A 71527-nucleotide genomic window follows, 5' to 3' on the forward strand; every position below is an offset into this window, starting at 1 on the left:
TGTTTTCTTAGAAATTTTAATCTCTTGTTGAGATGGTTTTACGCGAGTCAAGCTGAGTCAACTTGTTTATCTTAGCAAGCAAAACATTGAGTTTGAGCTCCGCTAGTTTTGAAGAGTTCGCGTGTGTGTGTTAATATTCTTGCCTTAATTTAAGCGTGCCAGACGAGCAAGTCAGGCTAGTCAGCTACCGAGAATGGCAACAAAGAGTTTTTACCATGCTTTGGGCTCGGTTTGTTTACATAATGAGTCAAGTCGGTTCGGCCCCTTTACAAACGAGTCGGCTTTGACAAAGTTTATTTCAAGTTTCGAGCTTTTTGAACTAGTGACGTAACACACCAGCAACTCGACTATTTATTAACTTTTTTTAATAACTACTCTAACCGTTTATTATTTCTATAATACATAACTAGTTTCTTTATTAATGGTTTAATAGAAAATTTTATATTTTGTTTAGAATGTTATTTCTAAAGTACTTTAAACGAACTGGTTATCAATCCATCCATACTATTAGGCTATTGTTCAGATTCATTGAATCAAATAATATCATAACTAGTTTATAAATTTAGATATTACATAAAATTTAAATACACGAGAAATAAATTATTTTATTTTGAAAAATAAATTATAATTATAGCGATGATTATGCTAGAGAATTATTAACTTATACTTAGAAATAGAATTATTAACTTATACTTAGAAATACAACGCTAACATCTTTTTGGATTAATGTTAAAACACTTTCATATGTTTATTGGAGTTGCTAAATTCATGTCTCATTATCCACAAAAGAAAATATATTTTTTATGGAAGTGTTTAAAGGAGTTGGTACGAGGATAATTAACTTAGATCTCAAGAAATATAATATCAATATTTTTATAGTAAATTAAATGACGCATGGTGCATAAGACGTCACAATTTTAAATATTATAATCTAGAAAATAGATATTTTATAAAAAACATTTTTCAAATTTCAAATGAGTCCAATTATAAAATAGGGTCAATAGTTTAACCACTGAAAATCTGGTTGGTCCAACTAATAGTAGTTTAATCAAGCAAACTAATCCGGAAAAGGGTCTGGTTTTAGGTCCAACCACCACATCTTAGTCCAATTTAACAAGATTGTTTGGGGCATAAGGTTTTGGACCTCCTACGTAAGTTTAAAGGATGACGATTCTCACCAACATTATGAGAGTACGAGTTTAGCGTGGGTCATGGTGATAGATTATAAAGAAATCCTTATTATTTATGAACTCATAGAGCGAATCTAGATGCATGAATATATTGTTTCATTCAAATGATCTAGTACGAAATCTCACTAAATGAAAACTCAACTGAGAGTGATTCCTTTGCAAGGGATGGAGAATAGTGAGGGATTAATATTCGAATAACTATTGTTTGGGTTATTGCTAATGCATAACATAGGTGAAGAAATGTGCACATAACCTATGAAAAGCCACCTTTAAAGTTTTAACTCCATTTTATTAACTTTTGGATATTATTTATTTAAAGTGTTAGATAATTTCATATTTTTTTGTTTGTTTAAGATCATAGTTAACATGTTGTTTACTTTAACCCGGTTTAATGTTTCAGTCACCATAATCGTCCCCAAATAAACGATTCGTTATAATGTTTGGAAACAACTCTTGTGAAATGATGATAAAACTTACTTCATTTGAATTTATATCTAATGTTTTTTTATATATAATAATTAAAACTATCGGTTTAATTGTATTTTGAAACATTTGACACAAAAACAAAAACGTGAATCTTATTTTTATTTAAACAAAAATGTGAAAAGTGACAATATTGTTTCGGAGGGTGGACATGTGAACATGTGGGCCACAAGGCCCATGCAAAAACACGGTGAGTAAAGACAAGCACGTGTTATTTGAATAAAATAAGATATGTTGATTAATCATGTTCAAATTTAGTGGATTGCAAAAGTTAACCCTTGATTCTTCAATAATATAGAAGTTGTATCCTTCACAACTTATAAAATCAACTAACAGAACCCTGATGCAAATTATGTTTTATCCCCAAGGCTAAAACATAGTTTAGGGTTGTTCAAGATCAAACTTATAAGTTCGTGATCGAGCTCGAAACTATATGAGTCTGCTCGACTCTCTTTAAAATATCTCTATCGAGCTGAGTATTTAATGCCAACTCGTCTAAGTTATAAATCGACTTGGCATACATTTTGGTCTTTGGATAGTGTGGAGGCAAGCATGCATGTGTAGATCTAACAGAGGTTTCCCTCTGGTGGATTTGGGGAGTAGTGGTTTTACGGACGAACGGGCTGCTCTAAGCATGAGAAAGCTTGTCTTTACAACAAACATGTTATGTCTCAAAGATCTATCAATGTAGTTTTTTAAATATTGAGTTTTGCAATTCAAAGGGGACTTGCGTCACAGCTTGTTGACCATTTGTCTTCTGTCATGATGTACACACGAATATTTTTTCTTACAATAATAATATTATTATAATATAAAAATCAATATATTTATGAGAGTCAAAAGGAGAGGCTCATTTATTGGTTGATAAGTCTTAGGGTTGGTGGTCAAGTAGCAGAGACAAAGTCTCTCAAATACCCAAATGTCATGGGTACGAGTTTCACGGAACAAAGATATTTACTTTTCAATTTATTTCTTAGGTTGGCACATTAAGCCGAAAGGAGCGGCTTGTGTAAAATAGCATTACATAGTTAATTTAAAAGGGCGTCACTAATGTTCACCATTTAGCTCGTGAGGACTCAAAGATTCGGTACGAGATGAATGCTCAAATCTGGGAGTGGATAAACGAATATCAGGGCGGACTAATCAAACGAGTGGCGTTGAAGGAGGAGGGAGACATAAAGGATGGTGGTGGTGGTGGTGAGTGGTGACAATGGCTAGGACTACTAGGTGGAGACAATGGGCTTTCTGTCTAGGAGGGAAGAAGAGAGGGTATGGTCTATGTGTAATGTGTTATTTGTGTGTACAAGACTTTGTCTCATTTAACTATTTATTTTTTGTTCTTAGGCTTGTTATATGGATTATTTAGTTGTATTAGATAAGTTTTTGACTTTGCTAGAATACGGCTCCAAATCAATATGAGTAAATTTGGCCTAAGATGACTCTTAGTGAGTCTTTTCGAGCTATTTTTGTGCATCATATGAGTCACAAATGTTGTGAACAACCCAAATTAAGACCATTCGTAACGCTGGGGTTAAAGCATGATACAAGCTGGTATAATTGACAAAGAAATCGTAGTTATAAAGTAACATGATTATGTACTTTTTATCAGGGCTTCACATAATGTCGCCACGATGGCGTGGTCCAAAAAGGTTGGTGACAAGGAAAGGCAATACACTATGTGAAGACGACGACAAAAGGGTGCATAAATATGATCATTAAGATGTGGTGACATTAGAAAACTACAATAGTTGGCCCTAATAAAAAAAAACTATAGTTTGTTTTCTTCTAACTTGAACATCCAAAGAATAATGACATGCCATATTTTGACACGATGCGAGGATAAATGCACACTAGATTGTGAAATAATAAGGGGATGTAACATGGGGTATACGCATGGGCAAGAGAGATACTAAAGCACGGTTGAGTATTTCATACACACGACTAGCATTGCAACAACTAGTTGCGGTAGTTAGATCAACATCATAATATGAATATATGTTGAAAAATAACACCATAGTGTTGGTTCCAAAGGTCATATATACACAAGATATACATGGAAGATGGCAACCGAATCATCATGGGTGGTAATAGAAGAGTTGTGTTGCCATTAGAGAACAACAAAAAGATTCATAGCAACAAGGAGCATGACCACACAAAGGAATAACAATTTGGGTTCACTTGAGGGTTTGCACAAGCAATGCCGGCTATACTTGTAAACAAACGAAACATGAAAAATTTTATAAGAAAACATCGCATGGTCCAAATTAAAGATTTATTATATGATATAAAACGAACATGATAAACTTCACCAAGATGTTTTTTTAATGAAAACACCGTAATTAAAATTTACTGAAACGCCCAAAATATATTTAAATGTCTATGTCAATTGTTATATATGACAACCTTCACACAACGATGTAGTAGTAAACCCCATATTCCATTTGGTAGAAGTCTAAAGTTTGAATCTTAGTTCCATTATTTTCTGCCATAACATAACCCTTTGAAGGTTGACTGTCAAACACAAGCTGCGATTTGTCTTGATTAGCGGAATATTGTAGAGTAACGGCCTCTTACACGTACCTAAAATTATTATAATGAATATTGTAATAGTTTGCAAAAGAAAAATGGAAACCCATATCTACTAGAGAAGAGAAATAATATCCGACCAAGTTCATCTGTAGAATCTTCAAGGTGACAGGCCTTATCTAAAAGTAGTATATACATCTATACATAAGGCAAACATGCAACAAATGGGCAGGATCAAATTGGATTCCTGGTTCACTCGACCGTGCTTCCATCTTGACTCACTAGCAAGGATGTTGCTAATGTGATTAGTTTACTTAGAGCAAAAATGCACTAGGGTAATAGTTGAGATGTGAATTTAATTTATGCATATTAGTTAAGAAAAATGAATGTTTAGGAGAAAGCTAAGAAACAAAGAAAACCATGTGGTTTTAATCTTCTCTTACCTTTTTTTAGTGTCAAGTCATGTGTCTCAAAAACAAACATAAATACGTGTGGACAAACAAGTCCAAAAAGAATTAAGACAGAACAACAAAAGAGACATTAGATTCTTTCTTTAACTTTCTATCTATATATATATTTAAATTAATACACTGTTATTAATATACTTATATTCATAACTTTATGGTTTACATAACCTTCTAATAAACAATGTTATGGAGGCTGAAGTAGTAAATAGTTGGGACATAAAATTTTGCTTACATGAATAAGATTCAAGAGTAGTAAACCGGATTGGTTACATATTCGGTTCTGCCCAACCAGTTCTTACATCTATGATAGTTTAACTAGTCATTTTTATTGACTGTTAAAAACAAAGTGGCACATAACGGAAATAACTTACACACTAGCGCAAGCAAGCATCACACAGAAACAGAAAAACAATAAAGGACATACGAATTTTAATATGGTTCGCTTCCAACATGGGATCTACATCCACGGGTTATTTCATTTTGCTCAAAACCACCAATTACAATTACATAGCTTGGTTTATATAGAGACTAGCTAGGGCTAGTAACTTAGGAAACAATTAACATACATATGGACCCTAATTCAACCAATTAGAACCGATATTCTTTGTGCTTTTACTCATCGACATCCATGAGTCCAAAACTGACCAAAATCCTAACACTTTGTACTCTTTCTTTTTCATGAAAGCTCAAAAAAATTTATGTTCTTTAAACTATTAAATAAATAATAGGAGCAAAGGAATTTGGTTTAAAAAAAATATTTACACCCATGATAAACATGTGGGATATGAGCTCAAAAAACATTAGGAATAGCACGTGTTACTTTTTTGCAGATAGACATAGTTCCAGATGTCTTTTAAAATATAAAGTTTTCCATTTTACTAATTTCATTAATGTTTAATTGTTTTTGGTATCTAGCTTCTTCCTAGGTTCCTCTCACACACATATAATATATTTTGCTGTTACAAAAAAAAGTAATTTCATTATTGTTACTCCTTGGTGCAAACGAGCTAAATTGTTTGCGAGCTACTTGAAATCGGATTATGCAAAGGCTCGATCCAACCTTAAAGTAAGCTTGTATAAGAAATAAACTCGGTCCTGAGCTTTACATGTCGAGCTTGTGCCGGATCGCGAGTCTCAACGAGACTACATTTTTTTAATTTTTAATATATATAAATAATTATTAATTAATATTTAAAATGGTACAAAAATTAACTAAATGATACATATTATGTTATATATAAAATTATGATTGAAAAAAAAATACAAAAGCAATTATAAATATATAAAAAGTAATTAATAAATAGTAAACGAGCCGAACTCGAGATTGAAAAACTATTCATGAGCCGAGCTTGAGCTTTATAAATAAAGATGGAAACGAGCCGAGCTCGAGATTTGTGTAAGTTAAACAAGTTTAGTCGAGTTTGGGCTCGACTCAGCTCATTTGCAACCCTAGTTACCAACACCAAAATTGTAATTAATATTGTTACTACTTTAATAGATAAAGATATATCTTGGGAGTGATTGCTAATCAATTAATCACGTTTTTTAAATAATTTGTGAAAAAATACCTCTCTGACCAATAAGTTCAAGTAAAATTAAATTTACGCTATACATGTTGTGTCAAAGTGGTTACAATAAGAAAATCAATAAAAACTTTATCCAAACTTCATACATCTTTAGATCTTCTTGAATAGTTAACCATTTAGCAATGGATCATCTATTTTTGCAAGTCAATACGAGTCGCAAAATAAAAAAAAAGGTGTTTAGTTGTTAAAAAAAGAGAAGGGTGAGAAATAACCGAACAAAAAACCGACGAAGCCGAACCAAAATAAACTGAAAACCTAATTATCCGAGAAGCAATTAACCGAAAAGTGTATTTACCAACTACTGGTTATCGGTTATTTTTTGTGCCCTTGATGTAATTAACTGAACCGAACCGTTAACATTTTCATATATTTCTAAAATTATACACCCAATTGGTGTATTTCATATTTTATACATCTATTTAATGTATTTATACATCCATTTAATGTATTTATACATATACTTAATGTGTTTATACATATATTTATGTATATACATCTCCATTTCATGTATCGGTTTTCGACATTAACCAAGATTTATTTATTTATTTAATTTTCCTAATATATCTTAGTTTTCATTTCAAATAAAAGAATTTAATTACAATAAAGAGGCAGGTAACTGAGATCAAATAAACTCAATAAACTAAACCAAGTTAACTGAAAACTAATTAGTTAATATAATTAAGTAACCAATGACTTCGATTACGGTTTCAATTTTGACTAATAACCAAACCAAACCGTTCTCTGCCTCGTAAGTAAGTATGTTTTTAGTTATTGCTTTGTATATTCTTGCATAATAAGAGTTACTTTATGCCTTAATGACTTTATGCTGTTGATTTTTGATGGTCCAAATTGTTTATAGTGGTTTTGACACGTACACCACACTGTCTTAACTGGAACCAATTAATGGAATGTGACAAATACATGTTGGAAGAAATAATCCGTTAACCGAAACCAGACATTTAGTTTTGTCAAAATACAATGAACACAAACACAAGGATTGTACTTTGTACTTACTAAATATCAAACGGCATGGGGTACGGGTACGGGTATGAGTACAAGTATAGGTATAGGTACAGATACAGGTACGGTACCGATCTCATCCCTAGAGTCAGGTATGAAGAGTCAAAATCAATGTAGACGGTTGACATCCCGTCTCAGGAATGCTCACTCGAATATTGGGGTAGATCCAAACGCTAATAAAATTCATACCGTTGAGGGGTATATGTACCGCTTGTGACGTTGAAGGTGAGGTTTTTTGTGTTTGAGTTTATATATCATGTTAAAACGAGAGTGTTAGGACACCTAACAGCTTGATTGAGTGACATTAAGATTAAACAAACTGTTAGTCTCATCGTAGAAAAGGGTCTCGTGCAATTTACACCTACATGAGAATCAGTAAAGGGTTCTTTGAAAAAGTGAAAGTGTTGGTAAAAGAGAGAGTTGACGGTGAAGAGTGGCGTGTTTTATCATTTACAATTCTTATTGTATTTATAATACTTTTTCGTGATTGCAGAGATGCCCCGAGTTCTTCTTGTTGAGAGGACCGGGGGTGTCTTTGAATATTAGACTTTCTCTCACAATAGTTGAATTGAGCTCGTTGATATCCTCCAAATAAATGACTTGATTCTCATAGAATTGTAATTGTAATTGAAAATTTGAAATCATCTATAGTTAAGTTGATGACTTATTCTTACATAATTAAAATCATTTGTATTTATACTAACTGTTGAATATCATTATGAGATTGCACACATTTTGGTTAACAATCATCTATGATTTTATAAAATACCAATCATCTTTGAAAGTTTATTTGGGAAAGAATTTGGCTTGGTAAACTATATAATTTTGGAAGCATGTTACTTTTAAAAAGTGTGTTACATTGCATCATCAACCGTTGAGACTCGTCACTCGATACATGAATATGCATCCTACCCAAAGACCCACCAGTCCACCACAAACGTGTACACGCCTACGTGTTCCTTTTTCTAAGTCAAGTTTGACTTTCTTATAAGTTATAACCATTGACTACGATGAGCACCTTGTATTTTCAGTACTAATTTGGTATCCATTTTTTTAGTTTTTAGGGATCTATACTTTGGGTACTGTGTTGAACACTTTTGGTATGTATCATTTTTTACGAATTTCGAGATTGGTTCTTTTGGTACGATGCTTGTGGAGCTACTAAGCTCATCCCTACCATCGACTTTTAAATTATATTGTTTTAAATTTAAATTCGTTTTCTAATAGCTATTGATAATATAACAATTATAACTTCAAATTTCCTCTAAAATAAGTTTCAAGAACGGATTTCACTTCTAATACTTACAATCAAATTATTTTTCATCATTGAGTTACAAAATAGCTATTTATAAATATTTTAAGTTGTTGGATCGTTATATTACAGCTTGAACTTTAAAACAATTTTTATAAGCATTTGTGTATAGTTGCAAGTATAAATTAATCACTTTTAAAAAAGACTTTCACTATTGAATATCCTGTCAACAATCAATCAATGAAACTCTTAACTATCAACGGCAACTCTATGGAACTTCACTGACGAGCAGCGAACTAGCGATAGTTTGGTATCCTTACTGACATGTTAGTGGACAGTTTCGTCGCAGTGAAATCCCTATGTTTTTTGTGTGTAAATATTTTACGTGTATACCTTAAATTTCCGAAAACTTGTATATTCGAAGTTAGTCCTTTACCAGTCTAACAATATTTGATTTCTTATATGGGTAAGATATATATAATGAAGCATAAACTTGCAAGTTCCTAGAAGGTTAAAATAATATAATTGAAAGCATAATTGACCATCTCTTCATAAAAAGGCTTTGGCCCCTCTAGCAATTTTTCTGTTCATCCAATAGAAAAACTTGTTCACTCAAGTCTATATTTGAAAACATTAAATAAAGCGATATGAACAGAAAATAACTATGTAACAACCCATTTAATATCCTTAAGTAACAACCCATTCAATATCCTTAAGTCTCCTTTTTCGTGTTTTGTTTAATTCGGCAAAAGGTATCCCGTTGTAGCTCTTATACCACACATGTTACAAACCACTTCCCTCACTGGGGTGGTTTGTATTGTCCCCGTTAGTTTATGAGCAAGAACATCAACAAACACTTGATAGTGGGCCCATCACATTTATAGTATATTAAATAAAGTAAAATATAGGTAATAAGGTGGCAGTTTGAAATAAGAACGAGAAATAACCATTGAAGGAGAAATAAAAGTTTTTGTCGGTTGGTTTAAAATATGGCATGACATGCTAAGTTGAGTGTATGAAACAAAAACTGGTGTGTTGCACTAGAGATGCCCTTAAGGGTGGGGTATCATTTTGTTTCTCCATCCAGGTGCCACCATCTTGAATGGGGTCAAAATCTCACATATCGTCTCTTTTTTTATGCTTTCTATAACTCATGAAACGTATCCAGTTGTAGCTCTCGTACCGCACCACATTAAAGGGTGGAAATACCGCTCCCGCTAGTACAAACCCGTCACATCAACTTCTACTTCAGCCTTGCCAGCTCTCGTCCCGCCATACCCTCCAACATTATAGAATCTTTTAATTACAAATTAAAAGTTTTATACCTAAATTACATATGTACAAATATCAGTAAATATTTTATATTTTCAACACTATTAAATATATTTTCGATTAAAATAGCTTAAAATGCAAAAGTAATATAAATATAGAATAGATTTTGGTGTTTCACATATTTACGCGGACCTTAAAAAACACATCCTATGTCATTTGTTGGAAAGTCTACGTGGAAGCATATTAAATTCATCACATTGTGCAAATGGGTCAACCTTATTAATTAATAATTTGTATTTATACCCCTCTATTCGTTGTAGGTCCAACAGTGTTCACACATTCTGAACGATTTGTAAAAAAATCAATTATTTCACATGTCGTGTTTAATTACAAATGTCGTTATACTTTCAGAAAAAAACAAAAACTATAATTAAGTGATTATTATTGATAGGAAAAGATTAAAATACGTTTATCATAATGACTTCATGTCGTGTTTAAATTTGTGTCAATAATTTCCATCCCTTAAAACTACCAAACTCATGAATCTGATTATAGTTGATACACACATAAAAGGGAAAAATGTGTAATTTATATGAGCATTTAGAAATTAACCTATGATAAACGTGTATGGTAATTTTTATGTGTTATTTTAATTTGTACGTGACTGTGATTTGTGTATAACAATCTACGATATTAAACATGATTTACGAACAAAATTTACCAAACACACCTAAGAGAGATAATCAATCGAGATGAATGAGAGCGCTTGTTTAGTTTGTGCAAATCTGCGTTATATGAGAGCATAGATATCAGGCTGCGAATCATGTGACCTTTCTTCTTTTAATACTTTCCTCAATGGTGATATAAACAATGATCAACCAACACGACTATAAACATTAGCATATGTTTCGAATAACCTATTTTTGATAAAATCCCAACTTAAACGACAATAAACTTTGTACAATATCTACTCTATTCTAGTACATAGAAACCACATGAGCGGAGGATATGCTATTATACTACAAATGTTATTACCTTAGTCACATAAAGCCATGATACTTAACTTACTAAATGATTAAAGAAATTAAACATGTGTATAATTTGTAGATCCTTGTAAGTTTCCTTGATATAACTTTTAGAATATAAACATTTTATATTTATTAAATAAGAATATAAGGTACCACAAAAGCATCTTCAATATCATCCCTCAACCCCTACCCACCCCACCCCACCCCACCCCACAACCCTATAAATACACCACATGTGCAAATTACAACAATACAAATACAAAAAACCCTTTTCTCACAAAATCTCTCTCAATCTCCATTCAACCATTTCAAACACTTCCCAACCGGATTCAATGGAAGATGTTGGAGATGACTTCTATTACATCGGAGACGAGTATCATAACTACATGGATACCAACATGTTTCTACAATCCGAAGAATTCGATAGGTAATTAATTAATAATTACTAATTAAGTTATATCTGTTTCGATGTAAATACTGTTTTTTCTTAACAATAACTAGAAATAAATAATATTATTAATATTAGACTAATTTTTCAGTTTTCCAAGTCACAGTTGGAATGGATTCGGTGACACGGTTTCTAGTAATTACTATGATTCAAGTTCACCAGACGGTCCACAATCGTCGGATGGTCCACAGACATCGCCTGCGTTGAAAAACATTGTTTCAGAGAGAAATAGGAGGAAGAAGCTTAATGATAGGCTGTTTGCACTTAGAGCAGTGGTTCCTAACATAACTAAGGTGTGGACTTCAACACTTAATAATATCCATAGTTAGTGCACTGTCGAGTCATGTTGTTTTGAGAAATTTACACCCTTGGTCCTTTGGTTTTTGTAAAGTTAATAAAGAGGTCATAGTTATTGAAATTTGTATGTCAAAATGGGCGGTGAATTGTGGTGGGTGATGTGTTCAGGTTGAAATTGGAACTGACAAAAATGAACTCGAATTGAAATTAATCGTTTTGAAAAAAAATATGTCGAAAATATGTTTACCAGCTGTATTTTCAGCTTAATATACAGTGACAGCTAGCGAAGGTAACAATTATATACGTTTTTAAAATTTTAAGTTTTTTATAAAAGTATCTCAAAATAAGTTCACCTATTGTATTTTCAATATAATAAACAGTGACAGCTAGCAAAGGTAACGGTCATATGCCTTTATAGAATGTAACCATTTATGTTTTTTTAATTTTTAATTATTTTTGATGACTTACATTTACTTATGTTTGTAGATGGATAAAGCATCCATAATTAAAGATGCAATAGATTATATTCAACATTTGAATGATCAAGAGAGAAGTATTCAAGCGGAAATAATGGAACTCGAGGCTCGAAAACAAGAATCCGGGGAGTTTGAATTTGATCAAGGCTCAGTGATCATGTCAACCGAAAGAACAAAAAAGAAAAGGGTCGATCAATCTTTGAATTCGGGTGAATATAGGTCATATCCCGTAGAAATTATTGATGTAAGTTATGAATATCTTAATTAATAGACTCATATTAAACATTTATAAACTTTCTTCAGTTTGAACTAAATTAACTTATATATGCTATGTTTATAATAATAATAATAATAATATATGAACTGGTTTATCAACAGTTAAAAGTGTGTTATGTGGCGGAAAAGACAGTGTTGGTAAACTTGAAATGTAGGAAAAGAAGAGACACAATGGTCAAGATTTGTGAGGTTTTTGAATCATTGAAGCTCAATGTAATCACAGCCAACGTCACTGCTTTTTCTGAGATCCTTTTCAAGACCCTCTTTATTCAGGTTACTCTACATATCTCTCTCTCTCTCTCTCTATATATATATATAATTATAATGTTGTTACATATATATATAGGCAATTTTAAGTTTTAGAGCATGTTCAACAATAAACAATTTAAATGTATATAAATTATAAACAAGCACTTATTTATATATTGTATATACACACACATATAAATTATAACATGTGTGTGTGTGTGCACACGTGAGATAGAATGTAGAGAGAGATGTGAGGGTGGGTCGAAGAAACTCGTCTAGTCCGACACGTTTAAAATTTTGAACGCAACCCATCCCAACATCTCACAAACAAGGATTACAACGGTGGGTCCATTTATACTTTATATTGTCCATCTCTGTTTTGAAATACTGAAATTTCAATATAAGTATATTGTTATGTTTGTTATGATTAAAAAGTACAAAGTGAAATAAATATATCAATGTTAAAGAAGAAATAAAAATAAAATAATTTGCTTTTAGAAAATAGAACATGAAGTGTATTTAATATGTATAAATAGAATTACAAGTATAATGTTTTTTTAAGAGTTGAGAATGATTTTTTCATTTGTTTTAATCTTTATAAATAAGACGATTATGTAATCATTACTTTTCTCACTTTTTTTCTAACTTATATTAAATACTGTATGCCAATGAATGATGTGGTTATTATGCTTGTCGTATTGTATTAAAGACCCCTTACATATATGTAGGGACACAAATACACGATTAAGTGTCGTAGATCATAGCGATTCGATCATATAGTTTAATCATTTTTTTGATAGACATGATTGATAGTTTAAATAATATGTTTCTTGATGTCATGTCATCTATGATGAAACTAGTTTTTTATTTTGTTCTTTTGGATTCTTGCCTGGGGGTTTATTGTTCAGATAATAGTAATGATAGAAAATATTGCATTAAAAGATAAGCTAAATATTTACTAACACTATTTAAGTGAGTATTGAGTACCAATGAGTTAAAGTTATAAAGAGTGATCCAATGTTATTTTTAAATTGGCTGTGAGTAGATGTGGTTGTAAACAAACATACTTGTGCCAATGACTCGTTGGTCCAGTGATAATGTGGTATGATGTACCACTAAAAAATATTAAAATACGGGTTAAAATTATTGCGATTTTAAAATAAATCTGGAATTTTGTTATTGTAAAAAAAACATGCTTGTTTCTTAAACTTTCTTTAAAATTGGTTGTTATTAAGTAGAAACAATTCTAACCTTTAAGTTACCGAACAACCCCTCACATAAAATAGTATTATATGTCATATCTTACAATAATAGAATTAAATGATTACATTATTTTGTGAACCAATCATTTCTAATTAAAATATAATTTTTTCTCTAGAAGTCACCAAATAAAGAATATTATACTTGGATGGATTAATTTTTTTATTAAAATAAGTGGTCAATAATTGATAAGATATTAGTGTCATCACATTAGAAATTCGTGGTTAAATCACAACCATATCATTTTTAATTTAAGTTGGATAGCGTATACTAGTTTTATATTATTATCCATTTAGCATATACTAGTTTTTAATTTAAGTTGGATAATGTATCCAATCAATTTTCGAGTGAGCGACGAGCAGTTTGGATAATATTCTCATATTAGATAAATTTCAAGAGGTGTATAAACATTTACACCCATTGTTGTAAAATCATGATTAGGTATAGATTGATCGCAATTTTGATTAATTCTCAATTAATCAATAGTTACTATCTTATTGTCCAACTAACGATTACTATAACACGATATACACCTAATGTTTTAAATATGCTAGATAATTAATCACATTTCTTTCTTTTTCCTATTATATTTTATTATCTATAATTTAAAATTATTTTTCTATTACATGCGGCTAAATATATAGCCTATACATAATAAATTTTGTTTCTTAAAAAAAAAGGTTATTGTGGCGTATCAATTTGTCTTTACATGATTTTTTAATTTATCTATTTCTTATTAATATTGTCAATAATGAAAAGTACAAATAATAATATAATTCTCATAAAGTGTGTAAATTAGGACTAAAGGGAACGGCACAACTATATATTAAAACTAAGTTGTTGAATAGTATTATCCTTGTCATTCCAAATAAAAATCTTTATACAAGTCACATATCACACATGCTTATTAAACTTTATAACTAAATATTTTTTTTAATATTTTTTATTTTATGTATACAGGCTAACGAGGAAGAAATAGATTTCTTGAAGATGCAAATTCATAATGCTATATCAGCCCTAAATGATCCTTCAAGTCCAATGAGCACCTAATTATGTCCCTTTTATAAAATTTGCACCTTCTTAAAAATAAAAATTTCAGTTTACCTTTTTTGCCCTTGGTTATGAGTTATATATTTTTAGGAGAGTGTTTTTCTTATTGATTTTTCCTGGGTTAATTGGTTTCCTCTTTTGTTCCAGAGCTATCAATCACATAATCCTTTTTTAAGTGGGGAGTGTCATGTATAAATGTATAATTATATTATAAGAATGTAATGAATAATTTGTGTTACTCATTGGTTCAGATTATACTTGTGAATGTGATCGTCTCATTAAAAGCTCAAATTAAGATAAACTTAAATAAGTTTGAGTTTAAATATGTACTCATTTAGTAAACGAACCACAGCTTCATATACCGAACTTGATAGGCCAGCGAGCATAAACGAGCATTTTATTGAGATCAATATAACAATTTTTACCAATATAGTACACAATAAAAATAGTTAGATATATATAACTATAATAAAAGTAACTAAATGAAATAAGAGGATTGTTATTTATTATTTGACTCAAAACTTGATTGGATAAATGAACTGAAATAAGCTTGAATTTGGACTACATTCAAAACAGCTTAATTAACCAAAAACATCTTTCCCAATAATCAAATAAAACTTTTGGTTATGAAAAACCAAAAATTAAAACATTGCCATAGGTTCGGTTTTTGCCACTTGTAGTGTAAGTGTTAATCATAAGAACATTCACACAAATCCTCTTAAAACATTAACATCAACTTAATTTAGAGTGAAGAACTTGGGTTTACTAAGGTTCCACTTAGAATGTTGACCCGTCGAATTAAAAAAAAGTTCTCGAGAAGTAAAAAATATTGTCCAAACATTAGTCCCATTTATCCAAAAAACGGGCGTTCGAGTGGGGTTTTGTTGGAACTCGTCGGCTCATATAAATTATCGAGTCAAGTTTAAACGTTTGTATGAAGGCTTGAGCTGATTTGGCCCGCGTAATATACTAGTTGGCCACAAAGATGATATATATATATATATATATATATATATATATATATATTTCATTACAGAACTGTTAAATTATTTAAGAACTTGAAGTAATATATATATATATATATAGAGAGAGAGAGAGAGAGAGAGAGAAAATAGTTCAAATAAAAAACAATTGTTTTGTAAGAAGTGTGAGAAGGCTTTAAAATAAAGCAAACTACCTAAATATGACACTATACCACGTAACTAGAAAACTAAACAACTTTTAAAAACTATCAATCTCAACCACTAGATCCTAGATCCAAATGTTCACATCTATTCTTATGTTTCTCACAAAACTATTGTTTTTTACGTTAGTCCTACCATATACATATATATATACATGTATATATATATATTGTATTCAAACACTCTATATATGAAATTGATTATGTTTTAAAACATTTTGTTATTAACATTAAGAGTAAAATCAGTCTTTAAATATTTAAATAGTTGTATATAACTATAAGTTTGTAATAGACTATGCCATATATAAGGTTCACCTATAATAACACCAACATCTTGGACTGCATCATGGACTTCACCTATACTAACACCAACATCATGGACTTCATCTAAGTACAACATATATTAAATCCTACCTGTGTGTTAAATGATTAGTTTTCAACTTTAAAACAAGTTTTATGTGTACAAACTATTTTGTATTTATATTATTATATATAGGTATTGAGTTGTTATAGAAAGTGGTGAGTTTTTGAGAATTATTTATAAAACTAGTGAACCTGATTTTTTATTTTTCCTTTTTGGGTTGGGCTTCTCTTCTGATTTGTTGGGTCTATTAACAATATATGTTCAATTGTTTAAACAAAGTGTGTGAATCAAACTTGTGTTGTAGATTTTTAAAAAAATAATTTATAACTTTAGTTGACAAATTTTGTTTTAAAATGCCTTTTCCTGATGTAATAGATATTTATGTTAATGAAAACGATGGATACATCTAATCACACAAGTGACTATGAAAAAACAAACAAACACGCACTTGCAATCAAGCACAAACACTAAACCGATTAGGTTCTAAAACTGGTTTCAAGATGAATGGCTAAGAGGATCATCGGGCGTGGTTGTGAATCATAAGGTGTGGACATTGAAGATGATAGTCGTTGGAGATGGAGGTTAGTTTAAGCAGTCGGAGATGCGTTGGATCGAGTCGTCGGATTATGTATAATTAATACTAAATAATGAAGAAAAAAATATATAGCATATATCATTATTAAATAATTAAGGGTGTATCACATTTGTATTTGTGTTAGGTTGCCTATCATCTCTGATTGCACCGGATGACATAAACGAGATACAAAGTCATATTCTAGTGACTTTGATAACACAAAAAAGATTATATAATATCACATTAAGACAAAAATAAAAATACATTATTATATATCTTTCAATAAAAACGAAAAAATTACTCAAGTACAAAGTATTTCAATATGGATATATGTAATAAACTAAATTGTTTTAAGAAGACAAAATGAAACTCCTTGTGCACAAGATGAATTTTATTCACCATTTACTCGTTATGGTATAGTGACCATCATCCTTTCTTGAACCGTAACGCAGACTACATACACAACGGCTTCAGCTGAGTATTTTTAAACCACCTTCATATTATGCCGTTGATTATGACACAGACTTGTTGAATCAGTGAAACGAATCACTTGGTTCGGATTTAAATAAAGTAATATTTTATTATTATTGTTTAAATAGTACTTTTTCATTAAAGGTTAAAAAAATTCAATCACAATAAAGATGCATGTATGCGGGTAGCAAGCTGCGTCGCAACCCTCTTTTGAATGAAAAAACCGATCTTACTGAAAATAAAGCCATGGTACTTCGCCGTTGATAAGTTACCGTATACGACCCGCTGAACTGTTTTCAGGAACACAACAGCTTTGGGGGCAAGGGGCCCAAAAGTACCAATAGCAAATTGAATGAAAACATGTTCATTCTTAGCATATACTTTCTCATGCTTAGCAACTTTCCTTGATTCATATATCAAAATCTTATTTACTTATTCATTTACTAATCCAACTTCTATAGTTCTATATTAATCAATACCATAAATCCAGCTAACACATACTGTTTATATTATTTATATTCGTTAATTTATGACATTATCTGGTTTTTTAACCAACTAAATTTATAGACTAGTAAAACGGGCATTTGAGTTTCTGATGCGGCTACCAAAACGTTACTTAACATCTTCTTTTCACTCTAAAGTCGCTATCTGTTCTAGATAAATTAGATAATTTCATACGATTATAATTTACAATAAAATAACTAGGGTAAACGAGTAACAAGCTATATCACAACCTTTTTTTTAAATAACAAAATAGATATACTAAAAACCAATTATCGGATGTTTTATATGGAACAATCATGTCTTCAGTATACTTCCATAATAATAAAGATCTCGGTGGACACTAATAGTGACATTATTGTATTTATATATAAAAAAATAATATTATTAGTGTTACATAATGATTGCAACGTACGACATGAATCTACCACACATCTTATTCATGTCATCCTAAGATATCTATGAACACCAATCAGCTTCTGCCATGTAAGCAGATAATATTACTCTTTATTGGGGTTAGCATGGGGTGACATGTACCTAAGACCAAGGGGGTGTGGGGCTCCAGTGGAGGCTTCAGCAGAGCCAAGAACCAATAATATTATGACGTGTGGCAGAGAGAGAAACTGGATAAGGAGGGTGTTGGAGCCCGTGTTGTGAGTAGCGCCCCTCTAGCGCCCATATTAAAGCCCCACATCCTCTCTCTCTTCTCTCGCTACCATGCTCACGGGTGGTGTTTGCGCCTCGGTAGCGCCCCCTCTAGTAAAGATGGGCAAAAAAACCGGTTGGTGAACCGGTTCAACGGTTTAAACCGAAAACCGGCTTTTACAAAAACCGGTTATTTAAAAACCGGTTTGACCGATTTAGTAACCGCCGGTTCGTATATCGGTTACAAGTTCTAGAGAAAAAACCGGTTACTGAACCGGTTATGGAAAAAACCGGTTAATTTTAAAACCGGTTATTATGAAAAAACCGGTTATTAACCGGTTATTTTAAAAAAAACCGGTTAATTAAAAAACCGGTTATTAAACGGTTCTAACCGGTTTCTAAACCGGTCCTAACCGGTTAGACCGGTCCGAGTTTTGCACCAAAAAAACCGGTTAATAAACCGGTCCGGTTATTTAAAAACCGGTTTTTTTCCAGGCCAAGAAAAACCGGTCCGGTTATTAACCGAACCGGTTTTTTAAAAAAAACTGATTTGTGCACCTCTACCCTCTAGCTCCCATTTGGTGTGGTATTAGCGTCTGGGGGCGCGAGCGGAGGGGCTCTAGAGCCCCCTTTGAAACCCCCACACCCCTCAGTCTAATGTATTCGAATCAGGTTATCCCAATGTCCTGTCATAATTTTGCATGTGGCCCATGATTGACGACTAAGCTTTTTTTGAACCATTTTGTTATAAAATAATAATCAAATTTATATTATTATGTTTTTTACCCAATATTTTAACGGCATACTTTTTCTAAAACATCAATCAGATATCCGAATTTTCAAATATTTTTGAATGTAAATTCGTATTATTTTAAATGACTTTCTAGTATAATTTCTTTTATTTTGGTGGTTATTGATTCGTTGATTATATCCTTTTAGTAATTTAAAAGTAACACGAAAATGTTTTTCGTATTAAATTGGTAGTTTTAAAGAGGATAAAACTTTTGTTTTTTTTTCATTAAGCTATTAGGCTACATGGGGCTCCATTCGGTTTCATCCTCTGAAGCACACCTAGCAAATTGGCTTCCCTAATCTTCAAATGAATTTGGTTTCATGAATTCTGATTTGTTGAGACTTGAGAAGAATGAAATGATTGTGTTGTGACTGGTTGGAATACATTGGTTTTATCCTCTCCATGGGCGCCTCTAATAAATCTCTACGGATTTAGATAATTGTGAAGTAGTAATCCCTCGTTGATTGGTTTCATTCTCTATAATTTTCATACACCCATAAAACCCATAATTCTTTTATTAAGCATGGCAGACGCTTTTACATCTAAACTAGGGGTTGTGTTGTAATAGTCCGAACAAATATAAACTTAGTGGACTAGAGATGTTTAACGAATCAAATCTCTAATACTCGAATTAATCTAATATTATTTTTATTCGAATTTTAGAGTTTTGAACCTAGAATCGAACCAAATTCGAATTTTCAAGTTTTTCAATTCCGGTTCGAATACTAAATATCCATGTATGAAGATTGCTTACCAACTATGATATAGCACTTAACTTTCAAATTATAAAACAACAAGGGATGGAAAGAAAGTGTAAATGAACTCGAAATCTAACAAACTAACAAACTAAATGACATCAAAATCAATAAACATAAATTCTATATGTTCGTGTTTTGTGACAGAGTAGTATAATTATACGAATCAAACACATAAATCGCCATACATAAATTATAATAATCCAAACTATGACCAGTTGACCGATAATAACTCATACTTACAATTTCACCAATGCCAACCCTAACTTATCATTTTTATTGCCAAGTGCAGTCCCCGATTACATAACTATCATAAAATCATACTTGATTTCCACTCAATTTCTCTCACGATTACGATCAAAATGAGAATCGTAATTCGTGCATGCGAAATCAAGTATAAATCACATGTAAATCCAACGTGACATCTATAATGATTATGCTACTGAGTTTTAACACTTTATAACAACGAAAGTATATCGCTTATTAAAACCAATTTTCTATTCTTTTTTTTATATATGTTTTCTACTGATATTAATAAGTTCACAATAATTTGAGTCTAAAATATACATATAAGCAAAAGCAAGTTGTGGTCCAAACAACACCATTCCATAGTCTCTTCCTCTGTTTTCTTTCACCCCTGTTTCCAAATTCCGTTGTTCTCATAATATAATTGCAAAATTACCAAACTACCCCCAACACCCACACCAACACACACACATATACATATACATATACATATACATAGAGTGGAATTATATCTTCTCCTACCCCGTGACTCCATAAATCTTGATCTATATTAATGTTACATATTATTATTATTATTCTATAAGTCATTTGTCACTTAAATGTGTTTACCTATTGCTATATGTATATCTAGCTAACTGGTTACAAGTACACTGTTTCTTACGCCTATGACACATTCCTGTACACCAGTTCGGTGAATCCTATGTTGATTCTGTTTCTTTTATTTTTTTAGATTTTTATTTGGATCTTTCCTCATTTGTTTATACACTATTAGCACTTTTTAAGGTTTAGTGTTCTCGATCTTCACAAGATCTGTCAGTCGGGGTCTCAATGGAAGCAGCTTTTGTTTTCTTTTTATCTGGGTATGTCTTGTTTGTTTAATATTTACAATATTTTTGAGCTGCGATTTTTTTAATTCGGGTATGTTTTATTTGTTTGATATTTACAAGATTTTTCTATAATTCTTGTGATTTTTTTTTGGGTTTATAAATTTGTCACATTTGATTAAATATTTAATCTCAAAATGTCATCTTGTTTAAGTGGAAGAGCTTATGTACTTGATCTTGAAAACATTGTAAAATCATCTTCATCATCATATGCTACTTCAAGCATATACTCAAATTCCAATTCATCTTCACCGTCATCGATTTTTTCCGAATCAAGCAACTCATTAATCGCGGTCTCGACTCGAAAACCTCGAACACCGAGAAAACGACCGAACCAAACGTACAACGAAGCCGCGGCTCTTCTTTCGACCGCTTGTCCCGCCATTTTCTCGGTCACTAAGAAACATACTAACCGACCCGAATTTCACAAACCACATTCTTATTTCTTCAACGAGCCGCGGGAATTATTGTTATTCGAAAAACCGAAGGAGATTGAGTTTAATGGGAGGTGGACCCGAAGCCCGAGTTTGAGCTCATTAAGTGAAGGTTATCGAGACGATTTTGATACCGAATCGTTACTTGATGAGGAAATTGGAGAGGGGATTGATAGTATTATGGGAAACTCGAATTCAAATAAGAATACGAATACAAATACAAATTTAAATGAAAATTCTTGTTACGGGTATCCAGTTGGATTGGGAATTGGGGAGTATTTAGAGTGTAATTTCGGGTTTGGATTGAGGAATGGATTGAGGGCATTGAAGAATGTGGATGAAGGGAACTGGTGTAGTATTCCCGCGGTTAATGTGATGAATGTATCGTCGCCAGCGATGAAGAAATCGGAGAAATGTCGGGTTGGAAAGAAGAAGAAAGTGGCGGATTTGATGAAGTCGGTACCGGAATGTTCGATCGGAGATGAGGGTTGTGAGAATGGGACTATGTTAATGTTGAAGTTGGATTATGAGAAGGTTTTGAAAGCTTGGTCGGATAAAGGGTCGCCAGTGCCGGAGGGAGTGTCCGGGTCGGAGTCTCCTGGAAGTGATATTCATGTAAGTCGTTTTTGTTCATAATTCTAAGAGATAATTAGAGTGCGTGTGAGTTTGTCGTTCAATAAAATTTTTTAAAAAAGGTTAAGTTTGATAATGAAATAATAATCATTCAGTTGACTCAAGTTCAGTTAAATTAACATATTAGGTACAGGGTTATAATGGGCAAAAGTTAACACAACAGTATGTTAAATTTTTATATGATGAAGATAGATGTATATCTAATGTCTTGTCAAATGTGAGAACACACGCATAACTTATTGTCGGATTCTATTTTTGGTAGGCACGATTAGCTCAAATAGACCTATTCTCGGAGAACAGAGGAGTAAGAGAAGCTAGCGTGAATCGTTATAAAGAAAAAAGACGGACACGATTCTTTTCCAGAAAGATTCGATATCAAGTTCGAAAAGTCAATGCCGATCTACGACCTAGATCCAAGGTAGACATTTTCATTTATTTCCATCTTATCGTGTTAAATGTATGGTTTAATAATCACTACATAAAGCACAAAAGGGATCTGGTTTTTATATACCCACCGGAAAAGAAAACAAAAGAAAAAAAATGCATTGTTGCCAGTCGTATACCTTCGTATAAACCACAGTTTAACCTCAAAAGGTGATGTATAAAACGACAACCCGCGCATAATATTATTTGCAAGGTTGATATAGCAATTAGAATATGTATTATTAAAATCATTATGACTTGGTCTTACTTGTCTCACTAGCATTGTTAAATACAAAAGATTTAAATTTTGTCACAATTTGTCTGTTGTTTTTGCAGGGGAGATTTGTTAGAAGGCCAAATTCTCCAACTTGTGAGGAGTCATAAGCAACTATACTTTACTCCTCCAACTTCTACTTTTTTTTTAACCCTTTATTATTTTTTGTACACCACTTGCATAGTGTTGCTGAGTTGAGAAATGAGAATAGGAAAGAAATAGTCTCTAAAACAATTTTGTTATCTCAATAAATAATACTTAATTGTTATATAAATAAGTAAAGAGTAAAACTATATCAATATTCTGCAATGCTCAATGGTTTGTCTTTATCAAAACATTATACAACTGTGAACAATGAGATCTCACTTTTATATGATACATTTGTGTGTATGTGTGTATGTGTATGTACATATATAATTTGTATATGCATGTTATATACAAACAAAAAAAAATCATATTACCTCTCTGCTAATATGTTCCTGATCTTTCTAAGCTTTTTGAGAGCTTTCGAGGCGTTTTCTGACAAGTTCTCATCAGATTCAATCACCTGAATCATACATCAAACAACACGTTAAAACTTAAAACAAACCCGACCCGTTTAGGCGTTTAACAATAATCATATGTCAAACATAATACCTCAATGTTTTCAAGCATAGATTGAGCAAGAATCTTCAAATTATTATGATCAACAGCTTCTGGCAGTGCTTTTTTCTGATCAAACTCTGTAACAGAAGACGTTGCAGCCTCGGGTTGGTACAATGGGTCCTCGGGCCCGGGTTTTGCAAACTTCCATAACCATTGAAACTTTCCTGATGGTGAACTTGTATCTCCCAGATCGCTCACGGGCTTTTTTGTAATTTCTTCATTCTCTACTTCCTTAAAAGTCAAATCTTCAGTGGAATGTGAGACTGGTAAATGAGAAAAAATGTCTTCAGTTGATCTATACATGCCTGATTCAATGCTCGGGCTTGGGCTCAGGAACCGGTCCGAGCCCAGCTCGTTTCTGTTAACCGAAGAATTGGATGCTACACTGCTACTCTCAATCTCATTATTACTATTACTATTAACATTACTATTATTATTATTATTACTGTTGTTATTTATGTTACTATTATTATTATTATTATTATTATTATTATTTTTGTTGTTACTAGAATTAGTGTTTTCTTCTGAATGGCCTGTTACATCATTCACCACATTTCTCCTAACGGTTGACCGGGCTACCCTTGCCAAACGGGCTTTGACTTTCACTGACCAACCCCTGATCCGATTCTGAACTTGTTTACTTATTCCGGCTTGGTTCTGCTCTTCTTCTTCTTCTTCTTTATTCATAACTCGCCACTGTTCTTCCCAGTAGTTCTCGCGAACCACTGGGCGCAGGCCCGCCTGCGCAGTCGAGTCAGATGACTGACTGTGACGGTGACCTCGCAGTTTTCCAGGCCCACCAACCGGGTCTAAAACTGAGTTAACAGAATCAATTGCAAGATTCATTAAACTTTTGGCTTTCTTTATCAAACTCTCAAGATTCACATCTTCCGGAAAGTTCAATAATCTTTGAAGACAAGAAGTGGCGTTTTCAGTTGCGAGAATCGAAGACCGTAGATAAAGTATCATCGAAACCGCGAATGCTGAAATAAACGCCCCACGTAACGAATTAAAGACCTTAAATTTTACTTCATACTTTTTAGAACTAGAATTAGAACCAACATTTAGTTTGTTATTATCTAGTGCAAATATTTCATCCCAAATGACCAAAAGGTCCTTGAGGGCAAATTCGCGTCTGAACAAAACTCGTAACCAACGAAGCGCGAAATACTGCGGTTCAACTCCTAGCTCAACTAGATGACTGTATAAAGAAAAATCAACGGCTGAGAGTAACCGATACAGCGCAGATGATGCTTCAATGACAGGTGGCACCCCGTTTTCGGGTGAAAGAGAATGTGAGAAAAAACTAGCCATTGCAACGGCGTCTTCATTTCCGTTCATTAAAACATCAAACATCGAATATGCATCGTGTTCGATAAATTTATCGGATAACACAATTCCCAATTCGCCCTCAGCACCGTACGCATCACTAAATGAAATTATTGTTTGCACGTTGGGATCAAGTTCGTTAAGGTGGTGAGGCTTTACATCATCCTTTTGGTTTTTGTTATTGTCTTCATCTTCTGTATCGGAATTGTAAGAAGAATCGGGTATGTTAAACGATAGCCCATCGAAATTGTCGATGAAGTAATCGGTGTATAGTTTTCTCACTTCGGAAAGACGCTCCAAATCGGCCTGGAGAACATATAGAAGTGGAGCTAGAAGTTCATGCATCCCTGACAAACCAAAAAAATAAATGCAACAATTATTAATTTTTATATTACAGTTAGCAGTCATCAGGGTTAGGCCCATTAGCTTACTCCATCGAGATTATGATTCTGTTAGAGCCTTAGAGGTGTGTACAGATCGGATTGGGTCGGTTTGGGGCTCAAACTGAACCATAAATGATTTTTGAAAGCCGTTCGGTTTTTGGTTTTCACAATGGGTTCGGTTTCGGTTTTCGGGTTCACCATTTTGGTTGAAACTTTTTGGCAAACAAAAAGGCCCAATACAAAGAATTTGGAGCTATAAATTTTGGTCTACACCCTTTATAATTTTTTGTAATAAATTACCTAACATTCAAAAAACAAAAACTATAATCAATTAAATCAATAAGAAAAGTCATTGTTTACAAGTTTGGTTTTATGATTCGCTCTGATTCTTTCGGTTTTCGGTACATGCAAAACTGAAACAAACTGGAAATCCGGTTTTAAAAAAACATAAAACCTAAACGTCGATTGTGGGTTGGGTTAGTTTATGCCTGTTATTTCAGTTTCATGCACACCCCTAGGTTTTGTAATCTATCACTCTATCTACATTTACCCGTGGATTATAACATACTAGATATCTCAATAGAACTTATAATAACTGTGGCCAAACTTCAAAGTACAAAAGTTTTCTGACCGATTTAAAAAAAACAAACAAACTTCTTAAAAAAATTACAGCCAAACTTCAAATTACAAAAGTTTTGTGCTCAATATATAAAAAAGTGAAAACTATACTATTCATAAGTTGCTATTATATAGAAAACTTTATGACCAAACTTTAATGTAGAAAAATGTGGTTAATCTACAAAACTTGGAAACTGTACACAAAAGCAATGTTGTGACAAAAGTTTTAGGATCATTCTATAAAACTTTTATGTCAGTCTATATAAAGAGGTAGGTCCTAGCAGAGCCCAGTTGGACCCGCAAGACTCACCTCAAAGAGGGACGTCTGCGCAGTTGAACCCGCAAGACTCACCTTCAAAAGGGACGTCTGCGCAAAGGCTAAACTCGCAAGACACCTTGAAGAGAGACGTCTGCGCAGAAACCAACTGGATCCGCAGGACCCACCATGCTCAGAGACGTGACGTCCTTACGCGCAGTACGCAAGCTGTTCCCGCAGGAAAAGCCTCCCAATGGTCGACGTACTCCGCCTGTTCCCGCAGCAACGGATACTAGCCATCAGGGAAGGCTACCCGCGCAGCAAGGCTACACGCACAAGGCTACACGCACAAGGCACTAAACTCTCAAAATAATTCAGTAATGTCACCTGAAGAAGGAATGAGCAAAGCCGGGAATACTCCCGCCCAAATGAGCCAGTCTGTACGATACTGGAGGATCTTTTGTACTGTACCTGACGAGGTATGGACAAAAGATCTGACCAAAGATACGACAGCTCACTGACAACAGTATGACGAGCAGCACGCTCTTGTACTGTATGTCACTATTAGCCGCTGCCTACTCACCAACCTGTCGGAGGACGTGCATAGCCTGCAGTTGGTGGAACAGGAATAGTACACAGCCGGCCTGGTCACTATCAGCCGCTGCCTACCCACCAATCACCAGCATGGCATGTGCGTAGCCCACAGTTGGCAGAACAGGAACACTATTCAGCCGGCTGTACCTGCTTGGAAACCTACCTTCGGCTATAAATACTCCAACACCTTGGAATGGTATCATCTTATCTCATATCTCATATCTTGATATATTACCTGATATATGCTCTAGTCATTCTCTTAATAGACACTTATATTCAAGAGCAATCTAGTCTGATTCTCACGCCGGAGGGTGGTCACAAGGAGGTACCCCCCCCCTTCTCAGTGACGAGCTCACGGTGTCTGTTTTGCAGGTTATCAGAAGAACCATCTTCGCCGGATCTAACCCCTCGTGGGAAACATCTATTTAACCCCCAGATTATCCGTAATCTGCCCGGGGTCAATTAGTGTTTCTTCATTGGCGCCATCCGTGCATAAAAGCTAAAACTTATTCTTTTTTCAGATTTTTCAAACTTCTGGAAAGATGGTTAAGGTTACTCCGTTGCCAAAGCCAGCAGGTGACCAAGAAATCTCGGTAATCACAACCCCAGCCACTGGGGGGAACACCGGCGAGCACACAATATTTACGAACACTACCCCGGTTACCCAAGCCAGGGCAAGTGCAGTAAATTTTACGAACACTACCCCGGTTACCCAAGCCGGGGCAAGTGCAGTAAATTTCTCCCTGGGATTCACCGATGCACAGTTGGAGAAACAACAGACGAGGCTCCCCCGCCAAACACTTGAACAAGTTAAAGCGTGGGCGGAAGCACGTCAGAAGGAACTCCAAGCTGAGTTGGACGAACGCTTACGTTCCATCCAACAGGCTGACGAATTTGGAAGCACTCGACAACAGCTCAACACGAGCAATGAGTGCGAGTTATCGGACGATGATCGGGAGGAATCCGACAGTGACGCAAACCCTCGTCATAGGGTGAAAGGGAAGCGTAACGAAACGGACTTCCAACCGAGAAGGAATTTTGGAGAAACCTTCAAACGGAACGCGGGGGGAAACCCACTGACTTCTCCAAAACCTTCAGACCCACTGCTGCAAATGCGGGAACATGTGCAAGGGACATTGCGGAAGCAATCGCCCCGAAAAGTGCGAAGCAGATGCCTAACATCGGCACTTATGATGGTATATCTGACCCAGATGATCACCTGAACAGATTCATAGCTGGGGCAACCGTCAGCAACTAGACGGAACCCACGTGGTGTTATATGTTCCAGATGACGCTGGTCGGAGCGGCTAGAGCGTGGTTTGACTGTCTACCGGTCCACCACATCTACGATTGGGCGGACTTCCAACACAAGTTCAGCCAACACTTCAGTCAACAGAGGAAATATACTGAGGAGCAGTGGACGATCCTCAACTGCGTTAGAGAGGAGGATGAATCCTTACTAGACTTCATCACTCGCTTTAACTCGAAAAAGTTGAGTCTGGGCGTTATAAGCGAAGACCTTGTTCGCGCCGCTTTCATCCAGGGCGCCGAATACCCAGAGCTTATCCGCACGTTGACGGGTAAGGACGGCATGCCATCCACATGGGATGCCATCATGACGGCGGCCAAGCGCTTTGCTGAAACAGAGAAGCAACTGGGTGGGGATCTGTCCCAGACTACAAATCTCTACACGCAGAGGACTAGAGAAAACAACGTCCGGACCGCCTGGCAAAACAAAAAGAGGAAGCTAGGCATGTGGCAGTCAAGGGTAAACTTTGACACCTCATCCAGCTCTCGCTCCCTAGTAGGCGGAAGGGATAACACGCACCCATCAAGCCGACACCCCAGGTGGACGCCACTCACCAAAAGCGTCACGGAGATATTTTCCACCGAAAAACTCCCATGGCCAAAAGCTCCAACAGTCCGGCAGCGACCTAACGTGGACCAGAGCAAATCCTGTGACTTCCACGGAACAAAGGGTCACACCACTGAGGAGTGTACATCCTTGAGGAATATTATTGAAACATTCGTCAAGGAGGGCAAACTTACACACCTGGTGGCATCAATCAAGAATGGGGGGAAGAATGACAACCGATACAAAAGCAACGGACGAAAGCCCGTTGACATCAGCATCCACATGGTTCATAGTAACATCAGAGGAAGAAAAAGACGTACGACAGAACCATGCGCATGGAAGGAAGCTGAGGTGCGCTTCCCGCGAGTGCCAGGAGGACCCAGCAAAGAAGGCCCTATCGTCATCAAAAGCCAGCTGGGGCACTACATCACTTCCCGCACTCTTGTTGACAACGGCGCCTCGTCAACGGTTATGTACAGGCAGTTCATCGACAAGCTAGATGACGAAGACAATGAACGCCTGGAAACGGTCTACGCCTCGATGGAAGGGTTCGACGGCAGCACAAACACCCCTCTGGGTATCCTATCTTTCCCCGTCACTCTCACAGACGGAAAACACTCCCGCACAGAGGATGTGGACTTTGTCGTAATGAGGAAGCCACACCACACATACGACATTCTCTTCGGGAGAGACGGGATGGCAAGATTCAATGCCGAGGTATCTTCAGTCCACGGCATGATGGGATGGCCAACAGCTGAGGGCGTGGCGATGGTCACCGGTATTCCCCAGGTATGCATCGCATCTGTCTCATCAACACCTAAACCAAAGATGGCTAAACCCACCGTCACCGAACCAGAAAAATGGGCTTTCAATGGCAAATACCCCGACCAGGCGGTTACCATTGGCCCAACAATCACTGATCCTACGCGCACCTTACTCAAACGCTTACTACAGAAAAACGCTGACATCTTCGCATGGAAACCAGTTGACATGACTGGTGTACCTCGAAGTAAGGCAGAGCATAAGCTCAAGTGTGACCCGGCTTTTACGCCGGTCATACAAAAGCGTAGAGTAATGGGGGCGGAACAAGCTAACGCGTGTAGAACCCAAGTCAAGGAAATCCTTGACGCGGGCATCGTACGCGTTAGCAGATATCAAACTTGGCTTGCAAATCCCGTTATGGTACCGAAGTCTAACAAGCAATGGCGCATGTGCATAGATTTCAAAGACTTGAACAAAGCATGCCCCAAAGATTGTTACCCGTTACCCGAAATTGATCTTAAGGTAGATTCGTTAACACCGTTTCGCCTTAAATGCTTCCTTGATGCATATAAAGGGTACCATCAAATCCACATGGCCGTTGATGATCAGGACAAAACCGCATTTCGGACGCCCGATGGCACATTCTGTTATCAAATGATGCCATTCGGACTTAAGAATGCCGGGTCCACATACCAACGCCTGATGGACAAAGAGTTTCATGCCCAAATTGGGAGGAACTTGGAAGTCTACATGGATGACCTGGTCATCAAAAGCCTTGACCCAGAAGCGATGTTGAAAGACATCGAAGAAACATTCAACACACTCAGAAGGATAAACATGAAGCTCAACCCGAGCAAGTGTTCCTTTGGGATGGAAGAAGGGAAGTTCTTAGGAGTCATTGTTACAAAAGATGGCTTCAGAGCGAACCCTGAAAAGGTCGAAGCCATTATCAAAATGGAATCACCTACTACCATCAAGCAAGCTCAGACACTGAACGGACGCCTAGTTGCACTTAACCGCTTCTTGGCAAATCATGCGGATAGGTCGTTCCCATTTGTGTCGATGCTGAGAAACTGTTTAAAGAAAACGCACTTCTGCTGGACACCAGAAGCGGAAACAGCTTTTCAGGATATTCGGTCACGCTTGATCGAACTCCCAACGCTCACAGCACCATAAGCGGGAGAGGAATTAATCCTATACCTCTCCGCCACAGATAGAGCGACCGGGGCCGTCCTGCTAGTCGAGCGAAAAGGCATCCAGATGCCAATCTACTATGTTAGCCGTCTCCTAACAGACGTCGAAACCCGGTACTCTACCCTGGAAAAATTAGTCTTAGCACTTGTACAGGCTTCACGCAGGCTAAGACGATATTTCCAAGGTCACCCATCACTATTCTCACCAACTTCAAACTTGCAAACGTTTTAGGCAAACCCGAACTGTCGGGACGCCTAGCCAAATAGGCAATAGAATTGGGAGAATACGCGATAAAGTACAAGCCAAGGCCAGCCATAAAAGGCCAGGTCTTGGCCGACTTTATTGCCGAAGTCCCCGCCTCGCGGGGGAAAGAGTGCCAGGACGAGGCTCAACCCTCTCCAACACAGGACATCGATGATGTCTGGCGACTCTACACTGATGGAGCAGCCAGCAACGAGGGCTCAGGCGTAGGGTTAAAACTAACCAACCCAGCAGGCCAAGAATACACTTACGCTATTCGACTAGATTTTCCAAGTACGAATAACGAAGCTGAGTATGAAGCATTCTTGGCCGGGTTGAGGATTGCGCGTAAGATGGGAGTAAAGAACTTGGAAGCCCATGTGGATTCCATGTTAGTAGCCAATCAGATAAACGGGACGTACACGGCCGTGAACGACACAATGGCCCTGTACCTCGCTCAAGCAAAAACCCTCATGCGCGATTTTAATGATTGTAAAGTCATACACGTCAAGCGTAGCGAAAACAAATCTGCGGATGCGTTAAGCAAGCTTGCGTCATTGGCTTTCACCCACTTGGGAAAGGACATCCGCATTGAACTCCTTGGAGCACCGTCAGTCCCACACAAGGAAGTCTGTGTCATCCAAACCGGCACAGAAACGTGGATGACACCAATAATAAATTACCTTGCGGCGGGTATACTACCAGAGTCGAAAACACAGGCAAGAAAACTACGCTGTAAAGCACTGAACTATCAACTCATCGATGACATCCTTTACAGACGTAACTTTCTTGGCCCACTCCTCAGATGCGTTGACGACCAAGATGCCGACTACCTACTAAGGGAAGTACACGAAGGCATCTGTGGGATACACGCAGGTCCACGCGCAGTTGTAGCTAAGCTAAACAACGCGGGATACTTTTGGCCAGGGATGCATACGGATGCACTGGCATACATCAGAAAGTGTAGGTCTTGCCAACTCTACGCACCTAACACGCATCGCCCGAAGAACGAACTTGTTCCAGTTACCTCTTCATGGCCATTTCAGAAGTGGGCCATCGACGTGACCGGCCCATTTCCCACGGCAGCAGGGAACGTCCAGTTTCTAGTGGTCGCCATCGACTACTTCACCAAGTGGATAGAAGCAAAACCCTTAGCCCAAACGACCGCAAAACACATCAAAAAATTCATTTGGGAATTTATTATTTGTCGTTTCCGGCTTCCACAGAATTTGGTGAGCGATAACGGCACCAACTTTGCTGACAAGAAGCTACAACAGTGGCTGAAAGAACTTCAAATCACCCACACCTTTACCTCAGTGGCGCACCCGCAGGGTAATGGTGAGGTGGAAAGAGCAAATAGGAGCATCGTCGACGGCATAAAGAGAAGACTATTGGAACACCGATCCGGCTGGGTGGACGAAGTTCCACACGTCCTTTGGGCACACAGAACAATGAAAAAGGCAGGTACGGGAGAAACCCCGTTCAGCCTCACTTATGGCACTGAAGCCATGGTTCCGGTCGAAATTGGTCTACCCTCACCAAGGGTCTTGATTCAACCAGAGGACAATGATGCGGAAAGACGGTTAGACCTTATGCTATACTTTTCATAAACATTGAAACTATACTTTTCATAACTTGGTTTTTGTTTTTGTGGCAAATCTATATAACTTGAAAACTTTGTTGCTGGTCTATAAAACTTGAAAAGTTACTATTCATAACTTGGTTTTTGGCGTTTTGACCAATCTATAAAACTTGAAAACTTCACTATCCATAACTTGGTTATTCTAGTTACCTTGCCTATAACCGTAGTTTGGATGTCGAATACACCAAAGCAACAATATTCTTCGCAAAACACCTTGTCGCTCGGGCGCCTGAAAGTAACTACCATGTTCAGGATACAACCGAGTCAAATCCTGGTCAACCATTCTCTCTAACTCAGCTTTATGAAAAAACTGTCCCCACATACTATCTGCATTAACATTATCCTCATCATTCAACATTTTGGTTCATCTTTTTACTTACAATTGATCATGCATTCTTAATATTAATAAGAGTATACCAGGGTTTTGTGACAGCGGGTTGTCCATAACAAGACCGCGATAATTCCGTTCCTGTCTTGACATTGGAGGACTGATCAAAATCTTCCTTCTTAAAGCAGCATAACTGGAATTTTAAATTTTTATTTGATGTTAAAATGTGAATTAAGAATTTAGGTTTGGCAAATTCTTGCACAGACGTGTTAACAAGACACGACACGACATGAAGTTAAAACAAGTTTGGGTTTGGGCTTAACTAGGGGTGCAAACGAGCCGAGCAGAACCGCTCGCGAGCTACTCAAGATCGGATTGATAAAAAGCTCGAAACGAGCCAAGCCCGAGTCTCAAATAAAGCTCATTCCGTTATCGAGCCCAAGCTCGAGCCTTTTCTATTTTTAAGTTGTACATCTTTTGGACTTCTATGTATTAAGCCGAGCTCGATCCGAGCTTTGGCTTGTTTAAGGTACTACACGAGCTTGAGCCAGGCTTAGGCTCGTTTAAGGTTATTCACAAAATACATAAAAAAATAAAAAAAAACATATATAAATTAATTAATGCATAATAAACGAGTTGACTTGAGCTTGAAAAAGTGACTCACGAGGTGAGCTCGAGATTTAGAAAAACAGCTCGAAACGAGCCGAGCTCAAGCTTAAGCGCTCATAAGTTAAAACGAGCCGAGCCTAGGCTTAACAGTTCTGTGTCTTAAATAAGTCGACACATTGAAGACCTATTTAAACAGGTTATACACATGTTAACCTGTTTAAATTTTTTTAAATTAAAAAATATATAATATATTAGTGGATGTTATGATTTGACTTTAGACTTTTAGCACCACCGGTAACCGTGTCTTATCGTGTCGTGTAATGTCTTACTTGTTATGCCTCCATAAGCAACATCATATATAAAACACAAATTCAAAACGAAATCAATCAATAACCTTCTGCGGCAATTGGCGGTCACACGGCGAAAATCTTCGATCGAAGAAGACGAAGACGGCAAAATCCCCAAATCTATACGCCATTGAACGCCTCTAAGATCACCAAAACGGCGATCAGATGACAATTCACTCGAACATGATGATTCCGGTAATGAATTCATCTTCGCAGGTGACATAGCAGCTCAATTTACCCCAAATTGAATCCACAAAACCCTAGGTGTTTCAATCCTTGATTCTGGAAGCTAATATCACAATGTAGGATCGATTTGACCGGAAATTAACCGTCTGGTGTGCATAATTACATGTGATTACATGATTTAAACATTCAATTGCAATAAAACGTGATGAAGATTTGTTGAATGTATGAACGGAAAGAGGGAATGATTAGGATAATATTATTAATATTAATATTAATATTAATTGTTAATTAATGATATAACATTCCTTAATATGCTCCTTATGTCATAACTAAAACTTGTTATTACTTTATTATTAAAGTGAGTTAATAAGGAAATTTAAATAAAGTTATAAGGCGTAGGTATACTTTAACGTTTAGGGCGCTGAACGTAATTTGGTTAAGTTTAATGAGTGGGACGTCATTATTTTCATGTGTTAAGTAGTGTTAAAGACAAGTTAAGTTGACCTGATGTCATGCAGTATACCTTAAGATAGTGGAAAGAATACGTGTTTTGAGCTAACATGGGGGAGACGATGGGTTTTGAGTTAGTAAGGCGGGAATACGACGGCTTATGAGTTAAGAAACATAACGTCTTAAACTCCTAACATAGAGACGACGATTAGTTAGTACATGGACAAAAAGAAAAATTGAATTTTAGAGGGACATATTTAGAATCTTTCTAAAAATAAAAAAAATGTGATATTTTAAGAATTTTTCCAAACTTAATTAAACTCCAACATGGGCCTCTCGTTTTCTTTTGGGCTGCTAAAATAAGTCCACTTATATCAAAGATCAAAGAGATTTATTTAGAAAAATTGGTTTTTATTGGTCCTAACTATCGTCTTTTGGTCACTGTCGGTCCCAACTAACGAATTGGCTGTTGACGGTCCCAAATATTAACGTATTTGTTCATAATGGTCAGCGACTAACAGAATCCTAACGCCATTAGTTTCAGGTCGCCGGAAAAACGTTTATGGCCGGAAAACACACATTTTTTTCCTGAAAACTCAACAATTTTGTCCCAAACATCATGGTAACTTTGTATCGTACCTTTAGGAGCCATTTTCTAGTAAAAGTCTCAATTATTGAGGTCGGCGGAACCCCAGAACCATCGTCGGAATCAATTGGTGGTGCTTAAGTGATGGTGGTTGGTAGGCGGTGAGTCAATTGTTGGTGGTGGCAGGTGGTGTTTTCCGGCAAAAAAAATTGACTTTCCCGGCCAAAAACGTTTTTATGGCGATCTGAAACTAACGGCGTTAGGATTCTGTTAGCCGCAGACCATTAGGAACAAATACATTAAAAGTTGGGACCAACAATGACCAAAATGCAATAGATGGGACCAATAAAAACTAATTTTCCATTAATTTAACACATTTACTAAGCTTCAAAATTGCATTAAGTATAGTTATATAAAATAAGTATCATGTAATACTAGGTTATACAGAATTGTTATGATGTTATATTAGGTTATAACAATGAATTTATAAGGACGTTAAAGACACCGATCAGATATATTTATATACAATTTTATTTTTAATTGTTTTCTAAGATTTAATAGTCTAAGCATTATAAACAATTAACAAAGATTATTTGGTCAATCCAATCTGATTTGAGTTGAGCTATTTTACATGAGTAGAGGTGCATAAATCGGTTTAAAATTTAAAAGCGGTTTGGATTGAATCCGATTCAGTTCGGTCAACAAAAGTTAAAACCGGTTTATGATTGATTTCGGTTTGGGTTGAAACCGGTTTCTTGACCAGGTTACGATCGGTTTCGGTTCGTGTTTTGACCTGTTTTTCCTGGTTTTGGTTCGGTTAGCTGGTTGTGGTGGAGAAAATTACAAACTGGTTCCAAACATACGATTTTAAACCGGTTTCTATATAATCGGTTTCGGTTCGATTTTCGGGTCAGTTCGGTTAACTAGTTTAGTTGCCCACCTCTATACATTCATACGTCACTTTAGTCTCTTTAAATGAGATGCATTGGTGTTAGTAAAGTTAACATGGTTTTGCCACGTGTCCACCCCTGCAGGTTTTTAACATAAAATCTTAACACGTGGAAATTCACTGTGTGGTCTTTGAATGCCAAAAAAAACATATAAAATTATGGCGGCCAAGACTTGCATGTAGAGGTGCACAAACCGGTTTTTTAAAAAAAACCGGTTCGGTTATTAACCGGACCGGTTTTTTTTTTGCCAGGAAAATAACCGGTTCGGTTAATAACCGGACCGGTTAATAACCGGTTTTTTTCTGTCAAAACCCTAACCGGTCTAACCGGTTAGGACCGGTTTAGAAACCGGTTAGAACCGGTTAATAAACCGGTTTTTTTATTAACCGGTTTTTTAATAACCGGTTTTTAGGTTAACCGGTTTTTTTTTTTTTTTTAAATTTCGCGGTTTCAAATACGAATATTTGTTTTTTATATTTGGTACTTAATGAAGACCATTATTTTTTCACAGTATAAACAAACCGGTAACTACAAGGCAAACCGGTAACTACAAAGCAAAACGGACTGACCGAAGCCATTCTTTGCTTTCGTTGTTAGGGTTCTTTGCTTGGAAGATGAGTATGAGTGTGTGTTGGTGAATGTGTTTTCAACAAACCAAAGATTAAAAACACATAACTTTCATTTATAGTTTTTACATTAAAAATACAAACATTAAATCGTTATCGCATATTCGTAACTCAAAAATACAAACATTAAATCATTAACACTGAAGAAATCTCTGCCAAGAACTGTTGTTCATGATTTAACTCAAAAATACAAACATTAAATCGTGAACTAGCAGATGCTCCTGTTGTTCCCAATCGCAGTTTGTTCATGATTTGCCTCAATGTTTGCTGTTTCTTTAACTAAATTAGAAAAATCCAAATCAACAAGTAAATAAGAGCACATATTAGGAAAAAGAATGCTTAGACACGATTACATGAACAACTTGCTGTTTCTTACTCATGATTTGCCTCCATGTTTGCTGTTTCTTTAACTAATTTTCTTCGCTACCCGATCCCGAGCTATTTCTTAGGTAATCGTCGTACGTGGCTTCTTCATCGGTCATTGGTTGAGTGTGTCCTTCATTGACCTCGTCTTCATACAAGCCCGCTTCATACTCCATTTCCCCCTCGAGTGAGCGTTGATGTTGTGCCCTATCTAAAGAGTCCAAGTAATCCTTGTAGCAAATCGACATCTCTATAGCTGGTGCAGTGAGTCGAGTCCTCCTAATCGATATAACCCTGCCAGAAACAGAAAAAGCAGACTCCGAAGCTACCGTGGAAGCTTGGACCGTTAGTAAATCTTTGGCCATGGCGGCGAGGATCGGAAACTCATCCTCCTTACCTCTCCACCAAGCCAGCAAATCAAGACTTCTAAATTCATCCGGAGTCATGTGTTTCACAAAGTTGGTACCACCATACCTTCCAAGTTCATTGCTTGGGGTGTTTACCCTTTGACGTTTACCGGCGTCTTCCCAAATCATGTAGTACATCCCCATTTCAAGGTCGGTTTGGGATTGGGATTGGGCAACAGCTCTTAACGAGTCATGAATTTGGGAAGACGACCCGTATTTTGTAAGGTAGACATCATACATGTTTGACAAGGTGGTGTTGAAAGCATTCTTTAAAGTTTGGCTATAATAGGGGTTTTGATCGTCGTTTAACCCAAGCTCATCACAAATTTTTTTCTATTAAAGCTTCAACACCACCAACATTGATGCAAGGGTTTAACGCAGCAGCACATGTCAAAACAGCGGGTAGTTGTTGAAAATATTTTCTAAATTTTTCTTTCATTTTTACACCCATATCAAAATAAGGTGCACCCCTACAATCAAGTTCACTCAACTTTGTGCACATGACAGCAATTTTTGGTAAAGCAATGGGGCTTGTTGGATAGTAAACCCCGGATAAACTAGTTGTGCAAGATTTAAAAATTTGAAGGACCTCCGTAACGATCTCAATCAATAACCAGTTTCTAGGATCATATGGTGCACATTTACCCCTACTTGACAAAATTTGATGAAACGCAATTAATGATTCTTTTTGTTGGATGGCTTTCTCAAACATATTACAAGTCGAGTTCCATCTTGTTGGACAATCCCAATTTGGCCCCAACCATTGACAATTAGCTTCTACACAAAATTTTTTGTATCTTGAAAATGTTTTATTGTTGCTAAAAACATCTCGTAACATTCTTTTAAAACTGTTTCTTTGCGTTTAGATCACGTTTAACCCATCTTGCACGGCCAAGTTGATAATATGTGCAATGCATCGGCTATGAAAAAACGCTCCATCACAAATAGGTTTATACTTTAATTTTAAATGGCCAACCGCGGCCGTATTGTTGGACGCGTTATCAAATGAAATTGAAAAGATTTTATCTTCAATTTTGTATTGTCGAATGACTTTATCCAATATTTGAAAAATATTTCTACCCGTGTGCGGGTAATCAAACAATTGAAACGCAACGGTTCGTTTCATCATTTGCCACGACTCGGGGTCAACCCAATGAGCCGTCACACAAATGTATGAGTCGGGCGAACCATGAGGTACCGACCAAACATCCGTTGTTAAGTTTACACCAGTTTGTAAGTTTGAAAAGTATGAAATTAGTTCGGATTTAGCGTTTTTCCATGCTTTAAGACAATCTCTTATAAGGGTCGAACGACTTACGTGTTGGTAGCGTGGTTGAACATAGTTTTGCATCATCTCCGTGAATTGAGGGTTGTCGAAGTGGTTGAAAGGAAGTGTTTGTTGAATCACAAAGTTTGAAAACTGTTGACGTACCGCTTCAACGTCGTACGTAAACACCCCTCCTTGATTCGTCGTCTCCGGCTGCGAACTACTTCCCGCTTCGTCCTTCAAGGTCTTGCAAAAGCGCTGTTGTATATGCGCTTTTAAAGTGGAGTTTGCATCTTTGGCATAGAATTTCAAACAGTGCTTGCATCGAGCTTTTTGGCGACCGTTAGACAGTTCGCATAGGTCGAAATGTTGCCACACATCTTGGTTTCGTTTCGTGGGGATGATCCGAACGACCGTTATGTCTGTGTTCGAGGCACCCATGTTGACGGATGAAGCAGCACTTTGGGAGGCCATGATAATAAGAGCGTATAATCGAGTATGAAATAAACGAGTACGAGTATGAAATAAACGACTACGAAATAAGAGCGTATGGAGTGGTAATGTGGTATAATTGAGTGTGAGATAACAAAATAATCGCGTATGAAATAAACGTTTAGAGCTAGTAGAGTTTTATATTCGAGTGTGAGCTAACCTACCAAACCTAAACTATATATAGTTGTTTGTGGGGGTAAAATGTTAAAAAAAACGGCTAGAAATCAAGAAAAAACGGGCAAAAAAGGACCCAAACGGTCATATGGCCGTTTTATAACGGTCAAAAACCGGTTAACCTAAAAACCGGTTTTTAGGTTAACCGGTTTTTGACCGTTAACCGGTTAACCGGTTTTTAGGTTAACCGGTTTTTTAATAACCGGTTTTTAAATTTAACCGGTTTTTTTACTAACCGGTTCAATAACCGGTTTTTGTCCACGAATGAGTAACCGAAGTACAAACCGGCGGTTCAATAACCGGTCTAACCGGTTTTTAAAAAACCGGTTTTCGTAAAAACCGGTTTCCGGTTTAAACCGGGGAACCGGTTTTTTTGAACACCTCTACTTGCATGTCTTCAAAGACGTACGGCCTTGGTAAGCCTTAGGTGTTTTTATTTATTTATTTTTTTGGGTTATTTTGCAAGAAATAGAAAGATTTTGGATATTTTGTTATATATATATGCATGTATCCGTATATTCATTATTATGATTAACATGGTTAGTTGCGCAGTAAATGCTTGACATAGTTTGTTGGTGAGTATAAACAATGAAAGAAAGCTTTCATGAACTAATATTAAATACAAGTTGTCGGTGGTTGATGTCCATAGTGCAAGTTATTGATGAATACTATTTGAATCACTTATTTCATTGTAAACACTACGTACCTTCTTTGTAGTGACGAAGTTTGGACTGAGGCACCGGGAGAGCTTAAAATGTATACAAACAATCACAACGAGGAGGGCCGAACTTAAATTTTCGGCCGAAAAAGGCTAAACTTACATCATATATAAAATTTTTCGGCTGAAAACGGATAAATTTACACTAATATGCACAGAAACAGGGGGCCGGGGTCATCCCGGGCCTCAATGAAGCTTCGTCAATATACCTTTGATTGCATAACATTCTTTGATTACATATCTATGATATTTGTAATATTCACATTTTTTTGGTGGGTCACTCTATTGTTTCGTACGGATTTGAAATTTAATAACTTAAAAGTGTTTAATAATGGTAAATTGGTTTTAAATAATCTCTACTATGTTTTATCGGTAAATAATTAGCCCTAACTAACCACGTACTTGGTGACAATCTCAATTAAAGGTGTATTTGTTTTTTCAAAAGTCTGTAACGGATAGTTAACTTTGTTAGTCTGATGCTGAGGTGACACACACATGCTTACACACTTGTAGTGTGTGTTTGTCGTATTGTAGCATGCTAGCATGTTGAAGAAGTTATGTTATACAATACATTTCGTGGTTGAAAATGTTTAATGTCACTCTCTTAACTTGAGAAAATAGACCCATCTAGTCTAGACCACGACTACGTTAAACATCGGCATGTGTGACCCAATCCAAAGCCGAAAGAGTCAACCGAACCTAATCGAAATGAATTCTCACATCAACGATTTATTGTACATCTATGCTATTGATGGGTAGATCTCACAAGATCCTTGTTCCCCAATTTGAATGTTTCTCTATACAATTATTCAATGACCATTTACATTGTAGGGCCATGGTTATGAAAGAGAAATGAAACGTCAATCCAAAAACAATTTAATGTCACATGGTATGAATATACGAATACTAGAAACTATATAGGAGTTAGGATATTTAAATTCATGTATTATATCTAGTAACATTAACTATACAAACTAACCAAATGTTGTGTCTTATTAGAATTTTATGGAGAGTAGCTGCCCTCATTCTTTGTATTTGTATGTAGTGACTCCCAACACATACATTAGAAAACTAAATACTTTGTAGAATAGTTGGCAATTACATAAAACATAAAAGATATTGAGTACAAAAGAAATTATTAATCTGGTAAATACGTACTTTATCTTGTCCTAAGATACGAATAACTAGACTTATGAATAAGTTTCATTGTTTCATCTGAAACCGTTAAATAGAAAGTATCCTTTCAATCGAAAAGCATTTCACATAACTGAAATAATCGTAATCATCACATGACAACAATCACGAGACTAGATGAGGGAAGAGGAAGACATTTTTCTATTGCAAGTGATAAGACACAATAACGTGACAATAAGACTCATCAAATTGACAATATTGTTGAAACTTAAAACGTTTTGAAAGCTCCAACCATCTTTTAGGACCACTAGTTGATCATAACTTCAAAACAAAAAATCAATGGGTGTGTTTGTTTGATACATGATAAGTTTGGGACAGTATATCGGAATACTAGATAATCAATATGTTTATTATACGACTTGGAAATAGAAAGAAAAAACTAAACGAATAAATTCAACATCATAAAAAACAGTGAGTTTTTTCATCGTCTCTCACATTAAAAAAAAAGTAGCTGAGTACACGAATGTTTTATGGGTTATACTTAAATTGCACGTATATTACTTTTCTAAAATCACAAGTATGCTTCCATATTACTAGTAATTTTTAACGTCTATGTCCGCTCCATGCAGACATGCGTGTTACATTACGAAAAGTGTTCAATCTGGGTATACCCGTATAATTAACTCTTAAGAAAAGTGTTCAAACTTTAAGCAACCAAAGAGAAATTTTAGAACAATCATTCTCTTGTTCTTGTTTCACATATCAGAGAATTTATATATGTTAGAACTTAGAAATCAAAATTCACAACCCATTTTCAAGTGTGAGACTCATGATATATTTAAAAGAATAATAGTTAATAACAAAAAATAATTACCATGAACACAACGCTACACATTAGGCTAAGGGGTGTGGGGGGCTCTAATGGGGGCGCGAGTGGGGGCTCCAGCCAATAATATTGTGACGTGTGGCAGAGAGAGAAACTGGATAAGATGGGTGTTGGAGCCCCCGTTGGAGCCCCTGGCCCTGGTGTGGAGGGGCGCGAGCAGGGGCTCCAGCGGATTTTTTTTTTATTTTTTTATAAATGTATTCAAAAAACGTATTATTAAAAAAACTCATAAATTATTTAAAAAAACACACATTAATTAAAAAAACACATTAATATTTAAAAAAAGGGCAGAGAAAGAAAGAAATAATAAATAGAATAATTCCCAAATGTATATCAAATATGCCTCTTGAATAGCTACAAACCACCATATCTCACTAGCCCAGTTCCACTGGTCCCTGCACATCTCCTCTATCCCATTCTCCGCCCTACACCCATCATCAAATCAAATATAAGTATGTTAATATATTTTTTTTATCTTTTACAAATAAATAACATTGGCAAACTGAAAAAGAAAACTTACTTCCAGTTTAAGTCACGCTCTGCTTTCGCTGTCGAAGCATATACCACCTCAGCATCACCGGGCCGTCTTCCAGATATTACCAGAGGAATTTTCTACAACAAATAAAAATTAACAGGTGTAAAAGTTGTAGCTATTCAACGGCTCTTTTGGGACACACCACCAGCTTTTTCTCTCTCTTCTCCCGCGACCACAGCCACGCCTGTCTGGATTTCCGCGCTCGCGCCCCGCCTCGCGCCCCGGTGGTGTGGGGTTAGCGCCCCGAGGCGCGAGCGGAGGGGCTCTAGCGCCCCGGTCAGCGCCCCACACCCCTCAGCCTTATAAAAATATAACCTTTATGACATTATGAAACCTACTTCTATAGTCTAGAATAATCTAAGTTCTAATGGAATATTAAAAACATTCGCGAAGATTTGTTTTAAAAATAATATAAAACCGTAATGAAAATAAGAAACGTAATAGCAATTCCAATTTTCTATTGTTTATATTTTTAGACTTGATTTGTAACAACCATATTTATAAAATAATAATAAAAAAACATAAATAAAAAAAATTAGCGAGGCCAATAATAATGGAAATAATTGATGTCAGTTAAGTGGGTTTGGTATTAAAAGGTTTCAAATTTGTTTTCTAGTCGATTGTTTTGTCTACAAATTTTGTATTATATATTATTTTTTATTTTAGAAAAAATAGTGAGGGTTTAAAAATAAAATACAATTAACTCAGAGTTATATACACACATTAAATACAATGAAATGAGAGTTACACACCAATACATAACTTAATGCACATTAATTTACACAATGTACTTAATAATTATTTAGCATATATAAATATTACGCAATATATGTAGATAATTACAAAATACATATATCCAAATTTTGTATAGCCTTTTCTAAACGGTGTTGAAAGTAGACTTAATATCATAAAGAAAATCGATAAATGACTAATGAAAATTCGATATGACAGCTGAACTTATTTTAAGACGTTTGAAATGGATACAGAGGAAACTTTGTCTAATAACTTATAATTCACAAAAGAGATTTGTATATATACAATATATATATCTCAAACCAAACTTATGGGTGTGTATATATCCAGAACCATACACTTCTGGAACCCTACCAAACTACATATATCATGCTTTGCTAACTCTCTTAAGTCTTATCTATGTGACAAAAAACACACAACACACACATTGCATATATCCTCTTTCTCTCTGAAGAGAAGCCTCTTAAGTTTCAAGTAACTCCATCACACCAGCTTCTTCCAAATGGTACTCTCTCTCTCTCTAAATATCTTCATTTTTTTTAAATATCATAATCATACCTATATAACCATGCAAACGATTAAAATAAAGTGACAGGTACGTAGCCAACTGGTACTACCATTTATATATCTGTATTATATAAAAAGTAAAAAAAATATGTTTATGTATTTATATTTGAACAACGGCGATGTATTAACTATAAACAAACTGAAAATCTTAAGGCGCAAGAAGCTAAAAGTCGAGAACAAATCAAATTACAACATGAAATGATTAACTACATGCACCAAGCTAAGCTATGAGACTTGGATCTATTCTCTCATAAATGAGAATAAAAGAGTGTGTAAATTGTTGATAATATGAATTTGTTTGGTATCAAAATATCAAATCCATCCATGAAGTGAATACAAATTTGGAGTCACTTTCATTTAATAAATAAAAATAGAAGAGTTAATAGTTTTAAAATTTTAAATTATTAATATCAAATGTGGTTTAGCGTTTTTTTAGATACACTACTAGAAAACAAGTCATTTTCCCGCAAAAAATTCCTACAAATTTCCTACGACAACCACATGTTTTTGTAGCAATTTTGTAAGAAAAATTGTTGTAATACGGTTGAAAACGATTTTCGAGCTTGTGTTTCTCCAACTTAACTTTTTGTTGGAAAACTATTAGAAACTGGATTTTCCAACAAATTTCTTACGAATCAGTTGTAGAAAAACATCTCTTTTTCTAGTAGTGATATTAAGATTCTAACAAGACTAAACATTATAGGTTTTGTTTTATCTTAAACGCTAATTAGGAGCCACTTAAAACGATTATGAGTTATTAAAGAATCAGTTTATTCAAAGCAATTATTAATCTAAATCTTAATATTTTGCTAATATAAATTAAACATGGTTGGGTTTTTTTTTACCGTCTGATCAATTAGTTTATTTGATTAAATTTCTGGAGTGAACCGCTAACTAGCTAACTATGTATTTAGTTAACGAAAACCAAACTAGCTGGGTTGATCAGGGCGGTCGGGTCAACCTACTTTGACTGTTTCGAGGTTTAATTTTGACAGTTTAACAGTTTAAAAGTTTGAACCCTTAGACCATTTTTTCAATTGTTTTTCTCAGTTTACACGACCGATTTCAAGTTTCAAATATTAATCACTATAAAACCGTCAAAACAAAACCACATACATTTTATACTAGCCGACTTGCTTCGGTTTATACGATTCAACCGGTTTTAATACCTTCTAAAATCATAAAATAAATGTTCACCAAATGTTATTTTGGATGTTGAAAATACCTCCATACCACAAATGTTAAAACAACCGCATGCATGTTTACAAACAGCGGAAAACCATCCGGTTTTTGGTACTTTTAGGCATCAAAATCCAAAAATATGGTTTTAATATTTTCAGGTTGAATACTTCGGTTTTAACGTTTTTGTTTGGAAGTGTATGGTTTTGTTTAATAAAATTTATATGTTTAAATATTTATATTTCGGCAAAAATGGATACCAAACTGCAGGTGAATCAAGTAGTGAATGAAAATGAACATGAACATGAACATGAAGAGCTCACCGCCGTTCTGTCGTCGCCGTTATCGTTAGACTACGAGTCTGGGGATTACCGAGCACCGAATTTGCTACAACGCATATTTAGTCTCTTGAAAAATGTTCGACCGGGGTCTGATCTTACTCGGTTCTCGGTATGTATAATGTATTCTCTTTCTATTTTTTTATAGAAAGGTGTCGACAGTGAAAACACTGAGACTGTTAATCATGTAACATGTTAATTAATAAATAAAAAATAAGGGTCTGGTTTCGGTTATGCCTCACTCCTAAATGAACCGAGGTTAAAAACCAAACCGACCCGAAGTTGTTTGAAACTTTTTTTATTGAGCTTTTGATCCGGATTTATTATTTCGGCTCAAAAGTTTTAACGCCCAATTTTATTAATAGGTTCATAACAAAAGGTTTAGAACAACTTTTTTTCGAGCCCAGACATTTTAACCAAAACCGAATAGAACCAAACACAATCCATACAAAATCCAGAAAACAAAAATCGAGATATAACGATTTCTAAAACCTAAATAACAAAGTTTTGGTTTGGTTTTGAGCTGGTTAGAGCCCAAAACCAACCCGAACAAACCCATACACACCCGAACACGTGAGACCATGACTTAAACTAAAACCACTAAAAAACAAAATGGTCTGACAAAGAAATGACTAAACCCTAAATTCGGGTTCAGGACCGCTACCATTTCTGAACCCGAAAGCCATCTTACAACCCATTTTCTGCCCCATTATTTGTTTTCATATCGAATAAACGCTTAAAAGTTAAAATTATGCATTTCAGTTGCCAGCCATTTTCAACAACCCGAAATCGCAGCTGCAATGCTACGGAGAATCCGTATATTGTGTCAATGATGACCTTCTTAGCAAATGCGCCTATGGCGGGACCCCACTCGAAAGATTAGCATCAGTTGTTGGTTGGAGCATATCAACTTACAGGAATCTAATGTTTGGTGTAGCTCCCTATAATCCCATCCTCGGCGAAACTCACCATGCCTCGAGAGGCAACCTAAACGTTCTACTCGAACAGGTATTATATATATATATTTCCTTGACCGTTATCATTACATTAAGAGCTTGCATGACTAACGAGTTGGGTTGACCCAAAACACTGTACCGGGATAATTATAAAAATATCCTTATACTAACCTAAATTTACAAAATAACCCTTGATTTTATTTTTATCAAATTAGCGCGCAAGATTCACATATAAAGCGCAAGATTTTTTTTTCTTCCTTTTCTATATATTTTTTTCAAATACTTTGTCGCAAGATTCACACGTTATACGCTGGCGTGGTGCTAAAGTTTACTGTTTGAGCACTTGTCAGACCATGCGTAATCAAAACTATACACCCTAGCCATTTTACGTTGCGTGGCATCCAGTCAACATTTTGCAAAAACAAGTGTAGTGGTAAAATCCCCCCACCCTCTCTCACAAAACGCCTCGTTCATCACGTAATCACCAAAATGCTAGCCAGAACGGCCCGGGGGGGGGGGGGGTTGTCCCAAAACGCCGTTCACAAGTTGCCGACTACACTCGGTCTCATGGTACCATTAGATGAACTTTTTGTAAAAAGTTATTTCAATGACTATGTTGTTAATATTGTTGGTCAACTATACATCTTGAAGGTCTCACATCATCCACCAGTGAGTGCCCTCCATGCTACAAATGAGATAGACAACATAGAGATCATATGGTGTCAATACGCGGTCCCAAAATTCCAAGGTACCTCGATTGAAACCCGAGTGCTTGGAAAAAGAGAGGTGAGGCTACTAAACAAGAACGAATCGTATGTCATGAATTCTCCAAATCTTGTTATAAAGTTTCTACCGGTGCCTGATGTGGAGTGGTTGGGAGATGTCACAATTCGGTGTCAAGAAACCGGGCTTGAAGCCCGGTTGAGTTACAAAGGCAATTCTTTATTTGGTAAAAAAAGAAACTACAGGGCTGTTAGAGGAAAGATTGTGTCTTCATCAGATATGAAAACCATTTGTAAGATCAATGGGCATTGGGATAGGTATATATTACTATTTATACTCGCATAATACAACATGGTAAATAAGTTTAATTTGATATGTTGACATGCGGTTTTGTTGTTAAATAATTCGTTTATAATTCTTACACAGTACTGTGATGATTGAGGATATCAACAATGGAAAACAGGCCGTGATCTACAGCGCGGAGGATGTGATCAAATCGCTCAAAACGCCTATTGTCAAGAATCCGAAGGTGCATACTTTTTTACATTCAGGAAACCTTATATTATTATCATTATTATTGTTATGCAAATTGTGGCCAATGACACTTTTGACTTTTACTTCTGTTGCCAAGTTCAATCCCACCATAATGGAAAAGTAAGTCAGTCTGTTCCTAGGGCTGTAAATGAACCGAACGCACATGAACAAGGCATTGTTCATGTTCGTTTGTTAAGAAAATGATGTGTTCACGAATGGTTCACGAACACTTACCGAACGAGATTTTATGTTCGTGTTCCTTAATTAAGGAAATGAGTATGTTCACGAACGGTTCACGAACACAAATAAAATCGGCGAAGCCTAGAGATTGAGTTCGGTGTATTTATCAACGTGAATAATGAGAAAGGAAATGGAAACAATGCAAAAACAATGTGAGAATATGTTTTTCTATTTTATGTTAGGAGTAATAAATTAAAGAATATAAAATGTTTAGATAATATAAATAAATGTACAAAAACCTTTCATGAACAATATATACAAACAAACATAAACGAATGTTCATGAACACATTATCGAACATTCACAAACACAATTTAAGAATGGGGGCTCTGTTCGTGTTCGTTTGTTTAACTAATCGAACGAAATTTCTTGGTCATGTTCGTTCATTTATTAAACGAACGGATATAAACGAACTTCACTCGGAACGGTTCACGAACTATTCCCTGAACATTCTGTTCCTAATTAAAAACTAGCTTATTTTTATTCCACTCCGAATGTTTCAATTTTATTTAGACGACATACATAAGAGTTGGGGGCAAACTGAGTTACTTTTTCGTTAGAGTGAGATTGCATTTTGTAACGAAAGTGAAAGCTATGATTGTTACTGGTTACACTATCAACACGGGTTATTATTATTACTGGGACTGATGAGTTAAAACAATTTATGCATGAAAACAAGGGATTGTGGCTTAGTGAATCAGCTGTAATATGGGCAAAAGTTAATGAAGCAATATTGAGCAAGTCATGGGATAAAGCAAATGATGCAAAAATAGCCATAGAAGAAAAGGAGAGAGAGATAGTAAGAAGCAGGAAGTTAAAAGGTGAAAGTTGGGTTCCAAAACATTTTGTATTATCTGGTTCTAAAGAGACTGGTGAATGGGGTTGGGAGGTCACACCTAAAAATATTAAAGTAACCATAGGTCCTATTGTTTACCCTATGTAGTTATAATCTTTCACTACTAATTAGTTGCAAATGGATCTAGTGTGTAGATTGTTATCATTTGTCATGTAATGTTTTGATTTTACAATCTTAATTGTTACAACATTGTCTATGTAGGGGTATGGTACTAAACCCGGTTTTACGACCATAAATTTATTATGTTTAGCTTATTTTATTATATGGACTAATACAATGTTATTGGGCTGAGGGGGTTTTATGGAGGTAACCCTAACTGGGCTAGGCCCATTAGGGTACCATGATGGTGGCCATGAGACTCTCTATATAAGGAGGTCTCCACCTCCTTATGAAGGGGTCATGCTCAATAAGAGCCACCACCACTTTTTTGTGTCTGTAAACAAGAGATCTTTTAGATTTCTTAGCAGTCACCTCCACACCCCCGAAAAACCATTGCAGGTCTCAAGCAGCCGGGGAAGAAGATCAAGACGTGGTTCGTTCATCTCGAAAATCCGTGGAAACATCGTCATGGATCAGGTCAGATTCATTTCGTGCTTCGACATTGGCGCCATCCGTGGGACGGCAACGAACTACCCTTCGATCTTCATCTCGGCTGTCAGATCTCTCTCAGGAAAAACCCAGATCTGGAAGTTTACAGAAATAGGCTTCAAGGCTTGTTCTATTAAAGCTCAAAAAGATCCATAGATCTAAAAGAGGCTTCCAGATCTGTGCGAAAAGAAACTGCCGGACTCGAATGATCAAGTCTCCGGATCTGTGATGGTTTTAAATCTGCTCCGAGCTTCAGATCTATCCAGATCTGATTTACAGATCTAGATCTGGATTACAGACCTGGATTTTAGGTTTAAAATTGCAGGTCTAACTCTTAAATTGCAGATCCAAAAATTACCAGACTTCCGCCGCCATGTACGCGCGCCCGCGGACTCTCATTCCGCAGCCGTGCATGTGCCGCCGCGGAAACCACCATGTGGGTTTTGCGCAAGAGACCTCCGCCATACACGCGCACTCGCGAGTCACCACTCCATCGCCGTGCGTGCGCGCATCAGGCCTCACGCCAAACTTAAAGGTTGGAAATCCTCATAATATCCCATATGGCTACGCGCCAAACTTAAAGGTTGGGAATCCTCATAATATCCCATTTGGCTACGCGCCAAACTTCAAGGTTGGGAATCCTCATAATATCCCATATGGCTACGCGCCAAACTTAAAGGTTGGGAATCCTCATAATATCCCATATGGCTACGCGCCAAACTTCAAGGTTAGGAATCCTCATAATATCCCATATGGCTACCCGCCAAACTTAAAGGTTGGGAATCCTCATAATATCCCATATGGCTACGCACCAAACTTAAAGGTTGGGAATCCTCATAATATCCCATATGGCTACGCGCCAAACTTAAAGGTTGGGAATCCTCATAATATCCCATATGGCTACGCGCCAAACTTCAAGGTTGGGAATCCTCACAATATCCCATATGGCTACGCGCCAAACTTCAAGGTTGGGAATCCTCACAATATCCCATATGGCTACGCGCCAAACTTAAAGTTGGGAATCCTCATAATATCCCATATGGCTACGCGCCAAACTTAAAGGTTGGGAATCCTCATAATATCCCATATGGACACGCGCCAAACTTAAGGGTTGGGAATCCTCATACCACATGCTCATGCACCACATATGCTCACGCATCACATATGCTCACGCATATTACACATGCTTACGCATCACATGCTCACACATATCACAGCCTACGCGCACGCGCATGCAACATCTGCGCGTGGCGCATAACACAAAACCAAAGTCTACGCGCACGCGCATGCAACATCAGCGCGTGGCGCGGGACATAAAGTAGCTCGTAAGCCGCCTCGCGCGCAAGCTCTATTATTCATACAGCTCATAAGACGCCTCGCGCGCAAGCTGTTATTATTCTTATAGCTCGTAAGCCGCCATGCGCGCAGGCTTCATTATTCTCATAGCTCGTAAGACGCCTCGCGCGCAAGCTTTATTATTCATACAGCTCATAAGACGCATCGCGCGCAAGCTGTTATTATTCTTATAGCTCGTAAGACGCTTCGCGCGCAAGCTCTATTATTCATACAGCTCATAAGACGCCTCGCGCGCAAGCTGTTATTATTCTTATAGCTCGTAAGCCGTCATGCGCGCAGGCTTCATTATTCTTATAGCTCGTAAGACGCCTCGCGCGCAAGCTTTATTATTCATACAGCTCATAAGACGCCTCGCGCGCAAGCTGTTATTATTCTTATAGCTCGTAAGACGCTTCGCGCGCAAGCTCTATTATTCATACAGCTCATAAGACGCCTCGCGCGCAAGCTGTTATTATTCTTATAGCTCGTAAGCCGCCATGCGCGCAGGCTTCATTATTCTTACAGCTCATAAGTCGCCTCGCGCGCAAGCTTTATTATTCTTATAGCTCGTAAGCCGCAACTCGCGCAAGCTCCATTATTATTATAGCTCGTAAGTCGCCTCACGCGCAAGCTGTTATTATTCTTATAGCTCGTAAGTCGCCTCACGCGCAAGCTTTGTGTTTCTTACAGCTCATAAGTCGCCTTGCGCGCAAGCTTCATTATTATTATAGCTCGTAAGCCGCAACTCGCGCCAGCTTCATTATTATTACAGCTCATAAGTCGCCTCGCGCGCAAGCTTTATTATTCTTATAGCTCGTAAGTCGCCTTACGCGCAGGCTTTATTATTCTCATAACTCGTAAGCTGCCTCGCGCGCAAGTTATGTTACATTATTATCGAGATGCGCGCTCCATCTCTTATCAGGCCTCGCGCCACTATGATGCGTGCTATATCTTATCTATGACAGGGCACCATCATTATCATAAGGACCGCAACATGTCACCATCATGAGGAAAACCTCCCAAAACTCAAAGACAATAAAGACAAGGCCAAAGAAAAGGGAAAAAACCGCCCCATGACCTAACACACCTCATAAATTTCAGCGCTCCACCTAGACGCTTGCGCGCCCAGGAGCAACGCTGGATTTGGGGGGCTTGTAGGGGTATGGTACTAAACCCGGTTTTACGACCCTAAATTTATTATGTTTGGCTTATTTTATTATATGGACTAATACAATGTTATTTGGCTGAGGGGGTTTTGTGGAGGTAACCCTAACTGGGCTAGGCCCATTAGGGTACCATGATGGTGGCCATGAGACTCTCTATATAAGGAGGTCTCCACCTCCTTATGAAGGGGTCATGCTCAATAAGAGCCACCACCACTTTTTTGTGTCTGTAAACAAGAGATCTTTTAGATTTCTTAGCAGTCACCTCCACACCCCCGAAAAACCATTGCAGGTCTCAAGCAGCCGGGGAAGAAGATCAAGACGTGGTTCGTTCATCTCGAAAATCCGTGGAAACATCGTCATGGATCAGGTCAGATTCATTTCGTGCTTCGACAGTCTACATTACAAAAAGAAATATGAACAAAGAATCATATTATTAAATTATTTTTTTAAATGTTACCGTTGGTATTTATAAAAAACTAATATTAAAAAAGTTAATATTTAAAATTCATATTACGTTCTTGCTCTCATCTAAGTTTTATCCAAGTTACAAATCCGAAATTCCCCAAACAATTTAGTATTGCACGGGTGAAAGATTAGCTTGTTTACGATTGCCTTTAATTTAATAAATGGCCGGGACCACGGTTTGGAATATTGCATGGTCGAGTGTTCGTAGCTCACAGGTTGAAGTTGATCATTCGTTTAATTGCCAATCTATATTGGCTAGGGTGCAATAATAAACAAGACAAATGAAAGGGGGCTTTTGATGGCAACAATGATTTTTTGGTTTAAGTCCGTTAGACGTCACATCGATCATCATAGATGGGATGGAAACGAAACGGTCATGTATACTCATGGAATTACCAAATACCGAATAAAATCAATATATGTAAGTGAAAGAATAAGAAATGAGATGAGCACTACGGGTTATCCAAGCATCAAGTGGCGTCAACTATACCAGTTTTGTAATGTATTGCCAAGCATCAAGTGGCGTCAACTTAAGTGTTCTCCCTATTGAAGGATTGGCCAACATATGTCGGCTTTGGAGTACCGGGCCATCCTGAAGTATCGGTTAATGATCCCTTTGTTTCCGGTAGATGAGCCGTGCCCGGTTTGCCGTAAGGTTTGTTTGGATTCTTTTGGCGAGCATGCGGTTCACTGCAAAGAGTTGCCTGGGTTTAAGTACAGGCATGATTTGGTGAGGGATGTTCTATGCGATGTTCTTAAACGAGCCGGAATTTCGGCTAAAAAGGAAGCCCCGTAAACTTTCTTACGGATCCTCAAGAAGGAAGATCTACATTACGACCGGCCGATATACTTGTTTTTGGGTGGGTAGGGGGAAAACACGCTTGTGTCGACCTCACAGAAGTGTCCCCTCTTGTTGGGATTAGGGACACTGGATTTGTAGCAGGCCAGGCAGCATTGAAGGCGGCATCGGGCAATGTTGCTAAACACTAGAGAGCTTGTTTGGAGAATCAACACGTGTTTATCCCCTTCGCCTTTGACACTTTTGGTTTCTTAGCTTCGGATGTCGTGGACCTTTTGAATAGGGTTCAGAAATTTGTGTGTAGTAACGTATCAGCCCATAAGAATCAAAACTTTGTTTTTAGTCGGATTGGGTTTGCTATCCAAAAGGGGGTTGCGGCGCAGCTTGTTGCCCGCTTACCTGCCACTTCATTGTAAATCGTTTGGACGTTTCTATGAAATATAAAAGGAGCCAATAAAAAACAAAGTTAGTTATAATATTTAACAATAACCCATAAGGTTATAAATTCCATTGCTTAATATAATTCAAAGTTTAAGAGCTATATTTATGAGTAAACCCAGCTTTCGAGACTTCATGGGTTCAAGATATTTTTGATGTATGGATATATAAGGGATTAGAAAAGCTGAAAACATGGGATATAACAAAATGGTGTAATACTAGAAATAACCTTTTGCTTCTTTTTCATGTAAGGCGACGTGGATACCTAAATCTACATGTAAACGGTTTCAAAGTTTTATTGTTTAAGGTGGGGTTTCGTTGATTTAAATATCATTTGAGTTGAGAAAACTCTTGAAAACCCAATGTAACAATCAATTTTTTTCCAACACAATGTGATATATATGCTTTTATAATCACGTAAAACAAGAAGTTTTAATTTATCTACGAGTTATTCTATGTGTGACATTTTGATTGTTATGTTGTGTGTATAACATATGTAACAATCAAAATGATACACATAGTATAACATGGGATATAACAATCAAAATGTTACCCATTATATAACTCATAGGTAAATTAATTTTCTTTTGTTAAATTTTTATATGGTGATAATAACATATATTATATTGTATTAAAAAAAACTTTGATTGTTACAATGGGTTTTTAAAAGCCTTTTCAACTCAACTGTGTTTTCAAATTTTATATGCCATATATATATATATATATATATATATATATATATATATATATATATATATATATATATATATATATATATATAGGGTAAAGATCCTAAGAGAACTCTTTGCAAATTGATAACTTTGAGAACCATTTTGGACCACTAAAAACATCTTTAAAAAAATCATAAAACAAAAAATAATAAAAATTTTAAAAACGTAAAAAAACCAAAATTCTTATATTTCATTACGGTTTCATTAAAAAAAATAAAAAACGTTGTATTATACACATATGTATAATTTTATATAATCTTTAGTTACGTAATATACACATATGTACAATATCATTTATAAAAAATTATACACATGTGTTCAAAAAAACATGTAAATGTACATATATGTATATATTATACATATGTGTATATAACTTAGCTAAACCGAGTTTTTTTTCTTTTTTTATGAAACCGGGAAGATAAAGTAAGAATTTTGGTTTTTTTACTTTTTTGATTTTTGTGTTTTTTTTTATTTTATGATTTTTTTTATTTATAGGTTTTTTGTGGTCCAAAATGGTTCTCATAGTTCTCAATTTAAAAAGGTTCTCTTATGATCCTGATCCTATATATATATATATATATATTGAAAAGATACAATACACTAATCTTTAGCGTACGCGAATCCCGTTTTTCACGAATCGATCCATGAAATCACATCCCAACATCTCGGAATCGTCATTACATATCCAATTTGTGCATCCTAAGTTAATCTTGTGGTATTTTTTCCATCCTAATTTGTGCACTTTGGTATTCAAAGACAAATTCGTGACGGAGATACAATTTTTATCGTCACTATATATATATATATATATATATATATATATATATATATATATATATATATATATAGCTATGTTGGATCATATATGCATGATTACTTTCGGCAAAGTACGTTACACAAATATTTATTTTAATGTTTTTTTTGTGTATTCATCTTTACAGCGTGTGAGTATGAAAACCAAAAGAAGAATACTCATTGCCAAAGTAAGGATATAATTAGCACTATTCCTCCAAGTATAGCAGGAGGTATTCTTAGTCTTATGTCTATCCGAGATGCATTGAGAACGAGCATTTTGTCAAAGAAATGACATATGCAGTTTTTTTCACAAAAACCTTTCCCTGGTTGTGGTGGATGCAGTTTTTTCTCCAGACGATGTACAACTTCTAATGTCTAATAACAACAGTTGGTCATCGGCACACCAAGTGCCAAGATTTGTCTTTGAATGTGTTCAGACAAACGAAGTATGCCCTTTGAAGTCTTGAACATAATCCTTCTTCGGTCATCAAATTTGATGATATTACTTGAAATGTTGTTAGCTAACACATTATCAATGATCTAGAACAACAATATCTAATCTTGGGCCCTAATTCATAATCAAATCTGCTACTGTTTAACAGCTAACACCTTTCAAGTAATATCATCAAATTTGATGACCGAAGAAGGATTATGGTCAAGACTTCAAAGGGCATACTTCGTTTGTCTGAACACATTCAGAGACAAATTTTGGCACTTAGTGTGCCGATGGCCAACTGCTGTAATCAGACATTAGAATTTGTACATAGTCTGGAGAAAAAACTGCATCCACCACAACCAGGAAAAAGTTTTTGAGAAAAAAACTGCATCCGCTATTTCTTTGACAAAATGCTCGCTCTCATTGCATCTCGGATAGGCATAAGACTAAGAATACTTCCTGCTATACTTGGAGGAAGAGTGTTAATTATATCCCTACTTTGGCAACGAGTATTCTTCTTTTGGGTTTTATACTCACAAGGCTATAAAGATGAATACACAAAAAAAAGCATTAAAATAAATATTTGTGTAACGTACTTTGCCGAAAGTAACCATGCATATTTAACCCAACAGAGCTATAATATATATATATATATATAGTGGTGATAAAAACTGTATGGTTTAAGAATATACAAAATCATACATTAGTATAGATGTTTTAAATTGATGTTCTAAGGATTACACATAACATATGTGTTAATAGCTACTGACTTCTTACTATGATTCATTATGTGTTAATAACTAATAACGTATAGTATTTTTATATATTTAGTAATCGAATGTATTAAATTTTATAAAACCCTATTTTTTTCATGTTTCCTAGGGTGTGTATGACGTTTACCCGAGGAAACCAAGTCTGACTAATAGTTTTATTTTCCTACTTTTAGGGTTGTTTAGATCTCATACGCGTTTCCATATGTTATTAGCTATTAACACATATGTTATTAGTTATTAACACATGTGTTAGTAAACCATAAAAAATAGGGTATGGGATTTAGGAAAATAAACTATTAGTCAAACTTGGTTTCCTCGGGTAAACAAAATACACACTCTAGGAAACACAAACCCCCAAAATAGGACTTTTATGTTTACCCGACACTTCGTAGAACACCAACAATCATCATCATCATAGTCTACTTAGTATCTCTTTCAAAATTCCACCATCTATAGAGTAATGAATTTAAAATGTTTATATCACTAACCCATTCAATCATCTTCATTTCACTCTTAGAAGAAAACCCATCATATGTGAAAAACTACTTGGTCCAACACTCTAAGCTGAAGTCTTGAACCCCCAAGACATCCCCTTCTTAAATTGAAGTCTTTCGGTGCTTCACTGCAAACACTTGGGTTAGAGATCATTGAAACAAGATATATCTATACGATTTATAGATTTTATCTAAACAAAAAATGTTAAGGTGTTTTCTTTTTAACTTTTATACACAAGTTATTATTATTTTTTTTTATTTTACCAAGTGAAAATTAAATTCAAGTGAAAAATGGTTAGATTGATCAAGATACCTACAAGCAAAAGTCCCGAGTTTGACACATGGATCACCTACCTATCGTGACTCGTGAGCATAGAATGATAGATAACTTACAAATTGCACCCAACTTTTGTAACAAGGACGTTGTATTTGTCCCTTATATGATCTTTAATTTAAAGGAACTAGTTCCCAAATGTTTCAGTTATTCAAATTCAACTTGATTTTGGATCCAAATAATAATAATAATAATAATAATAATAATAATAATAATAATCAAGTTGTGTATTTAAACACTCCAATAAGGCAATAAACAAACCTTTATGTTTGAATCCGGCATTGGAGATGATGCGGAGATGCATCGGGTTTGAGAGCGGGTACAGGAGATACATCTTGTGTGATAACATGGCAAAATAGCAAGAAAAGTAAGATCTTCATGGCTAAGTAAATGAATTGTGAACATATATGAAGACAAATGTATTCTATTTAAACACCAAAAAGATAGCATATTTCTCGTAACTATTTAGAATTGAAACAGTCATAGTATATATGATGTATTGACTCAATTAAAGTAACCGTATTATAAGGTATTGAATTACTCTAATGTAATTAATTATTCATGCAATTAATAATCAACAATGTAACATTTTTTTTTATAATATAATAAGAATATACTATGCGACACCCTAGACCACTAGATTAAAGGTTTTCTTTGTAATCTAATCAAGTACACTTGACTAAAATATATAAACAAATATGTACTTGAATATTTGGAATTGCACAAAATCAATTTATGTAAAAATGAACTTTTTTATGATTGAGCGTAATTCATGAAACATAGCTTTATTCTATTACGATTGTGTATATATTTCAGCAACAATTTACAATATTAGATTCAAGATTGAGCGTAATTCAATCACATAATTGAAGCGTAAATAGAAATTACAATAATGATCGAAATGGTTGGTTCATAATTCATCGTTGAGCTCAACGACGTTCGGTTTTGGTTTTGTTTAAATATATTAATTGATTTATTCATGAACTACAACTAAATTAGCTCAAGGAATTAGATTTATTAACAGGGGGCACAAATAGTAATTTGTAATCCATGAATTAGATTGCGTCAATGAATAAGATTTAGGTTAATTATGAATCTGCCACCGCATAAAATTGAAATCAACACTTAATAAGGTCGCATGTGTAATGTATGATAAGCGGTTATTGTACGTTATTCTACCTCGTATGAAGTAATTACTCCAATTAAACATAACGGTTAATAAGGTATCCAAAGAAAAAGAGAAACTGGTATTGTGCCATTAAAAATCAATGTAACATTATTATTATTATTATTATTATTATTATTATTATTATTATTATTATTATTATTATTATTATTATTATTAAACTAAATGTGTCATCCTTTCTTACTTGTCTTATATCTTCTTTAAAGAAATCATATACAAAATTTTCATGTCCTTCATACCCTCTCTTTGATATGTGTGGCGATGTAGCAGGACTTCACTCGGTAAAGCTTATATTAAAAAACTTGAGTTACTATATTGAAAAATTGTGGGATTGATTGTGTATCTTATAATGGAACTTGACGATTACTAATTGCAAAGTTGGTAGTTAATTTGTAACTTAGTGAAATTTGTGGGGGTATCATATGTATAAAAAGAAAGAAAAAACAACTTATGGGCTTGTTTGTGTAACCTAATAAAACTTTAGCGGTACCATTTTAAAAAATTGTGGGGTTAATTATGCGACTAATAAAACTTTAGTAGTGTTTGGTGTAGCTCCCTGTGAACCCATCCTCGGCGAGACTCACCATGCCTCGAGAGGCAACCTAAACGTTCTACTCGAACAAGTATTATATATTTATATATTTCCTTGACCGTCATCGTTACAACTGGAGCTCGTATGACTAATGGGTAGGGTTGACCCAAAACACTATACACATGGATAATCATCAAAATATCCTTTTACAAACCTAAATTAACAAAATAACCCTTTAACTTATTTTTTTTACCAAACTAGCGCACGCAAGATTCACATGTAAAGGCGCGCAAGATTCAGATAGACAAGAATGATGGAAAATACGTAGTTTTCTTAATTTGCAGTTTTATAAATAAAACACGCATGACATTACTCATGACCAATCATGTAATTTATGTGCTCCTTCTGGAAATATATCAGGATGTCTTGTCACATAAAACCCGTCTTCCTTAACAAACCAATCACACGCTTGTTTATAACGAAATTCCTTTCCGTTTGAGCAATAGGATTCACCTAAATGATAGTAACAAACATCAAAAAAAGCTCTCCTTGAATTCCAGTAGAAATGAGCGTAGAACCGAGTTTTTTAAAAGGGGTGCAAGCAAAAGCTCCAGTTTGTCTTATTGCCAAATGCAAGGTGATGGTATCCAAGATCGTCATCGGCTGATTGTGGGTGAACAGTTATATCACCATGAATCAAGTTGTGTATATAAACACTCCAATAAGGCAATAAACAAACCTTTATTTTGGAATCCGACATTGGAAATGATGCTGGAGATGCATCGGGTTTGAGAGCGGGTAGAGGAGATGCATCTTGTGTGATAACATGACAAAATAGCAAGAAAAGTAAGATCTTCATGGTTAAGTAAATGAATTGTGAACATATATGAAGACAAAGGCATTATATTTGTACACCAAAAAATATAGCATGTGTCTCATAACTATTTTAAATTAAAACAGTCATAGTATATATGATGTATTGACTCAATTAACGTAACGGTATTGTAAGGTATTGAATTACTCTAAGGTAATTATTCATGCAATTAATAAGCAACAATGTAACATTATTTTTTTTACATAATATAAAAAGAATATTTATGCAACACCCTATACTAGGGTTGTTCAAAACTGAATATCCGAGTGTAATTCAAATGATGAAAATCAAACTAATTACGCTATGACCAAAAGTAATCATCATTGAGCGTAATTCAAATCATGTATGTATTCAATTGTGAACGACCTGAAAAAGTGTATTCCGAATAGAGCGTAATTATATAAAACATGATTTAATATCAATCATCGAGTGTAAACTGATTTTGAGCCTAAATTAGTTTTAACGGGAGCATAAAGACCCGAAAACCAATTAATTTTGCGTATAATTCAGTTTGCATTCCAATTTGTGGTTACCCTCAATTCTAGCAAAGCAAATCAATATTTTATGATTGAGCGTACTTCATGATACAGAGCTTGATTCTATTACGATTGAGCGTAATTCAATCACATAATTGAAGCGTAAATAGAAATTACAATAATGATCGAAATGGTTGGTTCATAATTCATCGTTGAGCTCAACGACGTTCGGTTTTGGTTTTGTTTCAATATATCAATTGATTTATTCATCAACTACAACTAAATTAGCTCAAGGAATTAGATTTATTAACAAGGGGTACAGATAGTTTATTTGTAATCCATGAATTAGATTGTGTCAATGAGTAAGATTTAGGTTAATTTCGAATATGTCACCGCGTAAGATCTGAAATCAACGCTTAATAGGGTCACATGCATAATGTATGATAAGCGGTTATTGTATGTTATCCTATCTCGTATGAGGTAATTACTCCAATTTAACATAACGATATTATAAGGTAAACAATTATTCAAAGAAAAAGAGAAAATTTGGTATTGTGCAATTAATAATCAACGATGTAACCTTGCTACTATTATTATTATTAAACTAAACGTGTCATCCTTTCTTACTTGTCTTATATCTTCTGTAAAGAAATCATATACAAAATTTTCATGTCCTTCATACCCTCTCTTTGATATGTGTGGTGATGTAGGATGACTTCACTCGGTACGGCTTCGGTACTATATTAAAAAAACTTGAGTTACCATATTAAAAAATTATGGGGTTGGTTGTGTAACTTATAAATAAAACTTGAGGATAACTAATTGCAAAGTTGGTGGTTAATTTGTAACTTAGTGAAATTTGTGGGGTATCATATGTAAAAAAACAAGAACTTATGGGGTTGTTTGTGTAACCTAATAGAAACTTTAGCATTACCATTTTAAAAGATTATTGGGCTAATTATGCGACTTATTTAAACGTGTAGAGTACCATATATAAAAATGTATTGATACAGTTTTCAAAATTGCAAATTATATATACATAGTATAACATATATAGCTTCTTTTTTTATCAATGTACAATACGACATTGCATTAATATGATATTACGCTACTCACAATTGTTCACGATTACTCACGACCAGTCATGTAACTTGGTCGCTTTTATTGGAAATATTTCAGGATGTCTTGTTATATAAAATCCGTCTTCTTTGACCATCCAACTACACTTTTGTTTTTCAATAATTTCCTTTCCATTTGAGCAATACGTCTCACCTAGATGAAAGTAATAAACATCAAAAAAAGCTCTCTTTGATTTCCAATAGAAATTAGCGTAGAATCGAGTTTTTAAAAAAGCATGCAAGCAGAAGCTCCAATTCGTTTGATTGCCAAATGCAAGTTGATGATATCCAAGATCGTCATCGGATGACTGTGGGTGAACAATGATATCACCATGAATCAAGTTGGTGATAGAAACTCTCCATTAAGACATTAAACAAACCTTTATGTTTGAATCAGACATTGAAGATGATGCCAGATATGCATCGGGTTTGAGAGCGGGTACAGGAGATACATCTCCTATGATAACATGGCAAAGTAGCAAAAAAAAGTAAGGTCTTCATGGTTAAGTAATGAATTGTGAACATATATGAAGACAAATGTATTCTATTTGTACACCAAAAAAGATAGCATATTTCTCGTAACTATTAAGAATTAAAACAGTCATAGTATCTAAATATACTATTAAAGCAATAAGCTTTAAGTCTATATACCTCATTCCTATTGGTTGATTCTCATACTTTCCATATATATCAATGCCTTCTCTAATTTTCAAGTGAATAAAATAAATCAATAATATATTAAAATAAGATTCATCAATGTTATTTAATTATTATCTTTCATCTTTCCTTTAATCTTTAATTTTACATTTTGAATACTTAAATAATAATGTAATAATGTAATATTTTAATATTACATTTAGCTAAAAGTGTAAATTTAGATTAATTAAATAAAAACACAAAATATTCTAATTAATGTAATATTTTAAAATCGTAGCTATAGTTTGAATACGAAATATTCAAAATTTATTTTTGAAAATTTTATTATTTTTGGTTGATTTCATTCACCACCTTTGTTATTTTTTGGTTGATTTCATTCACCACCTGTGTTAATTTTATAGATAATATATAATAAATAATTTAATTAATTATTTGTTATTTCATCAATAGAAGAGATTACGGATTTAATATAGATATTACGGATAATATATATATATATATATATATAATATATAGAGATACCGATTTAAAATATTATAATTCTTTTAAAATATTATATTATTTAAATTATATTTGTCAAACTCGTAAGGAAATTAAGAAAATTAGGAAATGATGACCCATTTTATTAAGGAAATTTTTAATTACGGATTTGTAAATTTGTAAATTTGATATTCTCCCCTTCCTATTTGAATTAATTATTGTCTAAATTATGGTCTAAATTTGAATTTAAATTTTATTTAATTAACAATCATTAAGTTTTACTATAATTACGTTAGTTGATCCATTGACCAATTGACCCACTGATTTAATTACAGTCATTTACTTTTAAGAATTAAAATACAAATCCATTGACTTATTATTGTTTAACAACAACAATTGAGTTACAAATCCATTGTTGACCCATTCACCCATTCACTTATTATTGTCAACACTGACTTAGAATTACGATTTACTAATTAACAATTGAGTTACATATATATAACTAAATTAGTAACTTTTTATTTTCACACCTTATATGAATTACAATACATACTATATAATTAGTAACTTACATTTTTACATTATGTAGCATTGCATTTTACAGAATTACCATTACATAAAATTTGAAAATATATTATTTTTATTTCGAATCTAATTATGTAAGATTGCATATTATTTGAAAATCCATTAATTACGATATCAATTCTATTCCTTCTTACTATAATTATTTTGAAATTTTTTGAAATTTCCTAAATTTATGTTTCTAATCAATTACATTTATACCTTCCTTCTATAATTTTATCTACCCTAATTCGTTTCGTATAAATATGTACATTTGATAGGCTAATTCTTACACCATCAAAGCCTCTTTAGTAAAAACGAATAGCTTTGTGCCAAGGTTTTTAGTTTTTGTTGTTTATATATCTTCCATTTTCATATTTCATTTTTGAGGCTTAAAAGTGTTATTGTTATTTAATTTTAATTTTTTTGTATTTTTGTTAAATTTTTCCAGCAAGATGGAGCCAACAAATATCACCATGTTGAACCAACTTGATGTTCTTAACAATGAGTGTATCCTAAAGGTCCGTATTTTGAAACTTTGGCGGCTGAAGGACAACTCAAAGCCCGGGCAAGATTGGTCCATCGAAATGATTGTTCAAGACGAAATCGTATTGTTAACACATTCATTGATTTACTATATTATTCATACAACTTTTTACTAATCTTAATAATTATTTGCAGGGCAACATAATGCAAGCCTATGTAAGGAAGCCTTGCATTCTTAAACTGATTTAGGTGCTATTTACAATTATTCTCTTAGATATGGTTGATTTAGGTGGTCATTAGAATTATTGTCTTACATATTCCGGTTAAATCCACTGTTAGTTCTTGCTAAACCAAAATATGTGTTTTTAATTTTTAATTTAGTATATATAAATTATAAAATTATTATATAACATTAATTTAATTTTATTCATTTCAGCTTCTGGTGGTCCAAGATTGTGAATTAGCAAATTGTCTCGAATGAGTGTGAATGTTATTGAAAATTTCTACTAATTGTAAACATGTTTTGATTGTTAATATGCGTCAATGTTATAGAAAATTTCTATCAATTTTAAACATGTTTATCATTATTTTTTAATATGCTTTGTACATAAAACATTTTCCAACTTTATTACAGAATTACCTTTTATAATACAAATTAATGACTTCAATTGATATTTAAATTTCAAATGAAGATAGTCATTTGACTTTTCTTTAAAATCTTACTTAAAATACAAGTCTTTGTTTCTTAAATTTTGATTAATATTCATGACATAATTAATCAAGATTAAGTACGTATAAAATTAAAGCATTTTTTATGCCTAAAATATGTTCCAGCATTATTACCGAATTCCAACATTAATGATTTTAAATACATAGCTTGACCAAAATATAAGTATTATCTTTGTTGCTTAATTTATTCTTAACTAATAAATAATTAATATTCATAACATATATATTTTCAATTAAATACGGAATTTTACTAATTACGTACTAACAAACTTTTAAAGCTTCCCATATTCTTCAGTCAACAAAATTTCCATTTGTTTATATTTGACCATTTTTAATTACGCATAAATGTTAAAATTAATGTCTAAAAACAAAACCCCCAAATTAATAATTTCAATTTTCTATTCGAAATTCAAACTAGAATAATTATTTTAACTTACTTTTAATTTTAATGTTACTGAAAATATAGTAAGCGTTGCTTAAATACGGAATTTGAGATAAATCATTTCGAATTTATATTTAAATTTCAAATTTTAAATAGTCACTATAATTGCTTAATTTATGGTTAATAGTCATAACATATTTAAACCCGATTAAATACGGAATTTTAAAAATTAAATACAAGCTTTTAAAGCTTTCCATAGTCTTCAATCTCAACAAACTTTCCATTCTTTTATATTTGACCATTTTTATTATGCTTAAATGTAAAAAATAATGTCTAAACTAAACCCCCGATTATAATGCTTCAAAAATCAAAAACCTTTCCATAATTTTTTGAACTTGACTAATTAACCATTTTTTTTATATTTTGTAATTGTTTTGAAACAGGTTGTTTTAATTTTAAAAGAATATCAAATTTGTTCGGTATAAATTCGTGTCATCACAAGTTATTTTTAAGATACACTATTTTTCTTTAACTAAAAAGACATATTCATTTTTCATATATAAATCATTTCGTAACCAAATTTGACAAAATATGAATATTCAAATTAAACCGAAACTGACACACGTTAATATTCAAATTTAATATTCAGATTTAGACAAAAACTGACATCATAATTAATTCTATCACATCCTTACAAAGTTTATCTAAATCATCTATAAATAAAAATCGTGTAATAATTTTGTCAAACAACTTCTATTAAAGTGTATGATATGATGACTATCTCTATATAATTCTTATCATAAAATTCATTCTTTCATTCCAAGGATGTATATAAAGATTTATGATTTGTTTATAAGCTTGTGAATTGTATTTGTACCTTTATTTCTCTTATTAACAATACACTGAATTTGATTTTGTGATGATTTTAGTTTTCTTCTTTGCAAGTATAAAAATTACAACACATTTCTTTTTATTTCGATGATTTGACTTCATATATCATGATGTAGTATTTATTGATATATCTTTTTGGCCTCATGGTTTAAGTTAGAAAGATGTTTTAAGTTGGCAATTTACTTTGTATGTTATTTTGTTTTACTAAAAACAACGTTGTAATACCTTCTAATGAATGTAAAATTATTTGTTCTTATAAATATTACACTATCAATTTATTATTATTATTATCATCATCATCATCATCATCATCATCATCATCATCATCATCAATGTCGCTATATATATTTATATACAATTTTCACACGTATGATACACATGTTACTAGCCATTGAAAGATATTGAAATTGTTTATTATTGTTTGAGTCTTCGTCTCCAATTCTTCCAACGTTATAGAAAGACATTTTTTAATATGTGAAAACATTTTTTTTCTAAAAATCATTTTTATACACATAAAATGTATAATAATATCGGTATGAATGTTTTGGTTTAAAATAAATCAAACACCAAGGTTTGGTTTGCAAATTATAATTTATAATTAATAGTATATAAATATATCAAAAACTTATTATAAAAGTCATAACTAAAACTAATTATATAATATAACTCAATTTACATATTACATGTAATATTTTTTTTACTTTTATTATAACTTTTATCCGTGTGTAACACGAGATTTCATTATTAAACATGTTATTATATTAATGATATATTTAATTTGGATGATATTGGTTTTTTAAAGTTTCAGGTGGTGAAGCAAAATGAGTTTCTTTTGTTAGAATATTTAAAGAAGTTGATGGTGGTTTAATATGAAAGAACATGTTTAGGTCTTTTGTTGATTTTTTTGGGTGGTTTGGTGCACACTAACTTATTGTAGCTTTAAACTTTTAATATCTAGACATTGTAAATGGTTAACGTTTTGGTCTGAAAGTTGAAGAAATTTTGTATTGCTTAATATGTTGTTTAAATTTATTATGTTTGTTGACATGTTTTACCACCTGTGTGTAACACAGGTCTACACCCAAACTGGCCCGAAATCAAACGATTTTTACAAAAGAAAAATCGCAAGTCCAAAGACAGGCCAGATATATTGTGTAGGTTTTTCAAAATGAAGCTTGATTCGTTAATGAAAGACTTGAAGGATAGAGCTTTGTTTGGAAAGCTTCAAGCAAGTAATTGTGTGGTTTTAGTTCGTTATCATAATTTTTAAAATGTTAATATTCATTACCATTGTCAAAATTATGTTAGTATACCATATATCGTTAAACTATATTATATTGGTATTCAATAACTTATATGATCTACTACTACTTGTCATGTGCAGTTGTTTACACAATTGAATTTCAGAAACGCGGATTGCCCCATGCACATATATGCTTGTTTTTGCATTCCGATCACAAAATTTATAATCCGGAGAATATAGAAAAATTTATCTCAGCCAAATTCCAGATAAGAATGAAGACCTGGAGTTTTATTCGCTTGTAAGCGACCACATGATGCATGGTCCTTGTGGTGTTGCTAACCCTAAATGCTCTTGCATGGTCGATAACTTATGTTCTAAAAAATTCCCAAAAAATTTCAGAATGAGACGTCAATTGATTATAATGGGTTTCCTATTTATCGAAGAAGAGATTTGGGTAATGTTGTTGTGAAGTCTGCGGTCAATTTAGACAACATACATGTTGTTCCATATAACAAGAAATTGTTAAAAAAATATCAGGCCCATATCAATGTTGAATGGTGTAATCAAGAGGGTTTTATAAAGTATTTGTTTAAGTACATTAATAAAGGCCCGGATCGTGCTACTATATCACTTGTACAAGAAAAGACTGACAATCAAAATGAAGTGGTAGACGAAGCTAAGGCATTTTATAATTGCAGATATCTATCTGCATGTGAGGCTGCATGAAGAATTTTTTCTTTTGGCGTTCGTTATAGAGTTCCTTCTGTTACCCGGCTTCCGTTTCATTTATCTGGACAACAAACAGTTGTGTTCGTAGATGATGATGATGTGGAAGATGTTTTAAACAAGCCGACTGTTGGTTCTTCAAGATTCACTGCTTGGATGGAGTGTAATGAGAAATATGGTCTTGCTCGAACGCTAACTTACATTGAGTTTCCAAAAAAATTTGTTTGGAAACAAGATGAACGACATTGGGACCTACATAAATGAGGTTTCTCTATTGGTCGTGTTCATCATGTTCCTCCAGCTTTCAATGAAGCATACTATATAAGAATTTTGTTTAATAAGGTTAGAGACCCTATGTGCTTTATATTCGTACTGTTGATGGTGAAGTGTGTGCTACTTATAGAGGTGCTTGTTATAAAAGAGACCTTTTAGACGATGACAACGAGTATATAGAAGCTATTGAAGAAGCAAGTCATACTGCAAGTGGTTATTATTTACGAAGTTTATTTGCTACAATGTTAATCACATATAGTTTATCTAGACCGGATGATGTATGGGAAAAGACTTGGCCGTACTTAATTGATGGCATTCTTTATAAACAACAAAATGAGCAAAAAAATCCAGGTATCAAATAATTAGAATTTCTTATCTTTTTAAATACTTTAAGACATTACCAAATATGTTTAGTTAAAAACTCAGTTTTATTTCATTGTGATTCGTTATAGATTTGGTGCTTTCAGAGGCACAACTAAAGAACTTCGCGTTATTTGAAATTCAAAAGTTCCTACTCCGAAATAATTATACTCTGCGTTATTTTCCTACAATGCCTTTCCCTGATAAGGATTCTATCGTTGCATTAACAAATCGTTTTATGAACGAGGAGCTAGCTTATGATACACAAGTCATGACTGATGAGTTTCAACGACTTCTTATTTCATTAATGGCTGAGCAACGAGATGTGTATAATGAAATGATAAAAGCAAATGATCCAAAGAAGGGGGTGTTTTCTTTGTGTACGGTTATGGAGGGACGGGGAAAACTTTTTATTTGGAAGACATTATCGGTTTCCATAAGATCTAAAGCTAAAATAGTTTTAAACGCTGCCTCCAGCGGTATATCTTTGTTACTTAAGGGAGGTAGAACCGCTCACTCTAGATTTTTAATTCCTATAAATTTAACTGAGGATTCTACCTGTTCAATAACAAGGAATCCAGATATTTGCAACATAATGAGTTAAACGGATCTGATTATTTGGGACGAGTCTCCTATGATACATAAACATATTTGAAGCTTTGGATAGGACTTTAAAAGATGTTTTAAAAAGTGGTAACCGTAACACTTATGAACATCCATTTATGGGGAAAGTTATTGTTTTTGGAGGTGATTTTAGACAAATCCTACCAGTAGTACAAAACGGATCACGTAGTGACATTGTTACTGCGCGTCACTTAGTTCATCCCACATTTGGTCAAAATGCAAGGTTCTTAGGTTAACAAAAAACATGAGGTTAATGGTCGGATATCAGGCATCAGATTTGGAAGAGACCAGTAGATTTTTTCGAATGGTTGTTGGAGCTTGGTGAAGGAAAACTTGGCGGTGACAATGACGGTAACGCCATTATAGATATACCAGATGATATTTAGATTAGTGATTCATCCGATTATTATTGGAAAAGTTTATTGATATTTCATCTGTTCAAGAAAGGGTCATACTTGCACCTTTAAATGAGGTTGTCCAAGACATTAATGACAGATTTTTGTCTTTGTTTCCTGGAGAAGAAGTTGAACATCTCAGTTCTGATAGTATAGAAAAGTCTGATGGTGTTGGTCCTGGTTTTGATCCAGCATTACACTAACCGAATTTTTTAAATGGTTTAAATATGTCTGGTATGCCTAATTATATATTGGTTCTAAAAGTTGGTGTGCCAATAATATTACTAAGAAATATAGATCAGAAGAACGGTTTATACAACGAAACCAGATTACAAGTAATTAACTCGGGGAGGCGTTTTATCGAAGTAAAGGTTATTTCAGGTACTAACATTGGGTTTCACACTTATATAACTCGTAGTGGTCTAACTCTTTTAGATAAGAAACTGTCATTCAAATGGAAATGAAGACAGTTTCCTGTTGCGGTTTGTTTTGCAATAACCATTAATAAAAGTCAAGGCCAATCACTAGCAAGAGTTGGCATATACATGCGAGAACCGGTTTTTACACATGGTCAACTATATGTGGCTTTATCACGAGTGAAGAGTAGAGACGGTGTTAAAATGCTTATATTAAACAAGGAAGATAAGTTACAAATAAAACTATAAATGTGGTTTATAAGGAACTATTTACTAATTTGTAATTGTAAAATGGATGTTATTTTAGTTGAATGTTATGTTTTTACATTATTTATATTTCACTTGATGCTAGAAAAGTGTGTATGTTACATTATTTATATTTTTCCACCCGTGACGCCCACGGGTCAATAACCTAGTATACTATATAATAATAATAATGTATTAACTCAATTAACATAACGGTAGGTAATTAATTACTTCATTAACAAGCTACAATGTAACATATTTTTGCTAATGAAACAAACTGTGTTAGATTTGTTTCGTGGTTGTTATATAAATTATGATTATGATTACAAATGTAACTCATACAACTTATTATTTTGGGTTATTATTGGTCATAATAATGTCTTGGGTTGTTTCGGGTTTATGTAAAATGTTTAATGAGTCAAAATTGACTAAACTAAAATAAGAGAAAAGTTGAAATGGGTCTGAACTAGGACTAGCAAACGGGTCGGGTGGTCAGGTCAGAATAGTTAGGGTCGGAACGGGCGAAATAAAAAACGAGTTGTTCTGGTTCCGATCAGAACGTGTGAAATAAAAAGCGAGTTGTTTTGGTTCGGGTTAGAATGGGTCCTAGTCGAAACAGGTTCGGGTCGGGACGTAATGGTTGGTTTGTAATTCATAGTTGAGCTCAACGACGTTCGATTTCAATTTTGGTTTGTTTCAATATTTCAATTGATTAATTCATCAACTATGATGGAATTAGATCGAGGAATTAGATTTATTAATATGGGGAATGAATAGTTAATTTTTAATCGATGAATTAGATTGCCCAATGAATTAGATTTTTAAGTTAATTACGAATCTGTCACAACATAAAATTGAAGTCGGCGCTTAATAAGGTCGTGTACGTAATTTACGATAAGCGATTATTGTACGTTACTCTACCTCATATGATGTAATTACTCCATTAGCATAGCAAGTATTATAATCAACAACGTAACCTTATTTTCATATACACAAGAAATCATATACAAAATATGCATTTCCTTCGTGAATGCGGTTACTATACGCTAATGTCTTAATGTACGATAGGTACGCGAAACGCTCAAAGGCAAAAAACAAAGGCAAAAGTACTAAACGCTCAACCAAACCCTAAAACGCTCAGCCAAAAACCTAAAACGCTCAAAAACGGTTTTCGTGAAAAAAAAAGTGAAAAATTGATCGATTAATCATCCAAAACTGTTTTTTTTCGGTGAACCAATGATTAATTGGATATGTATTGACGATTCCGAGATGTTTGGATGTGATTTCATGGATCGATTTCATGAAAAATTGAATTTGCGTACCTATTATACGTTAAGATATTATTGTATCGGATCTTTTCCCTTGCCTTCATACCCTCTCTTTAATATGTGTGGCGATGTAGCAGGACTTCGGTTGATTATTTATGTAACTAATAGAACTTAGATGGTTACCTAATTGAAATCATGTGGGGTTAATTGTATAACTTAATGAAATTTGTGGGGAATCATATGCAAGAAAAGAAAACTTGTGTGGTTGTTTATATAACTTAAAAGAACTTGAGTGGTACCATTTTAAAAAGTATGAGGGGTTAATTGCGTGACTTATTTAAACTTATGAAGGACCATATGTAAAAATGTATTGACACGGTTTTCAAAATTGCATTTTTTAACCGTGAGTTTCTTTTATTTTTTATCGTATATGAGACTAATACCCAAGACCTCTCAAACCCTCCCAAC

At 34.6% G+C, this 71527-nt stretch overlaps 4 protein-coding genes across 5 annotated transcripts; 3 read left to right on the top strand and 1 right to left on the bottom strand.

Moving 5' to 3' along the window:
- The first annotated feature begins 11088 nt into the window (after positions 1–11088).
- On the top strand, positions 11089–14996 carry LOC143595076 (transcription factor bHLH35-like). Of its 2 annotated transcripts, none has more exons than XM_077074211.1 (5): positions 11089–11251; positions 11364–11565; positions 12056–12289; positions 12424–12594; positions 14791–14996. In XM_077074211.1, the coding sequence occupies exons 1-5, from the start codon at positions 11157–11159 to the stop codon at positions 14878–14880; spliced, it is 792 nt and encodes a 263-aa protein (XP_076930326.1). In that variant the 5' UTR covers positions 11089–11156; the 3' UTR covers positions 14881–14996. The 2 variants fall into 2 exon arrangements, with proteins under 2 accessions (XP_076930326.1, XP_076930327.1); XM_077074212.1 differs by having other exon boundaries at positions 11379–11565; positions 14791–14994.
- A 6046-nt stretch (positions 14997–21042) lies between these two features.
- Positions 21043–23185, top strand: LOC143595077 (protein CHLOROPLAST IMPORT APPARATUS 2-like). Its single transcript, XM_077074214.1, has 3 exons — positions 21043–22345; positions 22626–22781; positions 23123–23185. Exons 1-3 carry the CDS (start codon positions 21434–21436, stop codon positions 23168–23170), a joined length of 1116 nt encoding a protein of 371 aa, XP_076930329.1. The 5' UTR covers positions 21043–21433; the 3' UTR covers positions 23171–23185.
- Positions 23186–23441: 256 nt separating this feature from the next.
- On the bottom strand, positions 23442–34302 carry LOC143595079 (uncharacterized). Its single transcript, XM_077074216.1, has 5 exons — positions 33910–34302; positions 32996–33099; positions 32729–32905; positions 23697–25381; positions 23442–23607 (listed from the first exon to the last, which is right to left on the bottom strand). The coding sequence occupies exons 1-5, from the start codon at positions 34083–34085 to the stop codon at positions 23518–23520; spliced, it is 2232 nt and encodes a 743-aa protein (XP_076930331.1). The 5' UTR covers positions 34086–34302; the 3' UTR covers positions 23442–23517.
- A 9407-nt stretch (positions 34303–43709) lies between these two features.
- On the top strand, positions 43710–48919 carry LOC143595078 (oxysterol-binding protein-related protein 4C-like). Its single transcript, XM_077074215.1, has 6 exons — positions 43710–43894; positions 45406–45585; positions 46236–46481; positions 47081–47469; positions 47579–47681; positions 48606–48919. The coding sequence occupies exons 1-6, from the start codon at positions 43892–43894 to the stop codon at positions 48867–48869; spliced, it is 1185 nt and encodes a 394-aa protein (XP_076930330.1). The 5' UTR covers positions 43710–43891; the 3' UTR covers positions 48870–48919.
- Positions 48920–71527: the final 22608 nt, after the last annotated feature.

The sequence above is a fragment of the Bidens hawaiensis genome, unplaced genomic scaffold, assembly GCF_021521415.1.
Source record: "Bidens hawaiensis isolate Kalapana, Puna unplaced genomic scaffold, B.hawaiensis_p1.1 tig00044645_1, whole genome shotgun sequence".
In the NCBI taxonomy this organism is placed as follows: Eukaryota; Viridiplantae; Streptophyta; class Magnoliopsida; order Asterales; family Asteraceae; genus Bidens; species Bidens hawaiensis.

Coding starts and splice junctions, on each gene's coding strand:
- LOC143595076 (XM_077074211.1), top strand. CDS start 11,157: ATGGAAGATGTTGGAGATGACTTCTATTACATCGGAGACGAGTATCAT. Junction 11,252..11,363: donor CAATCCGAAGAATTCGATAG/GTAATTAATTAA, acceptor CTAATTTTTCAG/TTTTCCAAGTCACAGTTGGA. Junction 12,595..14,790: donor TCAAGACCCTCTTTATTCAG/GTTACTCTACAT, acceptor TTATGTATACAG/GCTAACGAGGAAGAAATAGA.
- LOC143595077 (XM_077074214.1), top strand. CDS start 21,434: ATGTCATCTTGTTTAAGTGGAAGAGCTTATGTACTTGATCTTGAAAAC. Junction 22,346..22,625: donor CTCCTGGAAGTGATATTCAT/GTAAGTCGTTTT, acceptor TATTTTTGGTAG/GCACGATTAGCTCAAATAGA. Junction 22,782..23,122: donor ATCTACGACCTAGATCCAAG/GTAGACATTTTC, acceptor TTGTTTTTGCAG/GGGAGATTTGTTAGAAGGCC.
- LOC143595079 (XM_077074216.1), bottom strand. CDS start 34,085: ATGTCACCTGCGAAGATGAATTCATTACCGGAATCATCATGTTCGAGT. Junction 33,100..33,909: donor ACCGCCAATTGCCGCAGAAG/GTTATTGATTGA, acceptor TTAAAATTCCAG/TTATGCTGCTTTAAGAAGGA. Junction 25,382..32,728: donor AAACTACGGTTATAGGCAAG/GTAACTAGAATA, acceptor TTGGTTTGTCAG/GGATGCATGAACTTCTAGCT.
- LOC143595078 (XM_077074215.1), top strand. Junction 47,470..47,578: donor ATCAATGGGCATTGGGATAG/GTATATATTACT, acceptor ATTCTTACACAG/TACTGTGATGATTGAGGATA. Junction 47,682..48,605: donor CTATTGTCAAGAATCCGAAG/GTGCATACTTTT, acceptor CATGAAAACAAG/GGATTGTGGCTTAGTGAATC.